Raw genomic sequence first — 58,694 nt, 5'->3', positions numbered from 1 at the left:
TTTTTTATTTTTCTATTTTCTGGAAAAGCTTAAATGTCAGCCTTTCATGTCAACATTGTCTTCTGACTAGTAGAACAGTGTTTCATCTCAAGCAGAGCCACAGCAGATTGTTATAATGAACACAATGAAAGATGCAAAATGAAATTTATTTTGCGTGTTAGCTAATCTTATTAGGATGAGAATTTAAGGAATTGAAAGTGATTTTTTTTCCAAGGAAAACCTCCTTACAAGGACAATAAACACTTAGCAGCAATGTTATGATATATAATCCATACATGGTGCTAACATGCATCCACACTGTCCTGTATGTGAGTTTCAGTTCACTTTGTTCTGTATCATTAGTTTCAGTTTGACTATGAAATAGGATGAAACATGGTTTCTTTGGCTTGTTTCACATGCATCACTGATTTAGCGTTTAGCACGATGAAATCATCCTCTGTGCACTTCTCTGTGGTTGTATAATCTGTGGTTGTTACTTTCAGCATGTATTTGACACAGCTTTATTCTTTGTAAAACAACATTTCTCATGTCATCATTTGTAAGGCAGCGCTTTAGTTCTTTCTTATGTTTCCAATTATCCGAGCAGCGGGTTTCTGAGATTTAAAGGGAGAAAACTCTGTGTATGTGTGTGTGTGTGTGTGTGGTTTGGTGAATGTTAAACAGGGAAAATCGGAATTACTTGGAATTCAATTGATTCAAGATGGAAATCATCTTCAATTTTTTTTTTATTTTATTTATTTAATCTTTATCTAATCAGGCAGTCTCACTGAGATTAAGATCTCTCTTCCAAGAGAGACCTGAGAACAAAAAACATAAGATATAAGACAAGAAAACAACAGAGATAACACAACTACACAAAAAACAGGTACAAGGACCATAAAAAACATCAGATAATAAAGCTTTAAAATGTTCAAGGGGAAAGTAAGACTCAAGTTTGAGGGCAGTTTGCAGTTCATTCCATTTAATAGGTGCAACCAGTTCTGCCAACATTAGTGTGAACATGAGGGATATCTAAGGTTAAGTAGTTACTGCCTTGTGTGCTGTAGTAACTATATTTAAATAAGAGAAGAGATGTGAGGTAGTTGGGAAGCTTCAGCAGCAGAGCTTCACAGATAAAAAAAACATGAGATGTTTTTTTTCTTCTTGACTGTAAAATAAAATGAAAACTGGAAATCTGTTGCCCTCACAAAACACATCACTCTATCACGAGAGAATTAAAAAACATAGATGTCGAAATGGAAGACTTGAGAATGGATTTGCTCTCATCCCCATGTTTAACATGAGGTCATGCACCTAAGGCATCAATCAGCTCGTGCTGTGATGGAGGACTTGCCATCCCCTGAAAAAAAAAGGAGAAAAAAAAAATAAAAAAGAAGAGCTCAGCGGGACGGTGAGGTCATTACTATCTTGCGCAAGGTCACAAAAATGCCACTGGGTAATTGAGTGAAGCTCGGCTGGTAGCTGCAAATCAGAAAAAGGCGCTTCACCTCCATCTGTCGGGGGAAAGCGAATCAGAGCTCTTTCATATCAAAGCTGGTTTTGTGTAACAGGGAACAGATGCAGCCTGAAATTACTGGATTTTTTTTTTTTTACACATTTTGGATGCTCAGCAAAAACATCCAGCCATAGTAAGGAAGACAAAGATGGAAGTTTATCTTCTGGCAGGAATGGTGCGTCTGCCTCTCCCGCCATCCCCTTGTTGCTTTACGAGGCGACAAAGGAAAGCACTCTCGCAGGAATCAAAGTGCCACACTGTCACGGCGAGTGCATCAGCGAAGAAGTGAATTCATGTTATTTGCCCATTACCTGAAGGCACAGAACTGCTGACGGCAGGGTTTTTCTATATTGCTGGAGCCTCTCTATCCCATCAGTACCTTGTCACAACCAATCCAGCTGCTATTTCTGATAGCTTTCTTTCATTTACCGCTCTCTCTCTCTCTGCATCCAAGCGTCTGTGTTGTTTAGGAGAGGCCATCGGCTTTCAACAATGTCTCTCTGAGGTCCCACCTGTCCTTGACCCTCATCTTCTGCTGCCAGCGTGTGTGTGTTTGCTTCGCTGTGTGTGTGCGTATGAATAAGCAATGGAGGGTGACATTGTGTGTGCAGAGGTAAAGGTCTTTTTTTTAACCTTTCGCATCTAAAGCCCAGCGAGCGACTCTATAGAAGATGCGGGAGCGGTGCATCACAGCATTCACACCAACATTCAAGGTTCTTCAGAGCAGAAGATAATTACATAGATTACTCACATGCCTGCACATCCAGACGGCTGACTCAATTTGCTGTGAGCTGGGGAGGAGATTGGTGTGACCTTGATTAAATAATTGTTTCCAGAAAGAATTGGGCAGATTTCTGTCTGTTTTCTTTCAGGAGCAGTTAGAGTTTTATTACAAAATGAAAGATGTAGTAATTGAAAAGTGTGACGCCGACTCTCTTGCTTGCATAAAAGCGGGAAACAAAAGAGAGACTGTGACGTGTCTTCTGCTTTCTTACCACTAACTCTAACCAAGAAAGCAAATTAGAGTATTTCCTGAAATGTTAAACTATTCCTTTAAGAGATGACAATCATGTTTTTTTTATTCCTGAAAACCAGGCTATAGGCTTTGTATGTAGCATTTTAAAACAAAACCTGTGCAACATGCTGCACCTGTACCTGCTCACACTCCATTGTGTCTGGATGAGAGCATCTGAATGTAAATGTGTCTCTCTCTCTGTGTGTTGTGTGTCCTTCACCATCCTTTAAAACACGCCGAGAGGCTTTGTAATGTGCTGTCAAAACCTATTTACCTCCTTCATCTGGCCTCACTGCCGCACCATGAGAGCGAGGGGGGGGGTTGGATGGGGGGAATGCTGGGCTTGAGTACTATCTGTCACTGCTTCTCACTGTGTGGTAATCCACAAGATCCCCCTTTTGTTTTTTTTGTCTCCATTGTTGCTGTAAGCAGTTATTGCTGTGATGTTTCTGCTTCCCAGAGATCACTTATCAAATCATATTTACTTTGAGCTTTTGTAGCTGGTTTTGGTTGTCGTTCCTAAAGCTAAGCCCGTTCTTTTGCTGTTTATTCCAAATATAACCCGTCACTCTCTGTAAAACAGCTAGGAGAGCTTTCATGAAATGGCATATTTTGATTCATAGCAGGTAGAAAAACAGACATTTATTTACATAAAACTGTACAAATTAATCCTTCAAGCAGGACAGGTTTCTTTTTTATATACAGAATAAGCAGGAATTATACATTTCTGTAAAATCCAGTCAGCCAAAGGTTCTTTAAACATGTCCTAAAGTAGAATTTGCATACTTTCCTAAGAGCTAATGTTCTACGTGTTACAGTTACTATCAGTGTTTTTGCTATACTGTGTATGTGATGTTAAATGACTTTAAACCAGAGTAAAATGAATGTATTGACATTTTTATGTTTTTGGAGCTGCAGTTTATTTTCATGCATAAATCTGTTAATCAGAAGAGAAGTCTGTCGATGCATTTGTACAGCAGCCAGTACCATGCTGGTTAACGTTGAGCATGTTGTTTCCTTGCTTATGGTTTTACATACTGTAGGCCCGACATTTCTTTCTGCAACAGCAGAACCAATGCACGTTCCAGGGAAGAAGACGAGCAGAGAGATGTTGCGCAGTGTGTGGAAATATTGGATTTCAGTATTGGTTTCACCACAGAAAAAACATTTTATCATTCTGCAAGGTCACGTAAATACAGTTTAAGATGCAACCTGCTGCTGGAGATAGAAAAATTCTGACCTTTCCCCCAAGGTTTGCATATGTAATGCTACATGGCTGAATCCCATCAGGTAGGGTCACAGTAATATTTAATTTTACATTAAAAATGTGTTTTGGTTATTTATTTTATGAGAACTGAATTCACCTTAATGTTAGTTGGCATTGCGCTCTCATTTCTCGGGAAGGCACAGGGAGCATTTATACGAGATTGACTCTACAACTGCAGTGAAGTTACGATGGTGCCTCGCAATAAATAGCTGAAATACAGTCCTGGAGGAATCTGTGCCCACTACTCAACACAACATAGTTAGACCCATTACATATGAGCACCTCATCAATTCTTATCAATGGAAAGGCCTCAACGGGTTTGAGGAGATGACCTTTTGCTCTCAAACCAGTTTATCTAACCTTGAGGGTACTGCGGCTCAATCGTCTGGCTATTGTCTTTATTCGCTTAGTGCTTATCTCGTCTAGTCATCGTTATAGACTTCTTCTTTTTGTAACATCTCAAAATGAAATATTGGAGTTTGTTTTGTACCTTCTACAGGAGTTTACTATCCCAATTGGATCTGTGGTCACCTTTCCTCATCAGCTCTATTATTATGTTCGCAACAACGACGAGATTATGATCGTCTCACTGGAAGAGGATCATAACACTCACCACCGCCTGCATCCATCATGGCTTCTCTCGCTCCATCTATTGATTTTGAACATCTTCCTCAGGAGATTTTGACCAATTTGGGCTCCGTTATGAGTTTTCGCTGCTGGAGGGGGATGCAGGTTACATGTTGAGAAGGAGCTGTGGGAAGATTAAAGCAGGTAGGCCTATTGATTGGCAGATAGACAGCGGGAAGGTGGCCATTGATTGGGCAAACAGCCAATTTTTGACCTCGAAGTGTACTGGGTGAATCAATGGCTTTAATCCAGTGGGAGAAATAAGATCGAGAGGACTGGTCCTAAAATGTCCTCTAGTTTAGTGTTTGACAACCCTTTTCATCTTTTTTAATAGGATGTGTGAAACAGAACAAAACATTTGACTTCATTTCTGCTTATTTCGCACTTGATTTAATGTTTCGGTGGTTAAACTACTCTGTAACCTTTTTAATTACTTTTTATATCAGCAACATATTCTTCAATTTGCTGCCTCGTATCAACCTGTCCCACAGTATTTGTCTCTACACATGCCAAGATAATCAGATTCAAGTCCTATCTGTCCCCTCTTTATGTCACGCAAATAACCGAAACGCTTTCATTTTGCTATTCAGTCAAATTCATTCAGTGAGACTCCTGGTCCAGATGGATTATTTTGACCTTTTGAAATGACTTGTCAATCAATAGCACAATAGATACAATCCATCTCCTTTCATATTCATGAAGAGCCATAAGAGAGGGGGAAGAGTCCCTGCATAAAATTACTGTACATTACCCTAATGCAGCCTTGTCATCGTATAATGAAGAATTTCATGAAAGTTTAAAATGTGCATTATGTTTTGTTTATACTATGGTCTGGGTGAATACTCTTTTCTGATTGGCTGGCAGGTGTGCGTTAAAACCGTGTATTGCTCACGTAGTTCGGCTCAAGTTTAATCAATGTTCTGAATTTCATCCGCTACCCAACCTGTAACCATAGCAACATTAAAGAGCACAGCTGTCAAAGCTTACTCGTTATGAAGTTTCAAAGAATAAGACGCAGCAGAGGAAAAAGAGATGGAGAAGAAAAGAAAGACTTGAAGAGCTTAAAATGATTGAGGAAGAGATGGATGAGATTAATACAAAAATGGCAACAAAATGGACAGTTAATATACTGAGAGACTTTATCTACCAAAAACAAAAGAACATTGATTTGGAGACATACTCTGCAGATATACTTCATGTAACAGCTTTGCGTCAGGTGATTCTTCACCTCCACATTGTGCCTTAAAACCGTTTAACACACTTACTCATTGATTATCCCTTATGTATGTCAGTAATGTGAAGGTTCCTTCACAAGACAATGATTATTTGGTAGGAAAAACCTCGCCTTTGTCAATGTTCATCATGTTAAAAGGTTAGCACATGGTTTAATTTAGCAAAAAAACCATTAAAATACAGAAAAGCTTGAATTTCACCTTCAGCAGAAAATGTATTGTCACGTATTGAGCATTGAAACAAGGTTGTCAGAGGTGACGACGAAAATAAGTCCTTCACCTCAAGGTTCATGAGTTCACCTGTCCACCGTCTGAAACAGTGAACCACATCACTGCTGCAGAGCCAAAACTACTGCCACTAAAAAAAAAAACACATATACAGTGCATTTTACAACACTGTGCTCATTTTACAAAACATTTCCTGTCACTTCTCTATGCTCCGCTTTATAATAAAGACATAAATTACCCCAAAAAGTCCTTAAAAAAAATGTTTAAATTATGTTCACAACAGTCTGTTGATCAGAGACTTAACTGCACCCAGTCTATCATCCTGCTGCCAACTAGTGGTGACAACATACTTTTTCCAAGTATAACAAACCACACCCAGCTGTGACATTGGTCTTTAATTCCCTGAGAATGACATGACTGCTTAGATAATCTCTTTATGAATACAGCATCATTCAGTAACTACAACTAGGACGAATGAAGTCAGAGGAATCCTCCTACACAAACTGTAAATTCATGTGTTGCTGCTTAGGCAAAAACCTCTACAAAGAATTCATTTGTAAAGGTGCTACATGTAACACTTTTAAACTGATATCTGGTATAATTTTGAATGAGAGTGTGGCTGTGATGATAGTAGCCTCTTTGTCACACCAGTATTGTTAGCGCTAGTATCCCTAGTGTAAATATCATTCCTAAAGCGCTTGGTGTCATAAAAGAATTACACAATGGATACCATTCTAGATGTATTTTAATAGGGCGTTTTGTACATTCAAATAAGAAAAATAAAATACAGTAATATTGGTTTATGAGAAAGGGGCATTAATGAAAAACTACACCATAGACCTGGATCACTTAACACACCATCACTGCTGATTTCTCTCCACCTGTCATGACTACTGTAGTCTGACTCACCGGATGTAGACTGTGGGTATAAGACTGCCATTGGCTGCCTAGTTCAGGTGGCATTTCTCCTCCCCTTCCGCTATCTGCGTGTTACCGTTTTCAAAATCCCTGTTGCTATGTGAAACACAAACAACAACCTCTGAGCTAGCAACCTCTGTCTTTCTTACCAAATTGTCTTTTTTACCAATAAAAGTTGTATAACGTAGTTGACATACGTCTTTTACTTTTATGTGGCATTTTCTTTTGCGAGGATTTAGCCATTTTAATGCAAGGACTCAAACAAGTCCTCACCGACACTATTTTGCAAAGGCACCATCACTGCATCTTGGGCATTGCACCACCCAAGACGATTGTGATTGGTTTAAAGAAATACAAAGAAACCAGAGTGCTTTCTCCCCTATAGCAGAATGATAGTGGGGTACAGCCAGACCTTTCTCCAGCGTTGGCACAGTGCTGTGGAGATAGGTCTGGCTATGCGAGACTACAGTAACAGCTGCAGGGAATTTAAACGGCGCGCAGGTTGCTGACGGTAACATGACCAGATCAGAGATACCCCACCAAATTAGGTCAACGCTGGTTGGATCATTGCCCCTGTCTGATTGAGAGAGGTCAGCGCTCTCACCTTGTCTGGCACGCCTCACACACAAACATTCCTGCACTATGCGCAGGCGCTGGCTAGGAGACAAAGCCAGCAATAGCGGAGCATGCTTCAGCGCTCACCAGTGTGGCCCTGCCTAGAGACTGGAAAACACAAAACCTAGTGAAGTGTGACAGCGTTCTGGTTTATAGAGTGTGAGTCATTAAAAGAGGAAAGGACGTGTGCACACTTTGAGATGTCACAAGGCTTTTATTTTATGATGCTGCAGAGTAAAGGTTACCATGACGACAGGGCAGCAAACAGAGAAGCGCTCAGAGAGGATAACGCCAACTATAGATATTTGAATTAGATCTGTGTTTGATTCACAGCTGGTTTTCTGTGGAGTTCCTTTACTTTCTTCCCATAAACACATTAAAGTTAGGTTGCTTAAAGCAGCATCTCCCCTCAGCACTATAGAGCATTTTTGTGCCTTTAAGCTATTTATTTTGTTTTTAGGCCCCAACTTTTCCTACAACTTCGTTTCTAGCTGCAGCAGGCAGCTGTTCTGCTCTGATAAATCCACTGTACACCACCTGCTCAGCACCAAACAGCAGATAGACAGACAAAGTTAGCAACTACCTGGTGAACATAGCGGAACATTTAGTAGCTAAAGAGTCCGATATTTCCCTCAGGAGTTGATGGAGACCAAAACAGAGCTAAAAGTAAAGTGAAGACTGGATTTACATTCATCAGGTGGCCAGAAAGGCACCTCCAAATTAATGCTAATATTGCCCTGTGTTTTGCTGGATGTGTAAATAGGCAACTGTTAGCTAGCGTGGCACTAGCAACTCTATATGGTTACAGTATGTCAGTGTTGTGTTTACAGCTTGTTGTGTTGCCTCAAGTGGCCCAAATAATATATTGCTGCAGGGTTAAATGCCAACAAGCATTTAAAGGGGACCTAGTATGCTTTTCCTTATTTTCTGTCATAATGTTACAATGTCGGACATTCATATTTAACGTAGCCAAAGTTTGAAATGATGAGGTTAACGTAAGTAAAAACAAGCTCAGGCTTCAGACTGGTCTGAATGTTCGGTTTCCAGCAGACAAGTTGATGTCAACTCATGATGAATTTCTTTATATGGTCATCTGCCCCAATGTGTGTTGGTCAGCTGCTGTTGGTTGTTAGTGCTGGAGTTCACTGCTCCACTCTGCTAACATTATGGCATTTCTGTGGCTGTTTCTGCTCATACTATTCCTCCCTGCATCATTTCAAACAGATCTGCTGAACAGGGAGCTCCAAATTTCCCCAGATCTTGTTGTCTCAACCTAACGAAGCTCTGCTAATTCAGTGATGAACACGTTTAATTTCCTATAAATTCTTTGCTATCATTATTTAGTAATTTAAAAGCTTGTAATATTAAGCAGCAAAAGCATGAAATGTTAGTAACTTAACATGACTGGCACAGCTGAAAGTGATCAGCAAACAGTAAAATAAGGCAGATATCTGAAAGTACAAACAAGAACGCAGAGAGAAACTAAACTTCAAACCATAGAGATTCAGTTAGAAGCTACAAAAGTACTAAGAGCTGAACACAGATAGGATAAAGATGTCACAGAATAAGCAGATAATAAGCGCAATATTCACCAAACAGATACGTCCTGCTGTGATCTTTGTTGCTGTGGATGTTCATGCTGTCCACTCGCATATTTCAGATTGGATTTCAGCTCCAACATGTACGGTTGTATTTGAGAAGTTTATATTTTGAGTAAAGAATGAGAACAAGAAGCAAAAAATGGCTACTATAGTTTGTTTACGTAGCCTCCGGAGCCAGACGAAACTTCCTGAAGCTGGACAATCAGAACAGAGTGAGCTTTTAGGGAGGGGGAAAAAGGGCAGGGGAGCTAAAATGCCTGGACAAAGGCTGAACTGAGGTTCTGCATAAAGGGCTAGCATAAGATAAATATGAGTTTTTTGACCTGTGAATCATGCAAAGCTACTCTAGTGAAGTCCCATAAAAAAATATAGAGCTGGAAATGAGGATAATCCCCTTTAATGTGTGTTTATTTCTATTCCCTTTCAGAAAATTATGCATTTTTTATTGTCTTTATTATATAATGTTTGTTTGTAAGACAGCCAACAGGGAAAGTAATACATTTTCTGGTTTATCTGTTTTATTATTGTATGCCACTTTTGAAATACATAATGTATATCCATTGAGTGTGATTGCAACTATTATGTTGGAGCTCTTTATCTTTGCGGGTTGGGCCATTTAACATTCTGGCAAGGGAATGCGGAGGAAAATTAATAACAAATAAATAAATATAAAATCTGGCATTTTAATTGACATTTTAATGCATGTTGATGAATGTGAACTGTACTGGATGAAATTTAAAAAAATACAGATACAAATGTGCTTTTCCTACTGCATCTTCCATACTTCATGGTTTTTGAATTCACCATAATGCCAACCCTCTAATAACCATTCAAACACATGACGTGCCAAGACCTTTGTCTTACTTGTCCACTTTCACAAGGTCCTGTTTCCCATTGTTTTTGTAAGTGAGATCATTCAGATTATGATGTTAATTTAAGGTTGTTTCAGTAGGCGTGGACCATCGGCTCAATCAGCCAAATTGAAAACAGGTGTGCATCACAGTCAAGCCGTGGAAGAAAGGGTAAGACTGTCCTGCAGTAAATTACATTTTTATTAAAGTTGATGCACTTATGGGTTTGTATGATGTCAGCAGTAACTGGGAAATCATAAATCATGCGTTTTGTTACTCCATGCTTAACTTAGCAAATGTTAGGTTCCAGTGAGGTGAAACTGCAGGTTTTATCTGTTGAATTTTTCCCCCTTCAGCTTCATTAATATTTTTTAAATAAACATCTCTTCTTTTGCAGAAAAATACATTAGTTTAGTGCAATGCCTTTGTGTTCAACATTGTATTAGACTGAAACAACAGTTGTTCAAAAATGTTGCTGAATACACTTCCTGCTCAGTGTATTCAACAGAACAGAAACCCATAACTGTGAAAATGAATGACTCGATGAAAACACACGAGCGTCATTCCTGTTGTGAAGGAGAAAAATGCTTGTTTATGGATGCTTTTATTTGACCTGAAATAGCAAACAGTTTGATCCTCACAACCTTGAACTCTGTGAGATTTTTTACATTAATCAATATTTGACCAAAGTAGCTAAATTCCTTTTACATAAAAGTTCATTTTATGAAAAAGTTTCTCAGCTTATTCAGTTAGTATGAAGCAGTATGTTTCTCAAAGGTGCTTTGCCCCTCGGCACAGTATCATGCTGGTGTGTGTAATCCAACCATGAAGAGTTAAATCAGCCCTGGGGTGCCTGATGTGTGATGAACTCATTGGAGCAGCTCCAGATGTCTGCTAACATTATCCACCCTCCTGTTTAATGACACCGGTCATTTTTCTGGAGGCTAATTTAAGTATTTAATTGTTTTAGCGCTACCTGGTTAGTGTGAGTGCAAATATATGTCAGATACATTTCAGGTGGTTAAATGCAACCACAAAATTTATAGTAATCTTATGTTTGTGACCTTTTATAGGCCTTCCTACAAAAAACAAGAATTATTTATCAAAACTGTTATAGTGTTGAAACCCCACCATCCTCTTATCCTTTCTTCTGGCCACATCCTCCTATACCATGTATACATTCACTAAAGCCCTGTGTGGTCCATGTAGGTGTCTCTGAAGGCAGGATGGGGATCATCAGAGCGTGTGACAAAGCCAAAGAGACAGCTGACATGAACACATCAATACACATCAGGCTTCTCACTGTGAACTTGTTTAGCTTCTTGCTCACATGTGTATACCTCAGTTTAATCTTTCATAAGACTCTGACACTGCTTTCTTGTGATATTATTGTTGTCTTGAGGAAAATGTTTTTGTGGCACAAATCTATCAGATTCGTGTGTCTATGAGGAATTGTTTCACCCTCCAGTGGGCTGACAAACAGCGGCATTGCACTCTGAGATTAGCTAAAACATTACCGTTAGGCAGTAAGCGTGAAAACCCATCCCCTCTATCAAACTGTATTAGAGTCACAGGACCGTCGCCTTTCGCGCTGTGATGCCACCCTCCCAGCTGTGACAAGGACTATGATCTTCTGTTGTTTTGAATGGAAGCTGAAAGCACAGGTTAGCGGGGCATTATGAGCCGTGGCATTGCTGAGCTGCCTTCCACACCCTTTGTGCCCCATGCAGTCATCACAATGCTGTCTCGTGTCATTCAGCCTGAAGGTGTGGAGATGTGTCTCACAGGGCCTGGTGGACTATCTGGGAGCAGATAACGTTGTTGGAGCAAACCATGGTGCATTCTTGTTCCTGTATACATTTGGATATCTTAGGGGTTTAATTTAAAAAATCAGTTTCAAAAGATAGTCAATGTTTAATTTTATCTAGCCATGCAGCTAGCTTTGGTTTTATTTGTCTAGGTTTAGAGATATCCACTTCTGAAATTTTTGCTGCCAGGAAACTCAAACATTGACACATAAAAGTAAAACTATATGGTCAGCTACACATCACAGGGCAAAAAATCTCAATATCATGATATTACTGTGCAAAATTGGAGTTTTTGAGTTTAAAGTTAGAATATTTTGAGAAAAAAGCCTTAAAGTGAGAGAATAAAGTCATAAATTTCCAGAAAAGTCATACTATTACAAGAAAAAACAATAAAATCAATAAAAATCATAATAAAAAAATGTGTAATAGTTCAACATCAAAGCTATAGTATTTTAAGAATAAAGATCTTATATTTCAAGAATAAAGCAATAATATTGTGAGGACGAAGTTGTAATATTTCCAGAAAAAGCAACCTAATACTATCAAGATTATTCAATAAAATATCACGAGAAAAAAGTAATAGTATTATTAGTCATACTATTTAGACAGTAAACTCACAATATATTCAGATAAATCTGTAATATTATGAGAAAAACTTGTAATATAATGAGGAAAAGTCATTACATCACAATGAAAGTCATGATATTATAAATTCAGTCTTAAAAGAAAAAGGTCTTTTTCTATTTTATTCTGAAAATATTATCACCATATTCTGAAATATAACAACTTTATCCTCTGAAAATATTATGATTTTATTCTTGAAATATTTCAACATAATTGTGGAAATATTTTGACCATATGCTAAAAATGTCTGATTATTTTTTCAACAGTGGCCCTAAAATTCTGTCATATTTCTGTCTTAACTGACTCCTACAACAAAACACAATTTTCTTAAAGTTGGTGAAAACATCTGCCAGTGCACTTGCTTTAAAGGTGCAGTGTGTAGAATTTAGTGGCATCTAGCGGAGCATTCATAAGTATGTTTTAATTAGTGTATAATCACCTGAAAATAAGAATCATTGTGGTTTTTTTTACCTTAGAATGAGCCCTTTATATCTAAATAGGGAGCGGGTCCTCTTCCATGGAAGCCACCATGTTTCTACAGTAGCCCGGAATGGACAAACCAAACACTGGCTCTAGAGAGGGTCTTTCATGTTTTTCACGAGTTTCGCGGCCACCGTAGGTTCTCCTACACGCTTGGAAGGGGAGGGTGAGGGTATTCAATCGGTTGCAATATGCAATCTCACCACTAGATGCCACTAAATCCTACCTTTAAGAAAACAAGATTTGAAACTCAATTACAGACAAAAATGACTTTAGGAGAAATTTTTGCAGTGTACTAAGACTAAGCTATAAAAATGTGTTTATTTTGTAATTTAGGTGAACTCACCCTTTAAATTTTCTGTGAAACAAGGCCTTCAGTTAGCTGATTGTTCCAGTATTAGTGCTTCTGCTGCTTACAGTTAAGCCATAACTGTCAAATTGTGGCTAATCGCTTCATTAGTATTCAAGCTGTTTTGCTGTATTTAGAGAGCAAAAAATACATCTGCTGTTTAACATAAGCTGCTACTCACCAGTCCCTTTTTAATACTCAGTGAAGTCATGTTGTCTATTTTCATTTCCTGTGCATTAGACATGATGGAAGCTGGGTATTTTTACACACTTTTAGAGCGCTTTCCCTGTCAACAGTGCACACTGCCACTGTAATCTGAACAGACAGTGCTGTGAGAAAGTGGCAAGGTTTTACGTGCCTTCAGAAATGTCACCCTACCTTGCCTCTGGTCCCTGAAAAATGATGAGTGCAGACACACACACACACACACACACACACACTCACACACACACACGCGCTTGCACAGATGCCATGTGGATGTACACGAGGATTGAAGTTTTAGTTATACAAACAGTTCTGCAGGCTTTAGCTCATCCGGAGGCAGAATTAATCTCATTGGCTGAGTTAAATGTCAGTGGGTAGGGTCGAGGCACAGTTCCTCTAACTAAAAAAATGTTAGATTGAAGGCTAGTTAAAAGGCACGAGGTAAGAGAGGAGAAAATATTATGAATTCTAGTACTGGTGCTTTAAACTGCAAACACAGTCTATTATAAATGATCCTGCTACTTTGCTTGGCTGACCTTCAAAGTTTCATCTAGCTGTTGTAGCCCATAGCCTTTGTGACCACTAGCTCATGCTGACCTTCTGAGACCATGAATCCAGTGCTCATTACGGAATGAAAAATGAAGTCTTTGCATTCATTTTTTTGTATCATCCAAACCCTCCCAATTAATCCTTGGAAGCTGTCTACTACATACAGCTATATACAGTATTTCAACCAATGTCATCAAGGATTATGATCATTTTCTTGTAGATTGATGAACTAGTTCACAGGTTCCACAAGGGGCTGCAGGAGAGGTGGTCTGGAAGGTGCATACAGGTGTTCTGAAAACAGCTGGAAGTTGGTTTTTGTAGTTTGGCCCACTTATCAGTGCAGTCAGCAGTTGCAGCAACAGCAGTGGCTGTAACACACAGCTCAAGGAGGCAATTAAGGTACTTTAACCCGATTGCCACAGTTTACCCCCAAAATTGCACTCTTTCTCTGAGTCATTACCTGGCCAAATCTGATATCCATCATGAATGAACGTCCACAAATCCACATAGAAATCACAGAACACTGACGTTCCTTATCAGTCCAGAACTATCCTGAGAATTATCATGTTTAAAATTTTCCTCAGTATCAAAATGATCCAGTGATAGTTGTCTGTACATGGGCTCAGTGCAAACAGGAAATGCTAATAGCTAATTTGGCATGCTTTGAATTGTGCCAGTTTACCAAAATATAAACAAATATATGCTTAAGAAATGGAAGTTGTCAGAGGGTTGACCCACATTGTGAGACTTTGAAAACCCCTAAACTTGACTGGAGCAGCAGCCAGAACCCCTCCTCCAAACAGCAATTGTCCAATCATGGCTTAGCAACCGTTACAAGGCATGCCAAAGCTGTGAGTAATATCAAAAACAAAACAGCAAAAGTGTTTATCTGCACATCCGACATCCCAAGTCAAACTTGTTGGCTTTAGCACACTCTAGTCTGGGCTGTGGTGGAAGAAAAAAAAATCCTTTCCTCAGGAAAAAAAAGCAATACCACAATGTAAAAACAGTCCTGTTTAAAATATTACTTAGAAGTACAGATGTAGGCTTTTATGAGCAAAAATATACAAAGTATCAAAAGTAAAACTACTTGTTATGCAGAATGCCTTTTTATACATGTTGCATCATTGGATAGTTATCCTCGATGCATTAAGCAAAGTTTTAATGTTGTACCTGGTGGAGATAATTTGACTACTTAAGATGCAGTGAAACAGTTTAGTCCATAATTTTGCATCATATTTCATAAACTGTTCATATGTGTGTAATATTTAAAATCTGAACGTGCAAAGTAAGTAGAAACTACACCTGTCAGATAAATAAAGTGGAATTAAGTACCTCAAAATTATACTTAGTTACTTTCCACCACTGGACCTGAATGTTCTTCATTTTATCTCCTCAGGTGCATCCTGCAGTGTCCTTCCTTCTCACGACATTATCATGGAGCTGTAGAAAGACTGAAAGGACCAAAAGACAATGGTGAGACTATAAGGCCCGAGCCTCTATGCAGGATGTTGATGCAATATAACCACATGTCCAAGGTGAACTCTTCATTTGTCTTTCTGGTTCTCCTGTTTAAAGGGGCCTGATCCTGTTTGATTGCTGCCAACATTCTCACTTGGCTTTTAAGATTCATTGCAGTTTACTGGGGCAGACTCAAGAACTTTCTGGCGCCTCGCTGAGGCTTTTCACAGCCACTACATGGCAGTTTAAGATGGTTCTGGCTGAGGCTCACTCCAAAATCTGGCTGCCCTGGTGTCACCTCTTTTAGCCAAATTTATAAGATTGTAGTGACATTTTTAAGTTTAATATCTTCCTTTGCCACTGGTGAACCTGGAGTTTGGTTATTTTCCATGGATGATGGTTACATTGTATTCAAGGTATTCTGCTTGTGGATGAATCACAAAAATCAGATATTTGGGCTGCATTATAAATTCATTCTGAGGTTTAGAGACCTATTCAGAAGGAACCTGGTGGAAAAGCGATTGAGGTAGGAGAGGCATTGCTTCAGAATGAAATCATGCAGCAATTTTGAAAGTTGTTCATCTCTTACCAGGATGGTCAGAAATAGATGTGCAATCATATTTTTATTTATAGCTGCTACTTCCATCTTCTCAGGCTGATGAGAAACAGAGAAACAGTGCTGGGAATATCTTTTGAAACAGGATGCCATTAGAGCACTTTGTGAGGCTGATATGCAGGCTTGCATTCATTCATGATATGTAAAGATATGTAAAATGGCATAAATGATCAGGGTGCCACATGCCTGAGTGTTCTCATGTGCAAACTGTGTAGTAATTATCTCCCTCATAATTACTACTTGTCTGAATTTCAATGAACCTTTTGCTGCATAATGGAGCTGTTTTCAGGTATGACGTTGATGTTACTGAACAAAGTCAAACTGAGCAAACAGTGATTTCAGGGATGCAGGAGATTTAGCCGCATATCAAAATCTGCCTTAAACTACCACCAGTCACCAGTCGATCATCAGTTATTGCTGGTGGTGCAGCTGCACCCTGGGGCCCTTTATACATAATAATTTTATGCGCACAGTGTAACAGCACACACATACACATACACCCACTGCTACCTCATTAGTGAGTGCAGCCCCGAGGCTTACAACTGGGAAAAGGCCTAATTGCACAGTTCAGCAGCACTGACGGCGCTTAGAGAATTTTGGAACCCACTTCGACAAATGAGCATCAGGTGCAAGCACCTACAGTACTACTCTGTTATTTCTGACCGTTCCTGTCACAGTTGTTACTGCCAACTTAAGCTCATAATAAGTCACTGTAAGTTTCTGAAGGGACAAGCTCAAGGGAGTTAATTGAGAGTGAACAAGGCAAGAAGTTAGACCGATCAGGTGTCAGTCACTTTGTGGAGCACGAGATTCATGAAATGTTTTAAATGTCATTCAAATAGGTGATTCGCAATAGTGATTCTAGCCTACAAGTGTGTTTTACTGTACTATAGCCTATACTGTAGCAGTGGTGGAAGAAGTACTCAGATCCTTTACTCAAGTAAAAGTACAATAGATGTCTGTGAGAATTCTCAGTCATCCATCCATTGATTATCCAAGGAGGGTTAAATAGAGTGTAGCTGTAATTGGTTGTAGATACTTGTAAATGTTTCGCCTCTTGTCCAAAGGGCTTCTTCAGTTTTAATTGACTGGTGGGAAGTCCCAGGTATTTAACCTCTGTGGGGTCGTTATCAAGGTCATTGATACCACTTGGTTCGTTAATGCTCCTGGCTGTTGTAACAACAGTTGTTGGAATCACCTGAGGCCAGGTGTAAATGACAGTTGTTGGAGTTATCACATGAGGCCAAACGTGAATGGTTGTTGAATCTCCTGGGAAGGGATGAAAGGATAGAATTATAGGTGGGGGATAAGTGGTGTTGTAGACCTCCTCCCCCTGTTGAGAGATTTCTCTACTTTGACGTAGATTGCCTCATTCACTCCTCTTTCAAATCATCTGTCCTCCCTGTCCAAAATATGTATATTGTTGTCCTTGAAAGAGTGTCTCTTATCTTTCAGGTGTAGGTAAACTGCTGAGTCTTGATGTGAGGAGTTGGCTTTCCTGTGTTGAACCATGGGTTTGTTTAATGGTTGTTTAGTGTACAAGTCTGTGCATTCCTCACTGCATTGGACTGCATACACTAGATTGCTTTTCTTGTGTTTGGTCTTTCAAGTGGACCAGTTTCTGTCTCAGTGTGTTGTTGGGTTTGAAAAACACAGGGAGATGCAGTGTTTTTTTTCTTTGTTGAGCTGAGTTTCTCAGATACTCCAGAAACGTATAGAATGACAATGTTGCTGCATTTATTCTTCTTTTCTTCACCGCCCGCAGTGTTGGTGTTCTTCCTCGATCTTGTGGCTGTTTTCACAAAGGTCCAGTTAGGGTACCCACAAGCTCTTGGGCCTGGGCAATTGTTGGTAGATTATCAGCTCAGTGGTGCAGGATTCTGATAAAAGTTATGCTCCAGTGGGTGGTGACAGTAAAACAGTAAGTATTGGTCAGTGTGTGAGGGTTTCCTGTATACTCCACTGTCCTCCCCAGTGTGTACACAGTCCAAAAAGGCCAAGCTGTTATTCCTGGTATTCTCTCCTGTGGACTTGATGTTACTGTCCACTGAGTTAATGTGTTCTGTGAAGGCTCGTATCTCCTGGATTTTAATATTGACCCATGTGTCATCCACATATCTAAACCAGTGGCTCAGTACTGTTCACAGTACCATGTGCCAGCATGTTCAATATGGGTTCTGTAGAAAACACTAAACTAATGGGTTTATTACTCTTTCTAGAGCCTCTGTGTCATGTTCTTGATATCATATCATAAAATGTACTGTCCTCCATACTTGCACCTGGTTCTTATTTGTTAAAATTGGTTCCAAAATGCTCTGAGCGCTGTCAGTTGTAATGAACTGTGCAATCATTTCCCAAGTGCAACTCTGGGGTTTACAGTCACTAATGAGTTAGTACTGTGTATGTGCTGTTATTCTGTATTCATATAATTATGTATGTTTCAGGGGGCTGTTCATGCATTTTACATCAGTGCCCACTGTGGCCATGTTCACAAAGTTAGTTCAATCAGTGAAGACACCACAAGTAAATAAATGGATGTTGGTTTCAATATGTAAAAGATTAACCCCATCATTGAAATCAATATATAGGGTAAGACCCTATAAATTAAAGCCATCTCAGAGATCCCACCCTGGGGAGCCATAGATAAGGCCTTGACATTGATGGCAGTGGTTTGGCAGAGGAGTTGCAGTGACAGCAGAGATGTAACACACATAAGGTAGTTTTAATGCCCTTGACAGAAAAGTCACAAATCTTAACACTGTGAGTTCATTGGATAATAATCAAGAGCTGGAGAATGGATGGTAGAATGGTAATTGTCCTGCTGCTTGAAGTTTATGTTGAGTAAGTGTCATAAATGTTTCCATTTTCACTTTGTCACATTATTCTAGTCAGATGCCATTTTTTTATTTTTCTGTTTGGAAAGTCTGAGTGAAAATCCGGGGCTGCCTGGAAATACTCTGAAATGACAGACAGTTCACAGCGGTATGTGGAGACCAAACTTCCCCTCAAAGCAGTTTTCTGTTAGTGTAAGCACAAGAAAAATCATAAAAAGAGCAGCTATAAAATGCACTTTAATCCCCCTAAACATGCATGTTTTTACCATTTACTTACTCACAAACCAATAAATCAAGTGAAACTTCTTTTTCTTTGTTTCCCTTTATTTAAAATATACACAGTCAGCTGGAAAAACATTGACTGTGGTGTTTTCAGGCAGTTGGTGGCCAGATGGTGCTTCACTGCAGCTGAAACTCTGTAGACAGTAGCAGTTTCTGATCATCAATCCATGTTGCAACCTATAACCAGACAATTTGTATGATGAAGGATGTTTTTCTTTTTGGAACCATAACAACTCAAATTTAGAGTTTATCTTTATCTTAAAGATGATAAAGCAATAGTCGGTTTTACACTTGAGTTTTTGTACTTTTTCTTACAAACAAGATATAATGTCTTAATGATTGAGCTTTATAGGTAGTGTATACATATCAGAATATAATATATTATATTTGAGCAGCCAAAAAGAAAAAAACATATCAAGAACAAGAAAAAGGCACTTGCTCACTTATTATTTACAGTACAATTATGACATTTTGCTATTATGTTAGATATTACTAATTAAACATACTGTCACATACTGTCAGTTCTTACATTATATTTCATATTAAAGGATAATGCCACATTTCTGCGTTTTATACTTGCATTTGATCAAAGGTCTGTCCTGATCAGTTTTGGTTAACAGTTACAAGCTTGTATGTAACCAACAGTAGGAATGTAAATGTCAGTGCCAAAGAACAAAACAAGGGCTGACATGGAGGACCAGGTTGTAGCCTGGAGGTATAGAGGTATAGACACAAACATGGGTTGACGGTGGGTGGAGGTGGTGGTGGGTGGAAAACATGGCCAAAACCTTTAACTCTGCCGTCCTAATAGGTTTGTCATCCACGCATGATGCAGAGGAGATGGGAAATAGACCTTTAATGGCTCTCTCTGTGTCATTAGTTAAAGAATGAGCGCTCTTAATAGTGTGCTGACACAGGCAGGTGGCTCAGACTGTGTGAGATGGAAATATGGGCTTCAACAGTGGATGAAATGGCAATAGAAAAGTGCTGATTCCAAACAAGATCCGGTGTGGCCTGACAGCGAAGCAATAAAAAGACTTTGTCTGACTCATGGCTTTGTCTGGAGGTCTCAAGGCTTCGCCGTGTTTAGGAATTCTTCTCGCATAACCATTCACTGCTGTCCGGGGAAAGTGTTCATAGAAACAGTTAGAGCCTTACGGAGATATGGCTCTCATACCAGACTATGTCAGTCAGTCCATGACGTGATAGAGGTTCCTCACTCACCACAGCAACAGATAAACATTTATTTTCCCATTTCAATGTCTCATTTATTTGTTTGCCTTATTGTGGTCAACACATGTTTAAGGAATAGTATTTGTCTCCTAATAATTCTGGGGACATCAGAATCATTGTTGTATTGATTGTATATTGCATAAAAATTCATGTAATAAATCATATTTGAAAGGAATAGCATTTTTGGAAATACTTTTATTTGCTTTCTTACCGAAAGTTAGATGAGAAGATTGATAGTATTTTCATATCAGTCTTATCATCTAACTCTTGGCAAGAAGACAAATAAGCTTATTTCCAAAACCATACTTGAAGGTATTTAATTCATTTTAGTCAAGTGTCTAGTTTCAAAGGTAACACTTTCTATGATGCCCATATCTATAATGCATTGTAAACATACTTAAAATGCATTATAATCTGCTTGTTGCACTGTATAATTATTGTTATAAACACTCATGTAATCACAATGTGATTATAAGTTACTCTAAGTGGTCATTGTTTTCTTTAAGTAAAGTGAAAAAATAACATTAAATCTATGCAAGAACAACACAAAACATAACATTTATTTGTTATGTCAGGTCATAACAGAAATTGAATACACCAATGTGACACAGCTTTTTGATGATGAACAACTGAATGAAGGAAATTTACATTTCACTAATGTAATGTTTCCAAAAAAAATCTCTCTAAACACTAAATTGACTCAAATTATAGACAATGCTTGAAACAATTCAACTTCACCTGTAGCTGTATATTTTACTTTTATGTAAACAATTGATCAACAAGTGAGTGAGCAGCACTTATGAAGTATTATGATAGTTGACCTCATGAGTCACTATAAAATGCTTTATAATGTGTTATGATTATTGTTATAAAGCCTTATTTTCATTTATGGGCATCATAGAAAGTGTTGATGTAACATTTTGCTGAAATGGTCAAATCATAAGGACTGAAGAAAAACATTTGGCAGCTCTATTAGAAAATACTAGGTTTATAGGCAATATTGAAACCTCATAACAACTACTGGTATAAATAATGCATTAATAATGATTGGTCAATTAATCGATTGGTCAAGTGACAGAAAAATGTATCAACAGCAACTGACAGTCAATTAGTCATTTAAGTCATTTATCAAGCAAAAATGCCAAATACTTGCTGATTCCAGCTTTTCAATAGTGAGGATTGGCCCATTTTCCGTGTTTTATATCTTTGTAAATAAAATATCTTTGAATATGGACTGTTGGTCCAACAAAAAACATAATTTGAAGACATCGCCATGGGCTCTGGGGTGATTTAGATTGTTAGTATTTTCAGATATGTTACTGACTAAGTGATGAATTTTAAAAACACTCAACAATTAGTGTTAATTAAACAATAATAAAAGCAGCTGCAGTGTTGGATTGCTATATATCATCCCACTGTAATACAGAGAATTGCCACCAGAGTCAACTCATCTTTCTTCTGCCTTTCTCTCTCCATAAGTCTATGGAGAGAGCCTGGGGTGAAGAATACATTTGGTATCTGCCTTCAGCTGCTGGTGCATGTTTATCAGTATGTGTGTATGTGTACATCCCACAGGGGCTCCATCTAGGGTGGATGCTGTGTTGCTGTTACAAATAATCCTGTGGGAGTATCGCTGACAGCCAGGCTCTGTGCGGTTCCACATGCCTCATCACCATACACATACACACACACACATACACACACACACACACACATTGTTGCAGCTGCCCACAGTGAGTGAAGCATGTTGGTCCCAGGGTAAACTCCCACTGCATTTCCTGTCAGCTCAGAGAAAGTGTCAATCAGCTTGTCCAAGTCAGCTAAAGAGATGTGTCTATGCCAGCAAAATGTACTTCACTCGCCGTCCTTGTCCTTCACCACTTCTGACAAGCAAATAACACGGTTCTTGCCAGGACAATTCCTCTATTCAAGTTTTTAAACTTTATTGATCAAGGGAAAGGATTTTGCTGAGAATGTGTACCATTTCTCCACAGTTTCCCACCTGGGAACTGCCCAGTACAAACACACTCAGCCTTTGATTCTGGACATTATGTAGAGGTTAGGAAAGATAAAGCTCAACTGAATTCTAGGAAGTTAAGTGAAAGTGCTCCTGATGCACTTTCCCTGTTCTGAAGTAAAGTTTTAGACATGACTTTTAGGGAGCACAGAACTGTGACATCATCAGCTTAATTAATGCAACTGGGCAGTCAGCTGACACACCTGATATTAATTAGCTGTTGCACCTCTACCTGAGTAAATCTAGAAGCTTGAAACAGCAGATAAGCCTCTGTCCAATTTTTTGGGATATACTCTTATAAATTTTACGAATCAGTGGATCTTCTCTCTGAAAGGTGCCAATGCAGTGCAGTTTAAAGCAAGTTGAAGAAGAAAATGGCAAAATACCAGGTAATAAAACAAAATTAAGATCTTAAAGTTAATTTTCAGGAATACAAATAGATGTCAGTCATTTAGCATGCTGTGCAAAGGCCACATTGACAGAAAACAGTGGCAGTACTGTTGTTATAATAAAAACCTTTGTCCTGTTAACTGTTGATTTGCTGCCATCTAGTGGTGAAGCATGGAAATAATAATAATAATAATACATTTAATTTGCACTTGTCATTCATAGTGGAACTCAAAGTGCTACAGTATTAATAACACAGAATAGACAACATAAAGAAAATAATAATACTACAAGTTAAGGTGAAAAAGCTTCCTGAAAGAAAGATTTTTGGGCCTTTTTAAAAAAAAAAAGTTTAGCGTCTGTTTCTGTAGTATTGTTAAATTAATAATATCACAAACAAGCACAACTTCACGGCGAGAATGGGGAAGTGTTGAAGCCTTTTATTTATTAACATAAAACCCACCACTTACATCACACCATTGCATGTAATAACGGCAAGTCAAACTGCGCATGTGCAGTTTGCCCCTCGTCACTACCCGTTGTTGTTTTGCGAAGGCGTCTACGTGCAGGCTGACAGGTAAGAACAGTTTGTACTTTTCATAATGTAATCCCATTAACAGATTTAGATCTGCCCTTTTTTATGAAGACTATCAAGACGTCTGTTGTCAGCCCTGTCATGTATTTTGTGCAAGACGAGCTCTAATTAGAAAGTAACGTTATCATCTGAAAAGGGAAACTATCAAAACAAGATGTCAGCTGATCGACCTTATCAGCTAATGTTAAGCAACAACGGCAGCAGCTAGTTAAGTTAGTTCCTTTTTTCTTGGCTATTTATGAGGAACATGTCATAGTTTTGACGCTTTGTATCTGTAGCATGTTTACTGTTGTTACTTCTGAAGCGAAATGCTTTTCCTGCCCCGCTGAAGATACATGTAATCATTGCATCATGCATAAAGTTAGCTAGCTTAGCTTGTTGTAGTTTAAAAAAAAGAGTTTGGAGTATGCGCTGTAGTACATATTATTGTTGTTATATTTATCCAACAGGTCACAAAATAAACTTGAAAGGAGACGAACTACAATGTCCAGCAGTGTAAGTGACATAACAGCAACGTCCTTCTCTTATATGAAGTGTTGTGCAACCAGACTTAATTAAAAAATATAGGCAATTTACTGAAAACTTGAAAAATTACACACAATTCAAAATGTCTTTGTCTTTCACTAATATTGAGTCAATAGCATGGTATTCAGCTTATTATTTGGCCAATGCATAAACTTATAAACTTGCATGATGGCTTTGCACTTTTTTAATTCTTCAAAAAAATTTCTTCAAAAACAAGTTATTTTTCTTGTAATTAAAAGTTTTTTATTAAGTTTTTCAATTTTTACAAACATAATGAAACACAACACCAGTTGTTACAGTAAACCAATTAAAAATATGTAACAAAACAAACAGAAGAAAACAACAAAATAACTCTGGGCAAACAAAGTTGTAAAGTGCAGAGGAAGCATATAGCTGCATGCATACTGTCTACTGTTGTCAGGAGTAATGAAATACTGGACCTGTTCCATTTAGTGAAGCTGATTATTAACAGGCGCATTTTTCCCTCTGTAGGTGCTGTGTGGTCGAGGCAGGCTGGTCCTATCTCGGACCACTGGCCGTCAAGCGTTAGCTGCTCTAAGGATCGGCAGAGTCAGAACCTTCTCTGCTTCAAGCTCAGATGAACCTTACATCACTGTATCTCCCGCAGACTCAGGTGAGATACTAAATATATCAATCGCCAGTTATTGGTCAGTAGCAGACATGACAACAAAATTAGGGAGTGTTATAAAAGTATTGCTGTCTTGATAAGAGTTGTAAAATCCTGTCTTACAATTATACACTACTGTGGAACACACCTCCACAAATAATAACAAATAATCTTCATGTCCCCTCCAGGCCCCAGGACCGTGTGGCCTGATGAGAACATGGGACCATTCGGACCTCAGGACCAGCGCTTCCAGTTACCGGGGAACGTTGGATTTGACTGCCACCTGGAGGGCATGGAGGACCAAAAGAAAGCTCCAGTCCACAAGACGGTACCAGACATACTGACGGCCCCAAGCAGCACAGAGAGACACCAGTTCATACTGGCTCAGTTTGTTAATGAGTTCCATGTAAGTTTTTTTTAAATTATTGTTTGCATAATTTCGGCAGGGCTATAGCTACCATGAAAGACACTGGGGTCACATCTTTGATCTTACTGATGTATTTATTTTGTGAATCATGGGTTTAAGTAAACTAAACCTTCAAGATCATTAAAATACTCCTCCCTACGGTCTTGTTTTGGTCTCAATAATGATAATAATTTCCAAAAAAATTTACGTTCTCTAGAGAATAAATTATCTCCAGGGCTCAAAGCTGCTTTGTCAATGCGCCCTGATGAAAGTGGAAATATGTAGTCTGAAACAAATGTGTGTTTGTGTGTGTTCATCAGGGAAAACTGGGTCCCATATCCACAAGAGTCCACAAAGCTGAGCAGTACTTTAATCAGACAGACGCAGATTGCGCCATAAATTCCTGCCCTGAGCTGTTAAGGAAAGGTAAGAAAAAGTTCAAGAAAATGTTATCATCTGTTAGTAGCATTCAGTTGCCTGTAGTAACAAAACCATTTGTGTGTGTGTATGTGTGTGTGTGTGTGTGTCAGATCTCGAGCTGTTGTTCCCCTCAGCGCCCAGCACTTCCATCACAGTTGTAACAGTCACACAGGGTAGCAGCCGGTGCGAGACGGCAGAGCAGGACAGAGATCAGCTGCTTCACAGAGTGAGTGCAGTGATATCTGAATGTTAGTACTGTATGTTAAGTCTGGAAGTGTGAGAGGCATATAGTTGGAGCAGCTGCTGACTGCGTTTCCTCCTAACTGCAGTTTGTAAGCGGTGCAAAAGAGATGTGCTTCGCTCTGTGGACTGCAGGCTACTGGGCAGACTTCATTGATCCGACAACAGGAGCAGCTGTAAGTTATGTTCTGTTTGTGCGAGTTTTTAGAAAAATTCTTCAATAGAAAATAAAATTGAGTGATGCAGCATTTGGTCATGCTCCTCCACTACGAAGTATGAAAAATTGCTCACTACTGGAAATGTTGTGTGATTTTGAAAATACCAATGCTACCCACACATTAGTGGGAAATGTAAGAAAACTCCCAAACTGTGAACACAAATCGACAGTTTACACACACACTGTTGAGTGTCTTCATCATCACATGACTCCATGTTATGATGGGCATTTTTCTGATGTTTCTCAGACCAAATGATTAATCAATTATCAAGAAAATAATGCACTGATTAATTGATAATGAAAATAATCATTAGTTGCATCCCTATAAAACATCCACATTCATTATTCTGAATTAGAATATTGGCTGTAATTGAAACAAACTTCCTTGCAGTTCTTATTTTAACACCTCCTGTGGTGTTTGCTATGTTGCGAGCCGGGTGTTGCATTCTCTCCCCGAGAGAACCTGGAAACTAGATTTAGTATCACCTCCTGAGCAGTGTTGCAATGCAGTTTCAAGGACTCGCCTCTTAAATGTGGAGAGTGCAGTGGAAACAAAAGCAGAACCTGTGACCTTGGCTATACTTCAAGTTATGAGTCATTTAGTTAATGTAGTAGAAAAGGGCTACAAATATGAATAAGTGCAAGAATAGTTTATCATCAGTACATACATATCACCATTGAGGAGAATGTTGATATTCTTATTTTTTAGTAGAAGACAGTTGTGTAATACTTTTGTTCCTTTTGTTCCCCAAACAGTTCTTTGCATCTCCATCAAGTCAAAGCGCACTGCGAACAGAGGAGGAGCTGAGAGATTTGGGCTTTCACATCGAGGTGTCGGCCTCCTGCACAGTTATTCGCCACATCCTGAGAGGAACGCCTTTGTTCGTGGGGACTGTTTTTACCAACGCACCTCCTCACAGTGCTGTTATTGCAAGACTACAAGGACTCTCAGAAGATGAGGAATAGGCTTTTTTTTTTTTTATACCCTGCAGAACTAAATCCAAACACAAGTTTATGTTTTGAAGAAGCTTGGAACTTGATGTACAGTAGTGTTGGTGGTTTATGATTTTGTCTTACTGTAACACACAGCAGCCAGACAAATGTTAGCATAACCAAGGTCTGACTGAGACTCTAATGTGTACCACGGTGCTGTGCCTGACTGACAGGTCACTTTTAAAACTGGCTCATCCTGCACTACATCCACAGAGAAACACTCAACCAGTGCAGTGGGAATTTAAAATGTGATATTTGCCATTTGAGGGGTCTGTAGAAAACATGTGTTTTATAATATTAGAAACATTGATATGAAATGGAAACCTTTCAAATGCACCCAGGCAGCTGTTAGTTGCTAATGTGAAAAATCCAGATTCACCTTCAGACTTTAGCTGAATGATCAGGTCAATACTTTTCATACTTACAAGTGTACAGGATTGTTTATTTCTCTGAACTATTGCACAGAATCTAAAGAAATATGGATGATGTTTTTGTCAGTTTCAGTTGTGAAACAATAAAGTGACATTATCAGGCTGCAGTGACAAACCTTTTTTTCCCTCTAGCTGTTGTGTGTGCTCCTTCACAGAAATTATGTTGGTCCGAGTTCCAAGATCCCAATGTTTTAAAGTTTTCAAATATGTGAATCCTGAAAATGTCTGAAATGACACCCAACACATTTAGAATGACTTCAACCAAATCCACCTTGGACTTGTGTTACTAATGTCTTTTATTACTCACTTTTAATTAAAAAAATCAGGAATGATTTTAGATTGATTTTAGAAGTGGGTCAAGCCTACTTAAGTCTTGTATATAACTGTGAGCTTGAAGCTACAAGTACTGAATGCCGTATCAGGAGATTTGAACATTGACAAAAAGTGCAGCACTTATATGACGTAATGTTCCTTTTTGTTTCTTTGTCACCATCTAGTGGTTGATTAGATTTACTGCAACACATTTTCACAGAAGTCCAGATTAAATTAAGCTGTGTGGGCAATTTAGAGTTTCCAATTGAGCTGCATGTGTTTGGAATGTGGGTCCAGGAAAAACCCACGTCAGCATGGGGAGAACATGAGGCCACACTGAGCCACTGTACTACCCTAACTCTTGAAAATGATGCATTCTTCTGGTCACATCAGCACAGCACTCATTTTCGGGCCCATTATTTGACAAAGTAGAGTTGAGCCTCAGCTTTACTTTGTCAAAATATCCTTTTTAAGAGTGTGCATTCATCTTGAAAAATGACCCAGAATTTAATTATTTAAGATGAATTCTCAATAATAAATGACTTCAAGAAATGTAACTTTTGACTTACTCGTGTCCTTCCACTGAGATATGATGTGACCTCTGTGGCAAAGGTCTCTAGTATGAACATAGGCACCTCAAAATTGCTTCAGCTCTGTTTTCCAAGTTTATCTGATATCAGGACAGGATGAGAAACAAACAGGTTCTGACAACCAGACATCTTTTACACAACAACAGAACAGTTCTCAATATGGTACTGTAAAATATCTACATGTTCAAAATGTGACAGCACTATTAACAGTTATGGTGCTCTGAGCACAATTCACAAACCATCTTTTAATGAAATCTGCGAGCTGTCTGACAGAGCAGATCTGTGGCTTGATGCATTTGGCTGTAATAAAAGTGTTAAATGTTGTCCTTGGAAACTAAACAACTTTCAGATATTTAAAAGAAAAACAATTTGCAATTATGAAGCAATCACAGTGTGATGAATAACAGGATATTTTTCTCACACAGTGACTTAAATTGCATTAACTTTTATCATCTCTACAATAACTGATCTAATCTATTTCTGCATTAAGATAAAATCATTTTAAATAGTCATTACTGACAAAAGTATTTTCTAATCTAAGTAGAGTATTTCATCAAAATAAAGTGTGTGTGTGTGTGTGTGTGATTTACACACACAATATTCCCCCTGCACACTGTGGAAAGGTAATGTCTAAATGATGGATAAGGGTAATATTTCATGAATTTTCCCATTTATATGAGCCAGCTGTGTTTGTTGTGTCAGGCTGTTGGGGTGGGAAAATCAATACACCAGTGATCAATACTTCAATATTTAAATGTGTGTTTTTTATGTGTCTGTCTGATGAATACACTTTATATGACGTCCTAAAAAACATTTAGAAACACAAAAAGCTGACAGTTGTCTCAAAAGTTGCAAATTGTAAATACACATGTACAGTAAAAATAAATTAAACAGCGTGTTAAAATACTACATTCATTTACATTCAAATGTAGTGTTCACACTAAAATGTCAGTGGAGCTGTAAAGACTGGACCAAAAAGATAAGTAATGTTATGTCATGTCACAATAATTAGTATACATTTATCACATACAAAAAAACAAGATGAAAATCACTCTTACAAGCAATTTAATATTGACAAGACAAATGTTGTTGTAACTTGGACTCAACATAAATAAATTCACAAAAAAGATTAAACAAAATGTAAATATTGTCTGACAGGAAGAAGGAAATCTAATTAGTATGGACTGTGGTGCAACAATGACAGGCTTAGATGCAGGGTTTCCGCTTTCTATTTGTTGAAAACTCAAGTTAAAACAGTTGCATTGCATGTCTCTGTGACTTTCAGGACAGTTTCTGAAAAATCTTTATGCACTTATATAATAATATATAATCTAATCAATCAGGTTCTTTAAGCAGGATAAATTAAACAATTGTAGGGGCAAGATGCATAAAACTCTTTGTAGATTCTTTACTAAAACTGTGTGTACACATTAAGACACACAAAACAGCAGGTGCAGCTTGTGCTGGCCTGAATCAGCAGCTTATGCTGCAAGTCAGCAAAATAACACGTGGTTGTGTATATTTTGAGTGGTGCAGGACTTTTTTGAGTCTTAATCTGAAGATTCTTCTGAAAAGTTGGTCAACAAATGCACCCAAACTTTTGAGAAAGTAATCCACGACTTTTAAGTGTGAATTTCTTGATCTATTTGAGTAATAATATTAGAAATATATATGCTAGTAAAATATTAAAAATATTATGTTGAGCTTGACAGTTCATTCCTTGACTTGTAGAAAATCACGACTGAATGAAATTAAATAGCATAAAATTTGATATTATGATAGTATCTTGGTATCTGGGCTCTTACAATATTCAATAAAATTCAGTCAATGATATTTCATGTATTCCCTTTGTGTGACTCAAAAGCAGAAGCATTATGTTGTAGCATTACATTATGAAAGGATGTAAGTGTGGCCAATTGACAAAGTTGATAGAATGGGACTGTTCAGATTGATATCTGGTTCATCCTGTGATACCCGACCTCAACAAGGACCTCTACCACCGCTTTTCTCAAATTATCATCCAATGTTAACAGTTGATAAAGACAAGCTTCATTCCAATGCAACAATTAGCCATAAATGGACAAAGAAACACCTTTAACCAGTGGTTTTCATATCAATGAGCTGCCTGCTCCACCAGTCTTCAGACCTGTCAATGAAACAAACTGCAAAGTGAAGTTTCATCGATTGTGTTGCACCGCCCAGGTTCTCCAACAACCAGAACATGTCATTACACACGACCATTACATGAATATAGCGTCCATATCATGAATTCATCACATGCACGTGTAAACCATCATCAACAGTGATATCTCATCATTTTTAAAAGTTAGAAATGTAATCAGTGATTAGTTTGCAGCAGTTAGCCTATATAGAAACATACTTTACAGGTCGTGTCACAATTAATGATAAAAAAAGAATAACAGCAAAATTACATAAATTCTAATTATAAAAATTAATCACACAAAAGTAATTAATCAATATTAGTTTATAAATGCTAAAAATCCTTTGGTTGGCATTTTACAGTTCACTGAGTGGACCAAATGAAATCACACAATCAGTGCAGCTGATTATAAACCTAAACAAACAATGTCTTAAATTCTGTCTCAGCTGGCTCTAGAAATACATGTTTGCTGGTCTGAAGTATGCGTGAGGTACACACATTCTCACCGCACATTCTGGTTTTATAAATACCAGTTAATATATCTGGCCCCAGGTCTAATCCTACATGTACCAACTGTGTTAAACAACACCATGAAAGTCCTTTTGTTATTTTTTTTATTATGTTTCCCTGTCAAACATGTCTCGCAGTCAGGATGCTGATGACGATGTAGCTCAGCGTTGCAGGATGAAGGCCTGTGCTCGAGCTGACCAGAGGAGAAGCCGAGGAGAAAATGGCGCTGCTCTCATTTTTCGGCACCAACAAGTTACAGATATTCCCCTCACAGCAGGACGAGCACACCTGAAGGAGAAAATTTAAATGTTGAGAAAAAATATGTCCCTGCAGGTGGTGGATGTTAATGCAGTTTCATCAGGAAGCTCCACACATACCCGATAGCCATTATCAGTGACATGAGTACAGCCAGTGAAGAGACAGTCCTCCAGGGCCACGCACCGCTTGGTCACAGATACACTGTCTCCATGGTGATCCATCATGTGGAGTGTGTAACAGTATCTGGTACCTGGAGATGGGACACAGCACACACAGGAATATTCACTTGTCCATCAACATTTCAACTGTTACCCCACATGCCTTTATTTCTGGGTTATTTTTCTCTCTCCACATCACTCTTCTTCATATTTTAGAAGGATTGTGGAGTTTAATATCCAAAAAACTCTTCTCATAATCAATATTCTGATGATACTGATCCATGGGAGCCCAAAAATCTCATTACACATGCCAAAGTCTGTCTACTTTATTTTTCCTGTGAAAAGGTTTTCACATGCTTGTATGGTCATTCCTCAGCACTTTAGTTTTACATTCACACGTTATTGCCTGGAACTATAAGTGAAGGTGAAAATAACCAACTCTATAGTCTTTGCGGAGGTTAGTTTGTATTTGTTCAGTCGAGCTGCACACATAGACAGTTACCTTTTGGACAGTACACATCCGGAGCCCAACGATTACACTCATAGTTGTCTGCAGCGTCTTGACACGTGAAGCACTTGAAGCCACCAGGATGAGGTGTAGCTGTGGAGGACAGACAGACACACTTCAGTACATTAAGCTACTGACAATGTGAGATTATGACGTTTACTGTTTGAATATATTTTTATGTTTGTTGGGCATCTTCATTGAATTCTTGTGAGCACTTCTGAAATTAGTGCATTTACACATGTTTTCACTTATTAAGTTTGTGTGGCTTTTGACAAGTTGCTGACACCATAACTTTACTGAAAAGAAAGAAAGATGGAAAATGATTCAAGTGGATGAAGTAAAATTAAAGCAAACACAAAATGGAAACTGTAAATGTTGAAGCAGGACACAAATAAACTGTGAGATAGAATATAAAAGGGCGACTAATAACAAAAAAGGATACTTTTAAAAGCTTTGTTTTCCAATTCCATTTTAAAATCAAATTATTCATCATTTAAAAGACACAATAGGGAACATAATTACTAATTGGCACATTTAATGATCATGATACTTTAACATTAATGCACCAATTAAACGCCAATCTGATTTTCTTCTTTTATTCTGTTTTTGTGAAAGTTTGTTCTTGGTTTATTTGTTACCGCAACAGCGAATTAACCAGCAATCTAAAAACCTTTTTTTTTCTTGTGAAATTGAGTAAGGATTTAAGTTTTGTTTTTTTTTTACTTTTATACTCATATCTACCTACGCATCTGTGGTTGAAAGTTGTCCATGTCCATGTATAACACGTTTTGGGTTTTTTGTTTTTTTTTAAAAAACATTTTTGTCCAAGTTATCCGGATAATTATCTGTTTTGAAAGGTGTCGAGTTAAACTGTGACGAGCTGAGATGAAGTAACGCTAATGAGTGGCAGGTTGGAGTCTCACGGGAAACAAAGCACACAGAATGTATTTTTAAATAAGATACAGGGGCCAGCATTTGTACTAAACATCTCTCTTTTACTGTTAAAAGTGTTTAGCGAAAAACTAATTGTTTGTAACCTGGTTCTCCTCTACTGTGCTTACGTTCCTCTGTTCGGACCCGGAACTGCCGAAACCGAACTCGAACCTTCCATTGGCTTATAAAAGGAGGTTCCGAGGGGAAGGCTCCATGTACGGTAGAGTTGGAGGGGTGCTTATTTGTTTGTCAAGGAGCAATGCTATTTAAATTGCCATTTGAGTAAGTACATGCCTAACATGTGTTTTAGTCTATGTAATTCATTTGTAAATGTTTGGATATTTTGTGGACCAGGTGTTGATCTCCTGTGGGATCATTGATTATCAAATACTAAGTGATGTCTCTTAATTGGACCCAGCTGATTTTAAGGTGGAGGCGAGAATACCTGGGTTTTTTTTTTTTTTTTTTGGTCAGTTGTGGTTAGACCTCGAAACAGAGACAAGCCAGTGTGGAGAGCTGCGAGAGCCCAAGTAGCAATGCTTAGTGCAGCTGAGACTTATCTTTGATTTTCACAGTCTTTGCAGTTATTTCTTCTATTTATTTCCCGTGTCATTTTTCTGCAGTTTTTTGCCAGCCCTTCACTTTACATATTGCTGCACGGGATGGTCGGTTTCCACTGGTAAATAAATAGACCTGGACTGCATGAGTGGATTTTTGTTTCAGCTTTTGGGCCTTAGCCACTCGGCCAACCTTACATGGAGAAACACTCGCTGGGTCGTCACCTTTAAAAAGAAAAAAACTACAGAGTCAGACAGTCGTGTAATTGATCGACGAAACTCCCAGTGTCCTTCTGATTTGGACAAACGTGTTTCTGATGAACTTGTAGGCCTACACTTCAGATCTGACCGGCGTGCGTCTCCACACAGCCACTAAAACACTGATGGATTGTGGATTACAGCCAACAGAAGCACACAGAGACGCCTGGACATGCGGGCACTTACAGATATGAAATATAAAGTCGCCCTGAAGTTGATGACTTCAAAGACCTCTCATCAAAAAGGCCCAAGAAACCAGATGGTTAAAGGTAGGTTTTTTTTCAGTCGAAGTTTGGTGCTGTGTTGCTGTGGGTCTGCATTGATTTGATCGATTGATTTTAAAAGCAAAATGTTTTTCAAACTCTCCTCCTTCGTGCCATCAGTGCGGTGTTCAGGTGCGTCAAGAGATCTGCTAAGAGATCTAAATGCGATTATTTGCTGCATTTATTGCGCGTTATGTTGTATCCAATCCGGGCTTCTCGGATCCACACTCTGTTCTCAATATACAATTTAAACTAAAATTGACAAGGGCCTATACATAAATGTAGCCCAAATAATCACTTAGTGGGCTTACAGAAACGATAAATTTAACTAAATCTCGTCAAATCCGTCTGCATCTAAAATTGACTCATTAATTTATTTGAACCATTCAGTGCGTTCTTGTGGTCTGTATGAAGAAGTAAACTCACTTTTATATATTTCCGACTAAAAAAAAAACACATCTTTACCTCCTAATTTGCCTAAATAATAACTTGATAATATTGATATATTTTCAAAATGTAGAGGTTTACTCTTGGGCTCATCTTTATTTGCTTTAACATTTTGGCTGTTGTCTTGCCCCTTTTTTTAAAAAAAATCACTTCGTGATTATGCGAGTCAGAGTTTGAATAAGCAAAAATCCCCAGTACGACCAGTAGGCTATAAACATGAAAAGAAAAATTAAATAAAAATAATTGTCGGTGTTGTAGGTTGTTTTTTTGTTTGTTTGTTTTTTTAAACTATTAAGTGTGTTTAATAGATCTGAAAGTGTGTTTCAATAGATCTATAATTTTTTTCTTATTGGTTTAAGTGTACTGATTGATAATTGAGATTGGTCACAAGCAGTGACCACTGTAACATAAACCCTGATAGTGAGTGAGGAAAAATAGTCAGAAACAAATGAATTATATGCATACAAATACTACATAAAAACAACGCATTTAAACGGACAAATTGTGGAGAAAGAAGCGTTCCGATGTCTATTGAAGTTCAAAAGTCACATGGAAAATGAAGTAATTAATTAGCATGATAAACTCAAGATAAATAAATCTAGAAATTGCCTCCAAAATGCATAAATAGGCTAATTTAATAGGCACATTTGTTTATTTATTTTGTCTGTTTGTAGCCTATCTCTATTTCCGGATTAATTATTTAATTTGACTAATATGACGAAAAATATGGCAGCTTTTGAGATACAAATACAAAAATCTTTGTGCTGATAACAAAAACTACAAACATCTGCAGTGTCAACCTATTTCACCATAAAATAATTGACAGTATAAATGCAATGCACTATTTTTAAAATATCGGCCTACCTCCTTGGCTATAAGCAGAGACTTGTGCATACCAGTGTTCACCAGTAGGTGACCTAGTTCAACCACTGATGCAGGCCGATATACCCCCTTATAATTATTGTTAGATGGTGTCACACTGCTATCTATACGGGAGCTTAGTTCCCATGTCCTCTATATTTTCAGGGAATTTGTGGGTTTTAGCAACTTGGGGAGTATTACTTAATTAATTCTTGTAGATGATGAACATTTAACACTAGATTTCTTAGGTGTACTATTGTCTTTTTATCTTTTAAGTATAAGGACCCTTAAAGTATTGATACTCTATATATTCACTATTGACATAATAATTAAATTGTTCAAGTATTTGATTGCTGATTTGCCAAATAGCAAAGCAAAGTCATCAACAATTGATCACACAGCAATTATTATAAGGGATATAAATTAGATGTGGACATAACCAGGACATATATAAAATTGTAACATATTTTTACATTACACTAATTTACAAGCAGAAGCTACATGTTCAGTTCCACTATTACAGACAATATTTAATTATATCATTATATTGTCAGTCCTCAAATAAGTGAAGCCCTGGGCCACAACTGTCACTAGTTTCTATGTTGTAGCATTACTGTGTGCTGGCTGATAGATTGCATGAATGAATGATCAGAGATCCTCTCATTGTCTTCTCTTTGAGCTGGAATCTGTCTTAAAATTGAGCTTAAAGTTTGGTTCTTTCTGGTCGATTGTGTATCCAAATGGGGCTTATAGACTGACTGCTCTGTTTGTGTTGTTTCTAGGACATTACTTGAGGGCTGCTTTCGTGCCTGCAGTGAACCCTGAGCTCTTCAGTTCCTTCCATTACCAATTGGGAAGAAGACATGCTGAAAGGTAAATACTTTCCACTTCTCTTGTGAAGAAAGTTAGCGCAGGTGGTGGTGTTAAAAAATAAAGTTTGAATTAAAGTACTACAACATGTAGGAATTCATCTTAAAATTTTGGGAAAAACCTAATATAGTACAGCTCATAGACTGACTGCTTTGTTTCTGTTGTTACAGGACAGTTCTTGGAGGTTGCTGCCATCATGACTGCAGTTTATCCTGAGCTCCTCAGTTCCCTCTTTTAAAATAAAGAAGACTGCTGAAAGGTAACGCATTCCACTTCTCCTCTGTTGTAGTCAATACAGTTTGTGGTAGAAATACAGTTTGATTTCAAATGCTACATGTGGAAGAAAAAAAACAATGGTGCCGATGGTGCAGAGACAACCGTACTGTATGGCTATCGGAGGTGGAGCATCCACGTGTTCCTCCACTCTTGAAACTTATTACAGATCAGAATCTGTTTAATGCCAAGTATACAAAGAATGTCACTCCCACAAATGCAACATTGAATAAAAATAGAACAAAAGTAAGGTAATAATAATGTATGAGATAAATATAGTAAATAAGTAATGTAAATAAAGTAGTATTGAAATAGAATTTAATATGTAAAATAGATTTACAGAATGGAATAATAATTTAATAATTTAAAACTTAATGAAATATTGACTGTACAAAAGGAAGTATAGACTGTACTATGGACAAAGAAATGAAGTGTATGAAATATATGAAGGTGACGAGTACAAAAATTAAATGTGACATGCAATAAATTAAATTATGTAACAGTGGAGGTTGAATGCAATGCACAATGTTATTTCCAGTTTAATGAAATATATGACAGTGACCAGTGCAGGGATTAAACAAGGGATGTGGTCACCTCCAGATAAAGGCACAGTCATGAATGTAAAGCAGTGATAAGTTAATGTATAACATGTACACAGACAGCTCTCTTGTGCTCCAGGGCATGTCAGATGTGTGAGACTAATGCAGATGCAGACATGTTCCTATCCTCTCACCTGGAGTTAAGGTTTGGCTATCATCTTGGGATCTTGCTCTGAAGGGTGAATCACAGAAGCAGTCTCCATGTTTTGCACAACTGTTCGAGGTGTTGAAGAGGGTTAATGTAGTCGCCTACAGACTCCATCTGCCCTCCTTGATTCGAAATCACAAAGTCTTCCATGTATCTTGCCTACAGCCCATTTCCACTTCTCGTCTTTCTCCTCCGGCTGCTCCTCCTACATCTCCAAGCTGGTTCAGGGTTCCACTTACTCAGTCACCCGGCTCTTGGATTCTCTCCAGTTGTGAGATGGTGTCCAGTATCTCGTGAACTGGGAGGGAGACGGCCACAGGGAGTGTTCCTGTATTCCTGAGCATCACATTCTGGACTGTGATCTCATCTGCGAGTTGCAGCGCATGCACCCAGACTGTGTAGTGCGACGGTTGGGAGCTGCTTGTTGAGGTGAGGTACTGACACAAGTTCTATTCATGGTGCTGTTCCCACAACTTGCCCTGAAGTGTACACAACCATTCCCTTAAGACTGTGCCTGTGTACTTGGATGTATTCCTGCTAGTTGGCACCAGGTATCATTACAAACAATCACTGGACCAACTCCTGGCACCAGACATTGTAGTGTGACTGTTCAGAACTGTTTTGAAAGGAGGATGCTGTCACAGGCACTATGCATCATGCTGATCCCACGGCGCGCCCTAGAGAGGACACAGGTACTGCCTTAGGAACGCATCACCATTCTTACAGCTATTACTGTCTGCAGGTACCAGGTGTCCTTACAATCACTGAACCACCTTCCTCAATGCATCAGGCTTATGACATTAATCTTTGTCCATCCTTTATACTATCTGTGCTGTCTTTACAGATAGCCTTATCTTGAAATGTCCTGCACAAGAAACAATGTTATAGAAACCAATATTTGAATTTACAGCAATGGTACTTCAGTTTTTGATGTCATTCCTCATTTAAGTTTTAATTTTAACTTTCTTTACAAGAGTCATCTTTGTTGAATCAAGTCTGGATATTTATTTTAAATTTTTTTGAGGCATCCCGAGTGTGTTTGTCTCTGTGTATGGGTCCTGCAGAGAAAGGGCAGCTAGCACCCTTGAAAGTGGCTGGCTGGGAGCGGCAACAGACTTGAAATTGAGAGTAGGCTTCTTCCACCAGGAGACTGCATTATTTAATATTAATGTCCTCAAACCACAAAGAACATAGTCATGCTTGAGCTGATGGGAGGAGAGTTTGAAGTGAAGCCTTATAGCAGAAGCTGTCAAAATAGGTGCTGGTGTAAAGACTTCACTAACATGGTATTAGATGGTTAAGTGTGTACCTGTGGAGGCTGGGCCATGGGATTTTCCAGGATAGTCACTGTGCAGGACACTTTATGCTCCTTTAACTCAGAGCATACTAAGAAAGAAGACCAAAAGTGTGTTTAATAGATCTGAAAGTGTGTTTCAATAGATCTATAATTTTTTTCTTATTGGTTTAAGTGTAGTGATTGATAATTGAGATTGGTCACAAGCAGTGACCACTGTAACACAAAATGTTAGACCATAAGTTTCCTGATTTATAATAATAATAATAATAATAATAATAATAATAATAATAATAATAATAATAATAATAATAATAATAATAATGATAATATAATAGTGATTAGGCCGAGAGGGGACCAAGAGGGTATGTACTGTGTTGATGTGTGTTGCTGCTTTGAGAAGATCTACCCTGGCTGAGGCACAAGATTCCGCATGATGACCGATATACGGAAAGGGACCTCACTCACATATGACTGCACTTCACATGACGCCTGCTCACATGTCAATGCTGTGCATTGTTTAGTTGTTGATTATAACAATTAGAAAATCTCTAAGCACTTGTACAGTAGCGCTGACAATGCTTTTAGTTCAAAAGGGACTAATTTTGGATGATGCATAACTCCTGGCCCAATGTGGTTTCAATGCACTCATTGTAAGCCGCTTTGGACAAAACAAATGTAAAGTAATGGTTAGCCTTGTTTGGGACTTGTCCATCCCATTTATATCAATGAGGGTTGACTAAATATAACCTTTCAATGACCATAAAGTTTTATCAATACCTCTCCTTAATGATGGTAGAATTTATTGCAGGGCTGTTGTTAGACTGCATTAGTTTTAGCTAGGTGTACCCAATACAATGTAGTGACTAGTAACCATAGACTGTAAAAAATATGGACGTAGTCACCGTGATGTCACCCATTGGTTTTGCAAACTGCTGTTTTGAAGCCTCGAGTGTAGCGATTTGACCATCGCCATCTTGGATTTGGCTGTCGCCATGTTTGATTTTTGGAGCCAGAAGTGACCATATTTGGATGAGAGGGTGGAGTTGACCGTAGCGCTAGCTGCTAGCTGGTTAGCACGGTGCATTGACAATCTATGGTTAACAGTGATAATGCTAATGCTAATTTTCGCTAGTGGAAAACAGGCCTAAAACCATTTAAACAAAATGTACTCACCGGAAAAACCAATCATCCGACTCATTGATAGGTGTTTTTATTACAACCAAATGCTGAACAAGACTGTTTTTAGGTGACCACAATGTTACAATTAACTTTAAGTAAATTGAAAACATACTGTGAAATAGCAGCAGCTACGCATATATGCAATGCTTACATTACATAAGCAATGTTGTCGCCATGGTAGCGATTTGAGTGAGAAGTTGGGTCATTTTCTCATAGACTTCCATATAATCGGACTTCTTTTTGCAGCCAGTGGAGTCGACCCCTGATGGCCATTAGATAGAATGCAGGTTTTTGGCACTTCCGCATTATCTTCATTTTTCAGCCCCGGAGGTTGCCGCTTGCTAGTAACTTGTTTATAAAGAGATTGCCAGGTTGAACGTGCAAAGCATTGACAAGTGACAGGAGCCCCACTGTGTTGGACCCGCATCAGTGTGTTTGAAAAGTGTCACTAGGCCTAAAGTTGGTCAAACTGGAAGAACGTGTGCTCTCTAGACAGACTGTAGTCGTTATCACAGCTCATGCACAGCAAAGTAATCACCAGTGTTCCAGCAAGGCAAAAATGTTAAAGGACAAATGTCACTTTTAACAAAGCTTGGCAACAATTTGCCACTGCTTCCAGTCTTTTAGCTACGTTAGTTCTTAAGTTGTGAGCAGTCCAGTCACAAACTGCTCCACTGGCTTGCACTGTTTGAACCCAGCCACTCAGAGTCTTTTTAATTTGGAGACTACAGGGCTAAACCACTGCTTCTCCTTCTTAAGCCACAACAACTGTGAAAATCTCTTGCTCTGACCTCCATGGATACCCACTTAAGCTTTGATTCCTCGTCAGTGCATTCCTCTACCAGCACCTGCTTTTTCTTTTTTTAGTACTTCCACCTGAAGGTTTCCTCCATCCTATCCTCCCATGTCAGCTTAAAGTATGATGATGTTCTTTGTGTTTTAGAGCAGATTCATAGGTTTGGGATAAGTAATGATCAAACTCTGTGGCTGCTTCCAGCAAGTTTCTTCCAATGGTGTTGGCTCCTCTCTCCCTGCTCCTGACAATGTGGATAAATGTTAGTCCTTTTAGTTTAGCCCATGTCTTCTTGGCTTCCTTGTCTAACTGTTGGCAAAGAGGACCCATGTGCAGAGACAGACACCCACAATGTATAGAAGGCTTCTAATCAATAGCCAGAAAAACAGAATTAAACAAAGATTAGTCTTGTTGAAAAAAGAATTTTAAAAATTAAGGCAGTAGGGTGTCAAACACTGAAGTACTATTACTAATAACCTCAAAATTTTCTCTTTCTCACATTCTGACACTGCCTCCCAACCAGGGTATTTCAAGACTAGGCTATCTAAAGAGAGAGCCCAGAGGTTAAATAGGATGTACACAGGTGAACAGGATGAGACTGATGATTTGAGTTGGTTTAGTGATTGTTTTGTAGAGCCACTTAGTACCCACCAGCATGAATACCTGTGAGAGCATCAACACGTTCTTAAGAAAGTGCCTGTCTCTGCTCTAGTGGGATCAGCTCAATGGATGGCACTTGTGACAGTACCCCATCCTTGAGAAGCAGTTCTTAATGGTGGCACTACATGGTCTGGTGCCAGGAGTTGGTCTAGTGATTGTTTGTAGTGATACCTGGTACCAACTAGCAGGAATATGTCTAAATACATGGGCACAATCTTAAGGGAATGGTTGTGTACACTTCAGGGCAAGTTGTGGGAACAGCACCATGAATAGAACTTGTGTCAGTACCTCACCTCAACAAGCAGCTCCCAACCGTCGCACTACACAGTCTGGGTGCATGCGCTGCAACTCGCAGATGAGATCACAGTCCAGAATGTGATGCTCAGGAATACAGGAACACTCCCTGTGGCCGTCTCCCTCCCAGTTCACGAGATACTAGACACCATCTCACAACTGGAGAAAATCCAAGAGCCGGGTGACTGAGTAAGTGGAACCCTGAACCAGCTTGGAGATGTAGGAGGAGCAGCCGGAGGAGAAAGACGAGAAGTGGAAATGGGCTGTAGGCAAGATACATGGAAGACTGTGTGATTTCGAATCAAGGAGGGCAGATGGAGTCTGTGGGCGACTACATTAACCCTCTTCAACACCTCGAACAGTTGTGCAAAACATGGAGACTGCTTCTGTGACTCACCCTTCAGAGCAAGAACCCAAGATGATAGCCAAACCTTAACTCCAGGTGAGAGGATAGGAACATGTCTACATCTGCATTGGTCTCACACATCTGACATGCCCTGGAGCACAAGAGAGCTGTCTGTGTACATGTTATACATTGGCTTATCACTGCTTTACATTCATGACTGTGCCTTTATCTGGAGGTGACCACATCCCTCGTTTGATCCCTGCACTTGTCACGGTCATATATTTCATTAAACTGAAAATAACATTTTACATTGCATTCAACCTCCACTGTTACATAATTTAATTATTTATTGCATTTCACATATTCACACATTAATTTTTGCACTCGTCACCTTCATATATTTCATACACTTCATTTCTTTGTCCATAGTACAGTCCATACTTCCTTTTGTACAGTCAATATTTCATTAAGTTAAATATCCCATTTCAAATTATTATTCCATTCTGTAAATCTATTTTAAATATTAAATTCTATTTCAATACTACTTTATTTACATTACTTATTTACTATATTTATCTCATACATTATTATTACCTTACTTTTGTTCTATTTTTATTCTGTGTTGCATTAGTGGGAGCAACATTCTTTGTATCCTTGCATACTTGGCATTAAACAGATTTTGATCTGTAATAAGTTTCATTGCACTACGCAGTCTGGGTGCATGCGCTGCAACTCCCAGATGAGATCAATCGAGATTATGATGCTCAAGAACACAGGAACACTCCTCGTGGCCGTATCCCTCCCAGTCCACAAGATACTGGACACCATTTCATACCTGGCAAGAATCCAAGAGTCGGAAGATTGAGTAAGCAGGACCCTGAATCAGCCATGGAGATGAAGGGGGAGCAGCCAGAAGAGAAAGAGACAAAGTGGAAATTGGCTGTAGGCAGAATACGTGAAAGACTGGGTGATTCCAAATCAAGGGGGGCAAATGGAGTATGTAGGCAACTAAATTAACCCTCAACACCTCGAACAGTCGTGCAAAACATGGAGATGGCGTCTGTGACTCAACCTTCAGAGCAAGATCCCAAGATGATAGCCAAACCTTAACTCCAGGTGAGAGGATAGGAACATGTCTGCATCTGCATTAGTCTCACACATCTGACATGCCCTGGAGCACAAGAGAGCTGTCTGTGTTCACTGCCAGGTCCTACAACAGGACTTGATGAACTCTTAAATTCTCATTTTTGGAAGAGGAAAGCTGAGAGGAAACTTTCCTGGGCTTTCGGGATGCAGGGAAACAAGGTCTGGAGAAAGTCCTGGAAAAGCTGGACCAATAACATACTTATTAAGCTCTGTAGCAATATGACTGGTACTGGCAGTAGCCTTAATTGGGAAAGTCAGGAATAGGATTTGATGACTAAATATCAATCTTAATATAACTAAATAATATGAATCTTCAGTCACAAACATACAACATAAATTAAGTTTCAAATACAATACTATCTGTCTTAGGACCGAGTTCTGTTTCAGTGAAATTAAATGTTCAACATGGGCTGGAGTAATAGAAATTAACACAGCATTTATTTCTTTTGTTAAACTGACATTATTATTATTATTATTGTTGTTGTTGTTGTTTTATTATTATTATTGCCTGTTGCCTGATAAGACAGAATTTTATTAATTCAAATATCTTACTCATCTTAGACCACTTGTATGTTTTTTTTTCCTGTTTGCCCTAACCAATCAATAGTGAGTAACACATTGATCCTGCGACTTCATTTTTCCACAGTTTTCACAGTGATTGAAGCACCATGTTGATTTAAGAGTTGGTATTTCTGCATTTTGACTTACAACTACTTGCGGCTTCATCACACTCTTGAACGCTTGTCACCATTTTTGTGGCCATTTTACTGTCACTACTTTCATGGATATACCTAGCTATGAAGGAATTCTTTTGTGTTGACTTTGATGATACCTATCCAGCTACATTGTGTCAGACCATATCCTCTGCCTACATGGACTACCCAATTACATCGCTCCAGATCACATCCTCCACCTTCATGGTCCACTCAGGTACATTGTTTCACACAGTGTCCTCCAACGACATGGTCTACCCAGGTATGTTGTTTCAGACGACATCCTCCACTTAAATGACCACTCAGCTACACTGTTTGACACCATGTTCTCCATGGTCACCATGTCAGACCATGTCCTCCGTCTACATGACCTACACAGGTACACTGTGTCAGACCATGTCGTCTGCCTAAAGGGTCTACCCAGTTACGTTGCTTCACACCATGTCCTCTGATTACATGGTCTACCTAGGTACGTTGTCAGACCATGTCCTCCGCCTACATGGTCAACTTAGGTATTGTTTCACACCATATCCTCCAACTACATGGTCTACCCAGGTACATTGTTTCACACCATGTCCTCTGATTACATGGTCTACCTAGGTACATTGTCAGACCATGTCTTCCGCCTACATTGTCCACTCAGGGATGTTGCATCAGACCATGTCCTCTGCCTACATGGTCATCTTAGGTACATTGTTTCACACCCTGTCCTCCGCCTGCATGGTCCACTCAGGTACGTTGCATCAGACCATGTCCTCCACCTGCATGGTCCACTCAGGTACGTTGCATCAGACCATGTCGTCCGCCTTCATGGTCTCCCCAGTTACATTGCGTCAGACCATGTCCTCCACCTACATGGTCCTCTCAGCTACATTGTTTCACACCATGTCCTCTGCCTGCATTGTCCACGCAGATGTGTTGCTTCAGACCATGTCCTCCACCTACATGGCCTACCCAATTACATTGCACCAGATCACGTCCTCCACCTTCATGGTCCACTCAGGTACATTGTTTCCCACAGTGTCCTCCAACGACATGGTTACCCAGGTATGTTGTTTCAGACCATGTCTTCCGCCTACGTCGTCTACCCAGGTACGTTGTTTCAGACCACATCTTCCACCTACATGGTCCACTCAGCTACACTGTTTGACACCATGTTCTCCACCTGCATGGTCCAAACAGGTACAATGTCAGACCATGTCCTCCGTCTACATGACCTACACAGGTACACTGTGTCAGACCATGTCGTCTGCCTAAAGGGTCTACCCAGTTACGTTGCTTCACACCATGTCCTCTGATTACATGGTTACCCAGGTATGTTGTTTCAGACCATGTCTTCTGCCTACGTGGTCTACCCAGGTACGTTGTTTCAGACCACATCTTCCGCCTACATTGTCCACTCAGGGACGTTGCATCAGACCATGTCCTCTGCCTACATGGTCATCTTAGGTACATTGTTTCACACCATGTCCTCTGCCTGCATTGTCCACGCAGATGTGTTGCTTCAGACCATGTCCTCCACCTACATGGCCTACCCAATTACATTGCACCAGATCACGTCCTCCACCTTCATGGTCCACTCAGGTACATTGTTTCCCACAGTGTCCTCCAACGACATGGTTACCCAGGTATGTTGTTTCAGACCATGTCTTCCGCCTACGTCGTCTACCGAGGTACGTTGTTTCAGACCACATCTTCCACCTACATGGTCCACTCAGCTACACTGTTTGACACCATGTTCTCCACCTGCATGGTCCAAACAGGTACAATGTCAGACCATGTCCTCCGTCTACATGACCTACACAGGTACACTGTGTCAGACCATGTCATCTGCCTAAAGGGTCTACCCAGTTACGTTGCTTCACACCATGTCCTCTGATTACACGGTCTACCTACGTACGTTGTCAGACCATGTCTTCCGCCTACATTGTCCACTCAGGGACGTTGCATCAGACCATGTCCTCTGCCTACATGGTCATCTTAGGTACATTGTTTCACACCCTGTCCTCCGCCTGCATGGTCCACTCAGGTACGTTGCATCAGACCATGTCCTCCACCTGCATGGTCCACTCAGGTACGTTGCATCAGACCATGTCGTCCGCCTTCATGGTCTCCCCAGTTACATTGCATCAGACCATGTCCTCCACCTACATGGTCCTCTCAGCTACATTGTTTCACACCATGTCCTCTGCCTGCATTGTCCACGCAGATGTGTTGCTTCAGACCATGTCCTCCACCTACATGGCCTACCCAATTACATTGCACCAGATCACGTCCTCCACCTTCATGGTCCACTCAGGTACATTGTTTCCCACAGTGTCCTCCAACGACATGGTTACCCAGGTATGTTGTTTCAGACCATGTCTTCCGCCTACGTCGTCTACCCAGGTACGTTGTTTCAGACCACATCTTCCACCTACATGGTCCACTCAGCTACACTGTTTGACACCATGTTCTCCACCTGCATGGTCCAAACAGGTACAATGTCAGACCATGTCCTCCGTCTACATGACCTACACAGGTACACTGTGTCAGACCATGTCGTCTGCCTAAAGGGTCTACCCAGTTACGTTGCTTCACACCATGTCCTCTGATTACATGGTTACCCAGGTATGTTGTTTCAGACCATGTCTTCCGCCTACGTGGTCTACCCAGGTACGTTGTTTCAGACCACATCTTCCGCCTATATTGTCCACTCAGGGACGTTGCATCAGACCATGTCCTCTGCCTACATGGTCATCTTAGGTACATTGTTTCACACCCTGTCCTCCGCCTGCATGGTCCACTCAGGTACGTTGCATCAGACCATGTCCTCCACCTGCATGGTCCACTCAGGTACGTTGCATCAGACCATGTCGTCCGCCTTCATGGTCTCCCCAGTTACATTGCGTCAGACCATGTCCTCCACCTACATGGTCCTCTCAGCTACATTGTTTCACACCATGTCCTCTGCCTGCATTGTCCACGCAGATGTGTTGCTTCAGACCATGTCCTCCACCTACATGGCCTACCCAATTACATTGCACCAGATCACGTCCTCCACCTTCATGGTCCACTCAGGTACATTGTTTCCCACAGTGTCCTCCAACGACATGGTTACCCAGGTATGTTGTTTCAGACCATGTCTTCCGCCTACGTCGTCTACCCAGGTACGTTGTTTCAGACCACATCTTCCACCTACATGGTCCACTCAGCTACACTGTTTGACACCATGTTCTCCACCTGCATGGTCCAAACAGGTACAATGTCAGACCATGTCCTCCGTCTACATGACCTACACAGGTACACTGTGTCAGACCATGTCATCTGCCTAAAGGGTCTACCCAGTTACGTTGCTTCACACCATGTCCTCTGATTACACGGTCTACCTACGTACGTTGTCAGACCATGTCTTCCGCCTACATTGTCCACTCAGGGACGTTGCATCAGACCATGTCCTCTGCCTACATGGTCATCTTAGGTACATTGTTTCACACCATGTCCTCTGCCTGCATTGTCCACGCAGATGTGTTGCTTCAGACCATGTCCTCCACCTACATGGCCTACCCAATTACATTGCACCAGATCACGTCCTCCACCTTCATGGTCCACTCAGGTACATTGTTTCCCACAGTGTCCTCCAACGACATGGTTACCCAGGTATGTTGTTTCAGACCATGTCTTCCGCCTACGTCGTCTACCGAGGTACGTTGTTTCAGACCACATCTTCCACCTACATGGTCCACTCAGCTACACTGTTTGACACCATGTTCTCCACCTGCATGGTCCAAACAGGTACAATGTCAGACCATGTCCTCCGTCTACATGACCTACACAGGTACACTGTGTCAGACCATGTCATCTGCCTAAAGGGTCTACCCAGTTACGTTGCTTCACACCATGTCCTCTGATTACACGGTCTACCTACGTACGTTGTCAGACCATGTCTTCCGCCTACATTGTCCACTCAGGGACGTTGCATCAGACCATGTCCTCTGCCTACATGGTCATCTTAGGTACATTGTTTCACACCCTGTCCTCCGCCTGCATGGTCCACTCAGGTACGTTGCATCAGACCATGTCCTCCACCTGCATGGTCCACTCAGGTACGTTGCATCAGTGACGTCCTCCACCTTCATGGTCCGCTCAGGTACATTGTTTCACACAGTGTCCTCCAACGACATGGTTACCCAGGTATGTTGTTTCAGACCATGTCTTCCGCCTACGTCGTCTACCCAGGTACGTTGTTTCAGACCACATCTTCCACCTACATGGTCCACTCAGCTACACTGTTTGACACCATGTTCTCCACCTGCATGGTCCAAACAGGTACAATGTCAGACCATGTCCTCCGTCTACATGACCTGCACAGGTACACTGTGTCAGACCATGTCGTCTGCCTAAAGGGTCTACCCAGTTACGTTGCTTCACACCATGTCCTCTGATTACATGGTTACCCAGGTATGTTGTTTCAGACCATGTCTTCCGCCTACGTGGTCTACCCAGGTACGTTGTTTCAGACCACATCTTCCACCTACATGGTCCACTCAGCTACAATGTTTGACACCATGTTCTCCACCTGCATGGTCCAAACAGGTACAATGTCAGACCATGTCCTCCGTCTACATGACCTACACAGGTACACTGTGTCAGACCATGTCGTCTGCCTAAAGGGTCTACCCAGTTACGTTGCTTCACACCATGTCCTCTGATTACATGGTCTACCTAGGTACATTGTCAGACCATGTCTTCCGCCTACATTGTCCACTCAGGGACGTTGCATCAGACCATGTCCTCTGCCTACATGGTCAACTTAGGTACATTGTTTCACACCCTGTCCTCCGCCTGCATGGTCCACTAGGTACGTTGCGTCAGACCATGTCCTCCACCTACATTGTCCACTCAGGTACGTTGCATCAGACCATGTCGTCCGCCTTCATGGTCTCCCCAGTTACATTGCGTCAGACCATGTCCTCCACCTACATGGTCCTCTCAGCTACATTGTTTCACACCATGTCCTCCGCCTGCATGGTCCACGCAGATGTGTTGCTTCAGACCATGTCCTCCACCTACATGGCCTACCCAATTCCATTGCGCCAGATCACGTCCTCCATCTACATGGTCATCTTAGGTACATTTTTCATGCCATCTTTTCCGAACACATGGTCTACCCAGTTACATTGCATCAGACCATGTTCAATGCCTATGTGGTCCACTTGGGTACGTCGTTTCAGACCATGTCCTCCGCCTGCATGGTCAACTCAGGTACGTTGTCAGACCATATCCTCTGCCTACATGGCCTATCCAATTACATTGCGCCAGATCACGTCCTCTGCCTACGAGGTCCACTCAGGTATGTTGCGTCAGACCATGTCGTCTGCTTACATGGTCTACCCAGTTACGTTGCTTCACACCATGTCCTCTGATTACATGGTCTACCTAGGTACGTTGTCAGACCATGTCCTCCGCCTACATGGTCAACTTAGGTATTGTTTCACACCATATCCTCCAACTACATGGTCTACCCAGGTACATTGTTTCACACCATGTCCTACGCCTGCATGGTCCACTCAGGTACGTTGCATCAGACCATGTCCTCTGCCTGCATGGTCAACTCAGGTACGTTGTCAGACCATATCCTCTGCCTACATGGCCTATCCAATTACATTGTGCCAGATCACGTCCTCTGTCTACGAGGTCCACTCAAGTATGTTGCGTCAGACCATCTCGTCTGCTTACATGGTCTACCCAGTTACATTGCTTCACACCATGTCCTCCGCCTACATGGTCTACCAGATACATTGTAAGACCATGTCGTCGGCCCACATGGCCTACCCAGTTACATTTGCATCAGACCATGTCCTCTGCCTACGTGGTCCACTCGGGTACGTTGTTTCAGACCATGTCCTCCACCTACATGGTCAACTTAGGTCCATTGTTTCACACCATCTCTTCTGAATACATGGTCCACTCAGGTACGTTGCATCAGACCATGTTCTCCACCTACATGGTCATCTTAGGTACATTTTTCATGCCATCTTTTCCAACCACATGGTCTACCCAGGTACATTTGCATCAGACCATGTCCTCTGCCTACGTGGTCCACTTGGGTACGTTGTTTCAGACCATGTCCTCCACCTACATGGTCAACTTAGGTCCATTGTTTCACACCATCTCTTCTGAATACACGGTCCACTCAGGTGTGTTGCATCACACCATGTCCTCCATCTACATGGCCTACACAGGTACATTTGCATCAGACCACGTCCTCCGCCTACATGGTTTAGCCATACATTGCATCAGACCATGTCCTCCTCTTACATGGTCCGCTCAGGTACGTTGCTTCAGACCATGTCGTCCGCCTACATGGTCTACCCTGGTATGTTGTTTCAGACCATGTCCTCCACCTTCATGGTCCACTCAGGTAAATTGTTTCACAGTGTCCTCCAACTACATGGTCTACCCAGGTATGTTGTTTCAGACCATGTCCTTCGCCAACATGGTCCACTCAGGTATGTTTCAGACCACATCTTCCACCTACATGGTCTACTCAGCTACACTGTTTGACACCATGTTCTCCACCTGCATGGTCCAAACAGGTACAATGTCAGACCATGTCCTCCGTCTACATGACCTGCACAGGTACACTGTGTCAGACCATGTCGTCTGCCTAAAGGGTCTACCCAGTTACGTTGCTTCACACCATGTCCTCTGATTACATGGTTACCCAGGTATGTTGTTTCAGACCATGTCTTCCGCCTACGTGGTCTACCCAGGTACGTTGTTTCAGACCACATCTTCCACCTACATGGTCCACTCAGCTACAATGTTTGACACCATGTTCTCCACCTGCATGGTCCAAACAGGTACAATGTCAGACCATGTCCTCCGTCTACATGACCTACACAGGTACACTGTGTCAGACCATGTCGTCTGCCTAAAGGGTCTACCCAGTTACGTTGCTTCACACCATGTCCTCTGATTACATGGTCTACCTAGGTACATTGTCAGACCATGTCTTCCGCCTACATTGTCCACTCAGGGACGTTGCATCAGACCATGTCCTCTGCCTACATGGTCAACTTAGGTACATTGTTTCACACCCTGTCCTCCGCCTGCATGGTCCACTAGGTACGTTGCGTCAGACCATGTCCTCCTCCTACATTGTCCACTCAGGTACGTTGCATCAGACCATGTCGTCCGCCTTCATGGTCTCCCCAGTTACATTGCGTCAGACCATGTCCTCCACCTACATGGTCCTCTCAGCTACATTGTTTCACACCATGTCCTCCGCCTGCATGGTCCACGCAGATGTGTTGCTTCAGACCATGTCGTCCGCCTACATGGTCTACCCTGGTATGTTGTTTCAGACCATGTCCTCCACCTTCATGGTCCACTCAGGTAAATTGTTTCACAGTGTCCTCCAACTACATGGTCTACCCAGGTACATTGTTTCAGACCATGTCATCGGCCCACATGGCCTACCCAGTTACATTTGCATCAGACCACGTCCTCCGCCTATGTGGTCCACTCGGGTACATTATTTCAGACCATGTCCTCCGCCTACATGATCAACTTAGGTCCATTGTTTCACACCATCTCTTCTGAATACATGGTCCACTCAGGTACGTTGCATCAGACCATGTTCTCCACCTACATGGTCATCTTAGGTACATTTTTCATGCCATCTTTTCCAACCACATGGTCTACCCAGTTACATTGCATCAGACCATGTTCAATGCCTACGTGGTCCACTTGGGTACGTCGTTTCAGACCATGTCCTCCGCCTGCATGGTCCACTCAGGTACGTTGCATCAGACCATGTTCTCCACCTACATGGTCAACTTGGGTACATTTTTTTCATGCTATCTTTTCCGACTACATGGTCTACCCAGTTACGTTGCATCAGTCCATGTCCTCCGACTACATGGTTCAGCAATATGTTGCGTCAGATCACGTTCTCCACCTACATGGTCTACCATATACATTGTCAGACCATGTCCTCTGCCTACATGGCCTACCCAGGTATGTTGCATCAGACCACATCCTCCGCCTACGTGGTCCACTCAGGTACATTGTTTCACACATTGTCCTCCGCCTACATGGTCTACCAGATACATTGTCAGACCATGTCGTCGGCCCACATGGCCTACCCAGTTACATTTGCATCAGACCATGTCCTCTGCCTACGTGGTCCACTCGGGTACGTTGTTTCAGACCATGTCCTCCACCTACATGGTCAACTTAGGTCCATTGTTTCACACCATCTCTTCTGAATACACGGTCCACTCAGGTGTGTTGCATCAGACCATGTCCTCCATCTACATGGCCTACACAGGTACATTTGCATCAGACCACGTCCTCCGCCTACATGGTTTAGCCATACATTGCATCAGACCATGTCTTCTGCCTGCATGGTCCCCTCAGGTAAGTTGCATCAGACCATGTCCTCTACCTACATGGTCTTCCAAATAATTCTAATTAGCACGCTTGTCACCATTTTTGTGGCCATTTTACTGTCACTATTTTTATGGATATAGCTAGCTATGGAGGAATTCTTTTGTGTTGACCTTGATACCGTGTTTTTTTTGTTTGCTTGTTTTTCCCCCCACAAAGTCAAGGCATCAGGCCAGGCTTCAGAGGCTGCTGGCAGGACTGAAAACTGAGTTTTGTTTATTTCTGGCGTTCATTGTCTCAATAGGTTACATTCACAAGGACCTTGACAAGGCTGTCACTCCGCCTACAAGGTCCACTCAGGTACATTGTTTCACACCATGTCCTCCGACTACATGGTTTAGCCATACATTGCGTCAGACCACGTCCTCTGCCTACATGGTCTACCCAGATACATTTGCGTCAGACCACGTCCTCTGCCTACATGATCTACCCAGATACATTTGCATCAGACCACGTCCTCCGCCTGCATGGTCCACTCAGGTTAGTTGCGTTAGACCATGTCCTCCACCTACATGGGCTACAAAATAATTCTAATTGGCAAAATGAAAGCAATAAATCTCAAACCTGCTCGTGTGATATTGCATGGTTTCTGTTTTTTTCTTGGGAAACTAAATACTATGTTTGACAGTAACAAAACACTGTTTAGCATTCTCATGACCCGTTTAACAAATGTAGTCAAAAGGCTTTCCAATTCCACCAACAGCAAAAAAAGCAATGCAAATTAAACATTTAACATCTAATTATGTTATTTATACAAGTGGAGACCTAGATTCACCAAGTTCTCACATAAAGGATATTTGTTTTCCAGACAATATCTCTGAATAATCATTTGTCTAGTAAACTGCTCTGAAACATTGATCAAACAAGGAGTTGTTTGGCTTTCCCATTGGCAAGAATCATATCTGTACTGGGAATCAGGCCGTGTTTCAGCTGAGACAGCTATAGGTCTCAAGGTCAGCCACTTTTCAATCACAGGACAAAGCCTGTTACTCATGCTACACACACACACACACACCCCACTTGATCATTTTCTAAGTTCCCAAATCTTTTGTTTCGTGAGCCTGTTGGAGGTGGATTTGAACAAATGTTTTGAGCAATTAAAAAAAATCCTTACTATTTATGGATGGATGTATGGATTTAGGGTTGAGTTTCTAGAAGGATCTAAAACAAAATTCATCTCAAAGTGTCTAAGGAGGGACACAACCTATTACTGTTCACTAATCTTCTGCTAACACATCTTTAACAACTAAGATGATTCAGTGGACGTTGTCCTGGTCTTTTAAGTGCACAAATTTTAACCTTCTGCCATTGTTCCTTTAATTGGGAACTAATGTACTTTTTCTTCTCTTTCATGCATCCATGGCTGAGTCCTACTCTGAAAGATGTGCCAGCAGCTAGCCACCCATGATCTTACAAGCAGCAAGTGGAAGCTGACTATACTATATTAATGTTAACAATTTTGAACTTGATTTGCTTTAATTACATTAAAGATGTAAATCTTTGTATTAAGTTCAATTAGCATTATACTTGTTTATTCCTTTCCCCCTATGTGTTTAAGTGGATTGTGTGTGTGTGTGTGTGTGTGTGTGTGTATATATATATAGTATCAACACACTCCAGGTTTACTATTTTGCATTTGTGTAACATTTGCTACTTTGTTCATTTCAGTAGTAAATAAAGTGACAATTTTTGCTTTACACACCTGCTGTCCTTTTTACTTTTTTTTTTTTTTTTTTATAACTTGGTCCTTCAGAGTTAAATGAAGGACCTTAAATTAAACTTCCTGTGGGAAGTTGCATCTAGCAACCTCCTGGATATGGTCACTGTTTTTACACTCAAAACACACAATTGTACAAATAGAATTAATATGCTCTTACTTGAGGGATGCAGCAGGATGATGTCCTTCATGGTGAAGTCCCGTGACTGGACGATTTTCAGCCAATCAGCGATGTTGGTCATTAGCAGGACCCAGGCCACTGTTGGCCAGGACTCCATCACTGACCCCAAGTATCTTCATGCACGTTTGATTTAGCCAGGTGAACACTGTAGGAGAGAAGCAGACAAGGGGTCATTACTCAGAACTAAGAATGATCACTGTGCCTCATAGATGTTACCAGTCAGTGACTCGGCCTGTTTGCAGGTGTATGACAAAAATTTTACAAATGCTACTAGCTTTCCTATACTCTATCTGCACCTTAATAGATATTAAATGACAGTTAATAGAAAATAATGTTGGACATTTTCATTAAACCATAGTTGCAGTGAAGTATGAAAACAAGACATCTCAAACAGAAAAGGGATGCTAAAGCCTAATAAAGGGGGAATCTTCCTTTTTAAAAGTGATCAGCTGTGTGCGGCTCATACTGTGAGCTTGCTTCATTATTTAAATGTCAAAAGGAACCCTACGAGTCTACTGAGCTTTAACTCTAAGCATCCATCCCTGATTTGAGTAATTGCATGGCAAAATGAAGATTTTCATGTTCACTATTCCTCTCTAAAATTGATCTTTTTGCTGATATTTCTATACTTAAGACATTTACCTCTCTCAGCTGACAGTTTCATCAGTCATTGAATACTTGAATGAAGTGAAAAATTCTGCTCTAGATTATCTATTATAATCATTAACGTTGACACTTCTACCCTGAACATGAGTAATGTTTCAACTACAAGCCCTTTTTGCCCTCTGGGAATTTAGCCATTATACCCTGCTTTGCCAGATGTTTTTTTTTCCGTCATGCTGTGGGGTTATTCATTGGTTTAGCCAAGTCAGCATTTGTATTGTCTTTTCCACTGACTCCATCAAACTGCAACAGCAGGTCTGCACAAGGAGGAAATGTCCCCCTCTAGACCTTCTTAACTTCCAAATCAGTTCCCTTGCAAAATAGATTCACTGCCCCATTAATAAAGCGCCCAGTGTTGGCCCTCTCCAGCAGGAAATGAGGATCAGGATAAGAGACTTCTTGAATCTGAAAATATTTCCACAGGTTTATACAGTAAATGTTAATGCATACCTAACAGAAATGTCCATTATTACAATAGGAAAAAGCGTGTTAATGTAGCTTAAAGGTGACATACAAAAGTGTCTTTGGGCCTTGAAGGTGCTCTATTGTATTGTATCCTCTCACTTTGATTAATGTCTACATTAGTGATGGTTATGAGAGATTGTCACTACTGTAGATCAGTATGACCTTCCTATTATACAGATGGTATGAAAATACTAAATGCACAAGCAGTGTTTGTACAATTTGTTCTTGCATACAAACATTATTTTTAAAATTTGTTGATATTGAGGGTAAGAGTTTTTTGAGAATGCAGATTCCTTATGAGAATTGCTTTGTTAAGGACTTTAGGATAAACCTTTGATGTCTCTGAATCAGGTGCAGCTATGTCGCAATGCATTCATCGCTGGTAGATAAAATTAACTTTCAAAAGGAGCATTCCTGATTGCAAAAAGTGCTTTGTCATTATGTGAGGATATTTGACCTTCTTTCATTACTAAGAGATCATATTTGATTGCCATTGATTTATAAAGACTAAAAGATACTATTTGTTCGAATGCAAGAAAAAATGTTATCGATTTGAAATTGTAACTTTAAAAAAATGCTTATATTTTCATAAGGTTCAGCATTCTTCTCATCATTAAGAACAGACTTATGCAAGCTATGTTATATAACTAACATTGATGAATGTAGTGATACACTGTTGTTGCTCTTAACTGCAAAGAAATTGTCATTTTACTAACAATTCCACACTTGCCATAGAGATACAAATGAATGGAAGTTACTTTATAAAATAATTCATTGGGTTGAGTATTCAGTGACAGTCCTAGCAGAACACTCACTTGCTCCTCTTGGATTTACTGAGATGTCAATCAACTAATTAATACCAGATGACCTGGTTTCTCCTCTGAATCGAGATCAGTAGATTTGTGTAAGATCAGCCTTGAGTTCAGATGCCTCCGTTTCATATTTTATCCCCAGGCATTGTGCTGACTGTATGGTTGTAAATGCTTGTTTTTTTTGCATTATGCATGCCCCAATAACATTGATCCATATGTAAAGGAGACAGAATAACCATACTGTAGTGTACTCTATACTGCTGTACATTCAACAAGAGCTCAGCATACTCTGACTCTTGGTATCGAAGGGTATGATCATAAAATTTAAAGTAAATAATAATTCATGTAGACATTGTACTATGGAAAAATTTACATTGATTATACCTACATGAGTGTACACATGTTAACTTTATGAATATATTGCAATATTTAAGAGCAAAATCACTTTAAATTCTCTGTATAGACAAATATTTTATTATACACATAAAAAACACTGAGCTACATATTCACAGGAAGATAGTCAATTAGTTGAAAAACAGTAAAACAATCTGCAACAATTGTGAAAACTGATAAATCTTTGAAGTAATTTTTAAGCAAAATTTTCAAATGTGAATCTCAAATGTGAATATTGGGCCTGGGAAACTTTTGAAAGGTATTTTCACTTTTTTATTGACATTTTATAGGTCAAACAATCAATTTATTGAGAAAATAAATGGAAGATTTATTGTTGATGAAAATAATTGTTAGTTGCAGCCCTAATTGGATCCCACTCAACTCAGCACTTGAGGCACAGTGTATAAATACAAAGCTAAAGTAAGTAGATGTTTGTTTCTGTGCTTAACTTGTTTAAATGCATTTTTAAACTGCTCTATTAAAACAATTTGAACTTCCTCTCTAGATTTGCATGTCTGTGGACCATGTGAAAAGCTAATTAACACAAACTAATCTGGAACCCAAATTTGCGTCCTTGTGTGACATGATACCGTTAACTGAGCCACTGTGCATCGACACCATCAGTTCTAATTTTTTTTAACCTCGCTTGTACTACAGGATCGCTTGAGTTGATTTCTGGAAACCAGACCTAATTACGTGATGCAGTTTTATTGAGAAGGATTCAGAGAAGTCTTTCAGTCCATAGGCTCACATTCATTAATCTCCTCAGAGCATTAGTGTTACTGTATAGCTCATAATGATATGCTGAAAGCTGAAAGGAAAACTTGAGATTAGCTCTCCATCTTTGAGCTGTCTGATAGATGCCCGTCCTTGCTCTGGAGTAAAATTTGGTTTGTAGTGTAAGAGAAGGGGGCAGGAGTGCTGGGATTAGATACAATGGCTCCCTGTTACAACTGGAGAGGGATGGAGAGGGTTTATATCACTCAGGGTTCAATCGGCACCGACCAACTCCTTCAGGTCCCAGTTAAAAGGCCACGCAGGACTAAAAGAATCTGAAGGAGAGCAGGTTTTAAATCTTTCTGTCTCCCCTGACAACAGGGGATAAAGTTTGCAGATTGCAAGTGTAAAAGTTGATGAGTGCGGCTAAACTGTGCACCATCTGTCACTACTGTTACAAAACCCCAAAAAGTTAGTCTTTACTGTAATTTCACACATGATGTGAAGCGGCCATCTGAGCAGAATTGTCACATTTTGCTACTAAGTTTTAAACAAAACAACAAACTGCATTTAAAATATAGTTTGACTCATGACCCTGCTTTTGACCTCTTCATACCAGAGATAAGTTCTGCTTTCCTGCAGAATTCCATCCTATAAATCAGTAGTCAAAAGTTAAGTTGTGTTTTACGCAAATATATTACTTAAAATATACTTTACTAAATTGATAACATAACTCAAGTTAAAGTCCAAAACTGATCAACTAGTTATTTCAAAAAGAAGACAGCTAAGATTACATGCAGGTTACTCATCACCTTCTCATTCCAGGCAGTGCTATGCCGCTTTCAAGTGCTGTCAGAGAAATCATATTTATGGATGAAACACACCCAAATGACCCAAACCAGTGTAAATATTGCTGGGAAAGTCATCTTATCCAAACCGCACTGCAATTGAGGGTAAAGTAAGGCATTTTCTCATGGTTGATACAGTCGAGTACTTAATGAATTGATAAATCTATTTACAGAAAATGTATCTGCAACAATTTCAAAAATCAATTAATCAAACTTTTAAGTAATTTTCTCTTCTCAAGATGAGGATATTTGCTGGTTTGCGCAGCTGTTAAACTAAATATTTACAAGCAATTTAAATGTGTAAACTTGGGCACTGAAATTTTTTTTTAATTTCAATTTTCCCAAATTTTATGGACCAATCTATTAATTGAGAAAATAACCAGCAGACTGGCCAATAACATAATCCTTTGTGTCCTTTATGATGGTATACAACAAATTAGAGTTAAAACATTAATTGGACACATCTAATTGATGTGTCCAATTAATGCATGTGTGCATTTTGTCCCACTTTCTGTGCTTTTGTCTCTGTGTCCATTTGCTTATTACTGTTAACAGAAACCATGTAATGTCCATGAACACATATTTGCACTTGTGCGTAGGATAGTATGAGGAACACGTGAAGGCAGGATTACAGAAGGACTAGAAAGAGAAACAAAGTGTTTAAATACCCCAAGGCCTCTACAGTTCTCCAGAAGGCATCATTTACTGTACTGATAGCTAGATGGCAAAAAAAAAACATCTTTAGGAAAGAAAAATGTTCAAAGAATAATCATAAATTGATCTAATAGTTCAACACATTAGCTTTCCCAGTGGCAAAAGCTGGCATAAAATGTCAAATAAATGTCAAAGGTGAATTATTTAATTCCTTAGATGAAGGATAATTGCTCTAAGTTGGTCATGCGTGTCAAAAGAATACTCGATCAAGATTTAGGCCACCAGGGTTGCCTTTGAAGTTCAGCCGATATCCAGCAGCTCAGTTCTATCCACCAGACACATATGGCAGGGGCTTAACTTCTGTCATACAACTGCTTTTGTTTTACGATTACACACTAAGGTCAGAGATACATGACTGCACCAGAAGAATTAGAGTAAACAGTGTTACTGAAGTACAGCGTATGATAACTGAAACATTTAATCAGACCTGTGGTTAAAGGGTTAGGGTTACACATAAACACGCAGC

At 39.9% G+C, this 58,694-nt stretch overlaps 2 protein-coding genes and 1 long non-coding RNA gene across 9 annotated transcripts; 2 read left to right on the top strand and 1 right to left on the bottom strand.

Annotated features, from left to right (window-relative positions):
* The first annotated feature begins 22,525 nt into the window (after window positions 1–22,525).
* mmadhca (metabolism of cobalamin associated Da) lies at window positions 22,526–27,251 on the top strand. Of its 4 annotated transcripts, none has more exons than XM_067583020.1 (9): window positions 22,526–22,695; window positions 23,249–23,270; window positions 23,738–23,783; window positions 24,306–24,447; window positions 24,630–24,847; window positions 25,168–25,273; window positions 25,378–25,493; window positions 25,597–25,683; window positions 26,481–27,251. In XM_067583020.1, exons 1-9 carry the CDS (start codon window positions 22,647–22,649, stop codon window positions 26,688–26,690), a joined length of 996 nt encoding a protein of 331 aa, XP_067439121.1. In that variant the 5' UTR covers window positions 22,526–22,646; the 3' UTR covers window positions 26,691–27,251. The 4 variants fall into 4 exon arrangements, with proteins under 4 accessions (XP_067439121.1, XP_067439120.1, XP_067439123.1 ...); XM_067583019.1 differs by having other exon boundaries at window positions 23,212–23,270; XM_067583022.1 differs by lacking the exon at window positions 23,249–23,270 and having other exon boundaries at window positions 22,528–22,695.
* Window positions 27,252–30,808: 3,557 nt separating this feature from the next.
* LOC137176967 (ly6/PLAUR domain-containing protein 6-like) lies at window positions 30,809–53,738 on the bottom strand. Its single transcript, XM_067583023.1, has 4 exons — window positions 53,596–53,738; window positions 31,640–31,738; window positions 31,099–31,229; window positions 30,809–31,009 (listed from the first exon to the last, which is right to left on the bottom strand). Exons 1-4 carry the CDS (start codon window positions 53,711–53,713, stop codon window positions 30,842–30,844), a joined length of 516 nt encoding a protein of 171 aa, XP_067439124.1. The 5' UTR covers window positions 53,714–53,738; the 3' UTR covers window positions 30,809–30,841.
* Window positions 32,934–53,206, top strand: LOC137176968 (uncharacterized). 4 transcript variants are annotated; one of them, XR_010925909.1, is made up of 5 exons: window positions 32,934–33,662; window positions 35,747–35,837; window positions 36,005–36,093; window positions 51,963–52,018; window positions 53,087–53,206. It is a non-coding gene; the product is annotated as an uncharacterized lncRNA (long non-coding RNA). The 4 variants fall into 4 exon arrangements; XR_010925911.1 differs by lacking the exon at window positions 51,963–52,018 and having other exon boundaries at window positions 32,937–33,662; window positions 53,101–53,206; XR_010925910.1 differs by lacking the exon at window positions 51,963–52,018 and having other exon boundaries at window positions 32,937–33,662.
* Window positions 53,739–58,694: the final 4,956 nt, after the last annotated feature.

Source organism: Thunnus thynnus, chromosome 24 (assembly GCF_963924715.1).
Source record: "Thunnus thynnus chromosome 24, fThuThy2.1, whole genome shotgun sequence".
Taxonomy (NCBI): domain Eukaryota; kingdom Metazoa; phylum Chordata; class Actinopteri; order Scombriformes; family Scombridae; genus Thunnus; species Thunnus thynnus.
Note: the sequence above shows the minus strand (reverse complement) of the source record. Positions and strands in the feature narration are given on the sequence as shown.

Excerpts from the sequence above, each read along its gene's own strand:
- mmadhca (XM_067583019.1), top strand. Across the intron at positions 23,271-23,737 it reads GTCTACGTGCAGGCTGACAG|GTCACAAAATAAACTTGAAA; the intron begins GTAAGAACAGTT and ends TTTATCCAACAG. Across the intron at positions 24,448-24,629 it reads TGTATCTCCCGCAGACTCAG|GCCCCAGGACCGTGTGGCCT; the intron begins GTGAGATACTAA and ends TGTCCCCTCCAG.
- LOC137176967 (XM_067583023.1), bottom strand. The coding sequence starts at position 53,713 with ATGGAGTCCTGGCCAACAGTGGCCTGGGTCCTGCTAATGACCAACATC. Across the intron at positions 31,739-53,595 it reads CATCCTGCTGCATCCCTCAA|CTACACCTCATCCTGGTGGC; the intron begins GTAAGAGCATAT and ends TGTCCTCCACAG. Across the intron at positions 31,010-31,098 it reads TCACTGATAATGGCTATCGG|GTGTGCTCGTCCTGCTGTGA; the intron begins GTATGTGTGGAG and ends TTTCTCCTTCAG.